Genomic DNA, 51,838 nt, shown 5'->3' on the forward strand with positions numbered 1-51,838 from the left:
GCAGCACTCTTGATTTCTGCGTTTGTGGTTCTGAACACTGCAAGAGGAATACAAAAAGCTATTTTATTTTCCCCCAAATCCTTTGGTGATCTCACAGATCAAAGATCTGCGAGAACAGCCGAGAACATTGTGGACTGCAGCGCAGGGGAGCAGCCGCTTCCTGAGGATATTGCAGTGTCTGGTCCAGGCAGTGAGTCTGCCGTGATGCTTCTGCAGCTGTCTGACTGGGATCCAGTTCTTAAGAGCCCCATCTCAAGTGTTGCATCCCCTGAACAGGAGAGTAATTTGCTAACAGCTTTGCTCTTACATGCTCATTTTCTTCTGGGGCTCCTTCCAGAGCTCAGGCTACATGGCTGTAATTCATAGCCTCGATACTTTAAAGCTATCATTTCCTCTCTTTGCTCCTGGAGGACTCTTGATCCTACGTACATTTGAGAATCAAATTCTCCCTGCAGACTGGCGGGGTGGATGGCCTGCGAACCTGGCCTCTTGGCACGGAGGAAGTCAGTGATCAGCATCAGCAAACAGGCAAACAGGAATTTGCCGGTGTCATGTCCAGCCGTCCTTCCTGCACAGTGGCAGCAGAGGGACAGGGAGGGCAGCTGCGCAGAAGTTAAGTGCTTGAATTAGACCCAGCTAAATCCTCGTGCAAATGTGCATCAGAGTCCTGATGCTATGCCTTGGTGCAGTAAAGTGTTTCCCAGCTCAGAATGAGTCAGTGACAATGGCTATCTTCTCCCTTTCTCTTCCTCTAGTGTCCTTTGAGAAGTCCAGGAGAAATCTGCTGGGACTCTTCAAATACCTCCACTCCATTTGGCAAGGCAAGAACTTAAGCAGAGCCTTCCTCTGTACTTTTCTTATATATATGGGCGTTCATGGTAATAACTGATTAGGTTTATGTGTTTGACACTCAAAGCGCTCTGCAAAAAGGATGCTGACAAGATATAAATCAATTTGTTACCAGAACAACTAGGAAACTTCATTACTCCTTTCTGCTGTCTTCAGATCCAGTTGTCCTGTGGTCGTTTCTTCAGGCTTTCTGCTCAGCTATGAGCTCTAGGAATAAATTACGGTAAGAGAAAGGTGGAATAAGGACAAAGTCACACCACTACAGGCAATCTTATTTTAGCCCAGAGCTGCTCAAACAGCAAACTATAGTTAGGACCCCAGCAAAGTCCAGCATGGAGAGCGAAAATGAAAAGCATGCTGCTTTTGAGGGGCTTGCCAATTAGCCACCTGCTTCGACCTGAAAGGGGGGAATTTGCCATGTAGGAGCTGGATACATTACACATGTACGTGTGCAGGTCTTTACCCACGAAGGCAGCTGCAGCACCTTAACGTGAGCAGCACGGGTGGGAAGATGACACTCAGAAAACTTCCCCTGTGCTCGAAACAGCAGTGCTGCCTCTGCCCCGACCCCATCCTGCCTCTCCCTCCTCACTCAGGAACCACTGCGCTAGGAAGCTACTTCTTCCTAGCTGAGATCCTTATGTGATAATGTCCATCTAAGTGTTGTTGCTTGCGGTATAGGTCAGTAGTAATGACTCAGATCAGCCCTTTACTTTCCTTCCTCCTGTTGGCTACGCACAAAATCCAGCCCACAAACAAATTAATCCATCCCATGCACCAATAAAGATGATTCCCTGTTAATTAACAAATTACACGCAAAAGTCCCTGGCTTATACTGAGAGACTCTTGAATAGTTGTGAAATCAAACACCTAAAAGTTCAGAAATTCAGAATTCTCCCTGTGATCTGGAGGTAGCGTTTGGGGGTTTTGTTTTGGCTTTGTTGGTGGATATAATTATGCATAATGGTGTAACTTTTAACGAGATAAACACAGTCATTTTTCATCAGCTTAGTTTTTGCAGAGGAGGGCAGACAAAGCTGAAAAGTGCTTTCCTCCACATTCAGTGTCTTTGCATGGGAGGAGTCCTTGGGGCGGCCACCTCCCAGCCTCTATATGTAATGAAGGAGTGCCCTCTATTGGGAAGCTGTTCCTGATGCCATCTCCTGGCTGCATCCAGGTGAGATAGCATTAATACAAATACCATACTGTTACACATGCTCTTGCACGCAGGTTTAAAAATCAACTTACCTTTTTCTCCCTCAGATATTTTTTATTAGACTCAGGCAAGTGGTTGCACTGGATTATTATTAAGGCTTTCGGTGGGAGCGTTCAAGAAAGATCTACGGGATTATTATGGTTTCAGTTTTTTAAAAATAAAATCTCTGTGATTTTAGCCACAGGAGGAGATGGGAGCCCCTCATTTAGCTGAAGGCACACGAGTCAAGCTGGCTCACATCAGCAGGGAGATGTGTGGGGCTCCAGACTGGCCACTTGCGCCAGGTCTGTGGATGGTAGAGATCAGCTTTAGTCCAAAGAAACAGTCCTTAGTCTTTGCACAAACCGAGAGGGGTTGTCAGACACAGGAAGCAAATCCTACTGCCTGGGATACCTTCTTCTATAGCGCAACACTTATTTCTCCCATTCCTGACAGCAACAGGAGAAGTCCCTCTCCTCTGGGCTTTGCCTGATCCCTCTTCCTCCCCTACCCTGCAGAAGCAGGGCCAAGGTTGGCCCCTTATCTCCCACCCAATCCTGCCATCCTCACCATGCAATCTTAACTATACATCAATGAACCCTCACTCTACTCCAAAAATTGCAATGAGATTAGTGCTATGGTTCTCCAAAATACCTGCACTGTGTTGGCCCAGGATAACGTAACTTGGCAGGCTTTACCTGGAGAGCACAGCCCTGGTCACAGAGACATCTTTTGTGGGACCAAACCCATACTGTAACCCAACTCTCACCTAATTTCTGATCCATAATGTCAGTGACCTTGTTAGGCCTTAAAAATGCATGCTCTGTTCTGTCCCATGGTAGCACAAGACCAAAACACAGCTAGGCCACCCATGGTGGTTTTCCTGAAGGCCCTAAACTGAACATGAATCCTTTAACGGCCCACAGATTTAATAATAAAAAAGTGAGCACGTGCTCCTGAAATCACCTCCACAATGTTGGGCCATTTTGTACCAGGAGAGGATTCCCCACGCCCCTCATTCCCCTCCGTCATGGAAAACAAAACCTTTCCCATACGATGGTTTATAAAGATGGACGTGAGCTTACAGAGAAATATAACCATCTACACAGAGTGGGAAAGTATTGTTTGTCTGGAGCTATGATGCTATTGTTGGAAGGGCAGACTGAAGCAGGATTGTTTCATATGAGCAAAGGCACATTTTTCATGAAGTAAGCTTTTGTCCTTAACACACAAAAAGGGCCTATTTTGTGATTCACACTGTGATATTTTTAGTTTTCTTTGCATTTAATTAAGAATGGCACAAAAATAATACTGCAAGTAAAACATAAAAGCAGAATGACCCTATAAAAAGAGTAGGTTTTCTACCTTAAAAAAAAACCCTTGCTACATTGCATTAGAGGCTTAGATTGTAAACTGGCTGAGGTAGGGACCGTATCCTTGTCCTGTGCTCACAGTGCGTTTGTCACAGTGAGAGTTTCTTCTGTCTCTTCTGAAATTTTCATATCTCCCCAAAGCATCTGAGAGAATAAAGAAACAAAGACCAAAAAGTTGTTTAAAGTTTAGCTTGTCACGGCTATGCCAGTGGATATTAGACCTAGATATCTGACTCCTTGTCAAGGGACAGAAGGTGAGGGAAACAAACCCTGTAAGGTCTTGCATAGTCTAGGATCTGAAGTACTGAGAGGGTACAGCTAACAGTGACTAATGAAGTGCAAATAATGACTCATAATAACTCTAGAATACGTTGTACTATGCTTTCTCAGAACAGAACAAGGATAAAGTAACCTTCTTTCTGTTTTGGGCAGGTAGACCAGAAGCCCAAGTTAAGTACCAGCCCAGCACCCAGATACTTCTCTTAACACCCCAAAGGTGTTGTTTCCTGTCCTGATGACTCCAGTCACCCTGCTCCTTTTTCACCTTGTCTCTTTTCTCTCTCACCACTTCAAGGATCTCCCTTCCCTGGACCTCCTCCTCCCTCATTAGTGATTCTCCTAAAACCAACATGACCTCCCAAGGCCCATCGTCTTCATAGGGTACTCACATCCAACCCCACTGCACTGGAGCATTGTCAGATTGTTCTCTGAGTGTTTGGGCTTGTCTCTCATATTCCCTGCAAGACTTGCAACAGTGGCTTGGATGCCTCCACCTCTATCCCGTCTCTGGCGCAGGAATGAATGCCGGACTCACGGTGACCATGCCCCATTCAAGTGTTGATTTCTTGCTGAGGTGGATACACTGATGTTGAGTAAGGGATGAATCCTGGCTCCAGCTCTTCGCACAAGGAGCGCACAGATCAGGCTTCTCTCCAGTGTGAACCAGCTGATGCTGAGCCAGGTCAGAATTCCCATCAAAACCCTTTTCCACAGTCACAGCACCTAAAGGGTTTCTCTCCCATCTGGGCTCTCTGTCGGTGAATGTACAGGTCAAAGTGTGTTCATTTTCGTATGAATTTCTAGATGATGGGTCTCCTTATTTTCAACTGGAGCAATCTCATCAGCAGCTGGAACAGAGGAGGAAAAAACTCATCAGTTACGATTATTTCCCCAAACACCACATGAAGAGCAGCATTTATGAGTGAAAGCCATGAGCTGATTCTTCAGATGAAGGGTTCTTAGGTTGAGAGCTTGCAGCCTGGAATTCATAGGTTCTTATCTTCCATCTGCCACCAGTTCTTGTACAACCTTCATCATTATTTCTCTATTTTATATAGTGCCTCTCACCAACAGGTGTATGCCACAGTTATACAAACGGAGAGAACCAAGATGGGGAAGACGGTGGTGAGTGCAGAGACTTGCACGAAGCAGCCCATCAGACCAGAAGCAGACGTAAGAACTGGACACATATTCCAGAGTCCTTGACCAGTGTGCTCGCCTCTTTCTAGGCTGGTACGTTCATCACAAAACAATGATAAATCTTATTCCCCAGTCTATTTTGCAAAGGCATGATGTCCTCAGTAGATACTAACTGTACATGGCTCAGAACACTCAAAATTTTCTTTCAGTCCTAATGAAATGAGCTACCCCTAATGTGTCTAGGTAGCTTTTCCAGTTTGTGGATATGTTATCCCTGAAGTTCAAAGGTACCAGAGCTGACTCTGAGAAGGCCTGTCTTATCCTCATAGGCTTTATGAGTAGGAATGTGCCTAGATTGTTTCAGAGTCAGCTTGGGTCTGGAAGCATGTGGTGAAGAGCCCAAGCTAATGTGCCCTGATGGAGCCCGAATTTCCATCTCCAGAGGACCTTTCATCCTGTGTACCCAGCAGATGTGAGCTACCTGTGTTTCCATGTAGCACTGTTCCTGAGCTCACAAGCTATGTGGATGTCAAAGCACCGGTGAGACAAGTGTCTCACCAAACCACCCAAATCACTATGAGCCACAGTCACCAAGCGCTACCAAGCCTGTTCAGTCATTCCAGTGTCACTGCAGCATATTTCCCAGCAGAAGAAATGGTTTGGCAGTGTCAGGGTAGTTCACATTTCTGTGCAAGGGCTGGACTGAGGAACACCTCCTAGTATTGCCCAGAGACTGCCAGCAAGCTGCCCAGTCAGCACATAGCCCTAACCACCTGTGCCATTAGCAGTAGCTGGGGGGCTGTCCAAGCATATTAGAGTTATTGGTAGTGGCACCATTTGGTGGTGAAAGGCTGGACTGAACTCAGCATCTGAGTAGATGATTAACATTAGACAGCCATGCAGTATCTCCAGAAAACCTCCTTAACTCTGTGTCCTTTAGGAAATGGAGTTAAGATGTGTCCTGATGGACTTAATATCTCCTGATGGACTGGGAAGCTCTGCATGCCTTGGGAGTGTTCTGCTCTATGGTGGGTCCCAAAAGAACCACACGAGCTGTTTTTTTTCCAGTGGCTGGGATATCCTATCGTCTCATAACCTCAGGTGATGGAGAGATTACTGTAATCTTGCTGTGAGATCGACCCAGCCCACATGCATTTCAACAGAAATGCAGTACCCCAAAGGACACAAAAGTGGCCAGCACTTCTCTGCAGGACACAACCCTGCAGGTCACTACATGGGAGCAGGAGACAACAGAGGAGAAGGGCTGGTAGCAGGAAGGAGGTGCGGTGGGATAATGTGTGTGAAATAGTGCTCAGAGATCTTGCCAGCATTTACCTGCTCAAGAGCTGCAAAGCAATTTCTTTGAGAAGCAAGATCAAAGTTTGCTATCTATTTTTGTTCCTAACAATATGTTGAATTTAAATGCTTTTATCTGAAGTGGTAAAATTAGGATTTGTTAAACTATGGTAGTTTTTTTAAACTATATGCTAAGCATTTTTATTTATCACCCATACATTTAATGACCCATATGATATGTATGGATTTTTTAATTTTATTTTCGAAAAGGTTATATGGACCTTTACTTTGCAAAGGCATGACAGTCTGTCCTTTACTGAGAGAGCACAGAGACATTTGCGTAACTTCTTACAGCTTCCTGTGAAGAGGGTTTCACAACCTCCCTAGGTAGTCCATTCCAGCACTGTCTTACTCAGAGAAAGTGTTTGCAACATCTAGCCTTTTTCTTTTTTCCTTTCTTCTTTTCTTTCCTGAAAATTAAGTCGATTAGATCTTATCTTTGTCCTTCCAGCAACGTAATCACTGCTTTTCTTAATAACAGCCTCTTATACCCTGCAACTGCGTTATTATGTCCTGCCCTGCTTCCAGCCTTCTCCTCTAGACTCAACAAACCCAGTTCCCCCGCTTCTCCCCAGAGACTGTTTTCCTAAACCTCTTATCTCTGCAGATGCGCTCCCGTACCCGTGCTCCCTGCCTGGACTACCCGGGCTGCTTGCTTTTCCCCTCCGTGCTTTCACCGGTGGCTTCTCACTTCTCTCCGGCTGCGTGTTGCTGCCCTGCAGCCCCCAGCCCGGGCACCCCCTTCCCCAGCCCCGGCGGCTCCCTGGGATGCTTGCTGGGGCTGAGCGAGGGTGCTGTGTGGGCACGGGGGGGCCCTGCCGGGCCAGGTGCTGGGAGCATGGGTGCCAGGCCCCCGGGCCCTGCCGAGTGCAGGAACCGGCATGTGCGGTTCACTCCTCTTACCTCCCAGCCCTGCCAGGAAACCGGCCTCCTTGCCTCCTGGGATTTGTCCTGAATTCCCACCTTCCGGGAAAATCACCGACTCTCTCCTCAGGTGCTCTCAGATCACAGAATGGTTTGGGTTGGAAGGGACCTTAAATATCACCCAGTTCCACCCCCCCTGCCCCGGGCAGGGCCCCCTTCCCCCAGCCCAGGGGGCTCCCAGCCCCGTCCAACCTGCCCTTGAACCCTTCCAGGGAGGGGGCAGCCACAGCTGCTCTGGGCACCCTGGGCCAGCGCCTCACCACCCTCACTGTAAAAAATTCATTCCTTATGTCCAACCCAGACTTACCCTCTTTCAGTTTAAAACTGTTGCCCCTTGTCCTGTCACTACAGGCCCTGGCAAAAAGTCTCCCTCCATTTGTCTTATAAACCCCCTCTGCATATTGGAATGCCACTCTAAGGTCTCCCTGGAGCCTTCTCTTTTCCAGGCTGAACCCCAGCTCTCTCAGCCTTTCTTCATAGGAGAAATTAATTAATTTCTGACTAATTTCTGGTAATCTGCTTTGGAAAATCTCTTAGGAGACGGAGGTCCCCACATTCTATGGGATGCAAGCATTTCTGGAACTTCCAGAGAGGAAGGGCTACCAAAAAACAGGTGTGAGTCCCATCCATCATTTTAGGATCACCAGCTTCCAGGATCAGCTGGAGTTACCCAGCCCCACATTTGGCTCTTCACGGTCCTTGTATCAGCTATTTCAGTGGGCAGTAGTGGAAAACCTACCTGGTCACGGGCAGTGTTACAGAACCAAATCCTTACAGTCTAAAGACTCCGAACAGCGTATAGTTAATTCATTATTACCAATATTCCCATTAATACTTTATTACTGAAGTGGTACACTCTGCTCTTGGTTATTCCAGCTATGAAGAAAAGGAGCTTATTAGTGCTCCCTCTTCCCAGCAGCCCTTTCTGCCCAAATCATCTTTATGTCCCTCCCACGTACCCAAGAGATTCAGTGTTCCTAAACCAAATACTCTGACCCACTGCCTGGACAAGGTGTTACATAAACTGCCAAACAACATTGATAAGGACCAGTCCCTCCCTACTAGTCCTTCCAGGGGGGTGCCAGTAAGAGCTCTCTGCTGTACCCAGCCGCTCATCTCCAGCTATAGGAACACGCTCATCTCTGATTCCTCTATGAGAAATGAGCCAGTTGGTTCCTAAGTGACTAATGGGAGATTGACAGTGCAATAAAAAAGCCTTATTTCATCAAGAAACTACAGAAAAAATTCCAGGAGCCTATCAAGCGTCTATCATTAAATTGATCTCCAAATCTGAAAATAGGTATTTTAATGAAGATCAAACAGAGCTTTTGATCTGTCATCTGATTTTGAAACTTCTGCCTCATTCTGAATATATCTAAGTGTAAAGAATACTTAGGATAAGCAGTCTGACCCTGCATTCGCATGGAAGAGGGGGTAGGGAAACACTCTTTAATTCTCTTTTCCCACTTCATCCAAATCCTCATGGTTTGAGGGGAGGGATGGGACAGAAAAGCTCTGCCCGCTTGCTGCAGCAGCTCTCACTGAATGCTTTTCTTGAGAAAAGGGCGGGCAGGCAACCAAAGGCACCAGGCAGAGCTGTTGCTCGCGGTCCGTCGGGGGCCTGCCTCCGCGGCGCAGCTCGGGCAGAAGTGGGGTGCGTTTGAGGCGGGCAGGCTGGGGGAAGGCTGCGGCTGGCGTTTGTCTGCCCGCATCTCAGTAGCCACAATACGGTGTCTCCATCTGAGTTATGGTCTGGGCTCCTTTCACAGTCACTGGAGAGAAACGGACACTGTTAGGCGGTGATTCATCTGACCTATTTTAGATGCCTACCTTAGGAGTAAGTGAATCATGCCCCAGGAATGCTTCTTGAATATTTGAATAAGGGGCTTTTGTTCTCTTCCATGACTTATTCTCAGTTTGTTAAATGCAAGATTTCTTGCTTTTAAGTAATACTTTTTAATTATTTTCATTTTTAATACAGAGTTAATCTTTGCTCAGGATGAGGATGTACTGGTAAGGCACCTTTCTCTGAGAGCTGGGGTTTCAAAAAATCAGCAGTCTCACTCCTGTGACTTTATAGTTTTTCTTCTAGAAGGGATGTGTGAAATAGAAACGGTGAAGTAATAAGACCAAAGAAGGCAGAAGCCCAGGGGGGGAAAAGATGAGCAAGTCAGAATCTGAAACAACGTAGTCAGGAAACACAGATGATGTGGTTTCTGTAAAAAGCTTGTTTGTTCAGTCAGAGGGGAAGGGAATTTGTGTATGCATAACTGCAGTTTAATTAACTGTAGGAATCACAAAAGGCAGATTAGCTTATTGGATAGACTATTCAATATCATATTATTATATGGGATATGATAGAGGGATACACTATTACAGATTTTATGCGTGTGTGTGTGTGTGCGTCTACTGTTGTAGACTCCAAATCTATGTGCATGAGGTGGCAGAGGAGCTTGACAGAGAATGGTCTGTGTATGGAAAGTGGAAAGTGACGGACTAGATAATTTTTGTTTTTACATCAAATCATCCAGCTAGTTCTGTGGCTTTTAAAGTTGCATTTCTAACCCTTCGGGATAGCTAAGAAACACTTGAAGATGGGACCCAGCTTCAGAAATGATCCCCTAATGTAAAGATATATGTCTGTAAATGTTACAGATTATTTTTTTCAGTTGTTTAAATTTTCCCTTCTGCACGAGGGCAGCATGTGCAACAGGAGACCAGCAACTCCTGTATTTTGAAATAAGTATGTAGGGATGCTGTGCTATTGTTCCTGCGCCTCCAAAGGTGTCAAGGGTTTGGCGTTGCTTTCTCTGTCTTCTCGCTTTTTCTTGCTTCTCGCTTATCCGATCAGCATAGCATCATGCAAGGAGCAAGGTGGGAAGTGGTTTAATTCACTGGAACATAGACCTGAGCTCTAACTCGTGTTCCTATGTAAACAGGGCTGTCTCTCAGCCCCAGGCCAGGTTTAGAGGTTCTTCATCCCTGACATTTTGTTTGCTGTTGTATTTGCTTTCCCTCCTGCTGAGCCCTTGACAAGAGCTACTGATGAGCTGCATTCATTGTTCGTTTTTATATGTGTTTGTATGATAGCTGCATTTTGAAGTAATTGTTGTATAAAATGTGTTTATAAACTTTACTTATGAAAAGGGTTATAGACTGAGCTATAAAAAACATTTAGTTGGGCAGAAGACAGAACTTCATTTACAATGGATAAATGCATTGTTGTTACTCAAACTAAGCAGCATGCAAGCTATTCATGGAATGGCATTCATCTTTAATAAATATTTTACATAATACATACAAGTTATTCATGGAATGGCACTCATTTTTAATACACATTTTATGCAATGCTGACCACTCGAGACTCCCAGGAATTAAAGACTTGATAACAGTGTGGTCTGTCATATTCTTTTCCTCACTTTTGACCTTAGTGCTATAAAAGTGGTTGCAAGCTTTTTTTCAGTTCCAGACTCCCCAAACATTTCCAGTGTATTGGTCAACTGCTGTATAGTGCATGCAAGCCTATTGATAGATCTGTGCTTTTTTTTGTGACTTTTCATATATTCCTCAGTACGTGTTTTAACCCCCCTTGTCAAAATTCACAGGCTCGTAGAGTGAAAATTTGCAGTGTATTTGTGATGACTTCTAATTTGGAGGGAAAGAGATGCTATTTTAAAACATAATATGATTGGGTTGTTGCAGTTCCTGATGGCAAATCGTCCTGGTCCCTTCACTAGTTCAAACATTAATCTTTGGGAGAAGCCTGGTCATGAAGCTGTGGGGCCATTTATTGGCTGTACCGACACTTCGCCTTTGCTGGAGGTAGGTGTGGGGCATAGCAAGCTCTGCCCAGGAGGAGCAGAAGGTGTTTTGCATACTGAGTCATGGTATTAAATGTGCTTTTTACCATTATTTACAGTGAAATTCGTTGTAAGAATGAATCAGGTCATTGGTATTTAATCTGAACTAGAGCTGTGAAACATCAGGTGACTCGGCAGGGGATAGATAGGTTGCTGTGACGATGTGTACTGTCCGGGGCTGCGTAGCTCTTCCAGGCAAAACACGTCCTTGTGGTTACACCTTTTTCTTGTATTTCTTCTTGCCTATGTCGAAAGCCTGTACACGTAATCATTTGGAAAATTTAAAGGCTTTTTAAATTTCTTAAATTATTTCTTTAAAAATAAATGTCTCAATGTAAATATACATCTCTGATTATGATACATATTAGTATAAATACAAATGTATACATGTATAATTAGAAAACAGTGTAACAGTCCATTCTCAAATGTTTTATCTCTGTAAGAGGAAGAAGTATTCAGAACTGAGTTTTGTGATGGCTTGTTTTACAGTAATATTATGTGCAACGCTTTTTGTTTACACTGCAGGGCAGGGGCGGGAACACTTTCTTCTATTTTTAATTTTGTATCTTAATGATATGAATAATTCACAGTGGTTTCTCCTGTATTTTTTCAGTTGACTCAACCTAATGCAGTCAAGTCATGAAGTACGTATATTATGCTGGGATAAGACTTCTACAGCATGAAACGGATCACTAGTATTTAAGCGCTGAGTTCTAGGTTTGATGAAAATCTTTTTAGATCAAGTATTACCCACAATGATAATAATACGTAACGTACAAAGCTGAGCTTTCACTCCTTCTACTATCAACTTTATAATTATAATGTTTTTAATATATTTGTTCTTAAGGGTTTATTGTTTTCAGAAGAAGTTTACTTGCTGTTTGCTTGCAAAGGAAAATGTGAAATTTACAGCTGAAATGGACATTTATGTGTAAAGGCATTTTTTTCCCATTTTATTTGTTTATTGTTTGGTTTAGGTAGCACTGCTTTATCTAAATCTTGCACATGTTTTATTAGTGAGTGTTAACTATTCAGTAATCCTAGTAGAGAAAGTATGGCAGAGGAATTTAGACTCAGTTCTTTAGCTCAGAATATAGTATTATAAAGAATTCACATTGGGTCCCTTTTAAATTAAATTACTTATGATCCTACAGAGCTTCCTAGCCAGTTTTCTTCCCTTCTTTTTATTTTTTTTGTGGTTGTTTTGGGTTTTTTACCCTTTGCTGCTTGTCAACCCTGGATGCAATTCTGAGATCTAAAAAACCAGTATTTGCACATCTTTTTGATTTCCTGAGACAAATTCTAAATATAAAAGTGGTGGCTTTGTCTACAGTTTCAAAGACTGGATTTTGTTGCTGCAGTCATGATCATAATAAAGGAAGGAAACCAAACACACCATGCAAACTAAGGTGGTTTATGGTTGGACTCGATGATCTTAAAGATCTTTTCCAATCTAAATGATTCTATGATTCTATTACTGGCTGGGGGGTTTGGGGTTGTGTTTTGTTTTTTGTTTTTGTTTTTTTTTTTTTTCCCCTCCCCTTGGTTTTAAAATATCAATTGCTCTCCACGCCAGTCCTTCTTTTTCCATTACCTGTTGAAACTGGAGTCGTAATCTAAACCTGGTAGAATGTTAAATTTCCTCTGCCAGGCAGCAGGTATGTTCCAGCTTTTGACCTGTGCAATACTAGAAAAGGCCACACGAGGGGTATTGCAGCAAGGTTGTCGAGATGCTTCAGCAGAAAGCTGTGTGGTGCTGATGGCTGGGTCTGGAAGAGTCCAGGCAAAAATTCATATGCAACTCTAGCCAACCCATTAGACTTTAGTTCTGTAATATGAGGGCTTAATTAGGTCCCCTGTAATAATTCCAGAACACTCACAAAAAGCTTGAGAATGACCCCCGTGTAGTCATTAGAAGCCACAAAATACCTGACTCAGAAAAACCTACCCAGGGAAGGGAAAACTCGTCGTCTACAAGTTATTTCTAAAGGACTTCACGTGAATGTGGGAAATCACTCAGTTGACCTTGGCTATCTCTGAGAAAGGTCACAGGTCTCTGCAGTTTCTCTCTGACTAAGAAAATAGGTGCTGCAGCAGATGGGAGTGCCTCAGCAAGAAGTTGATGGGCTGTTGGAAAAGGTGGTGAGCAGAACGCTGCGCACACACCAGCACAGCAAGAAGGTTAGCTACCACATATTTCTGGCATCAGCCAATTATTTTTTTTTATTAGAAGAACAGATACAGCCTGAGGCTACTAAGGTATGTTTTAGGTGTGACAGCTGAGCATGTTTCTGTTCAAAACAACTTTATTTTACAATTTTTCAAATTTTAAAATTTTATTTTAAATTGCTAGGACAAATCAAGAGTTAATACAAAACAGGGGTTTATTAGACTCAGTGTATTACCTAGGAAAACATGCAGGATTCAGACAGCCAGTTTGCTCCTGCACATAAACATGAACTGATACATCTTCCTCCGTGGCTTTAACAGCACCTGAATGTTTCTGGTCCTCCGTGGGGACAGAGGAACATACTAATTTTTCCTCCTCTGGCCTTAAAGTAATTCTGGGATGGTTTACCTTTGTCAGCCAGTCAGCCTGGTTTCTTGGGGACCATTTTTTCCCCCTTTATTTTCAAGATGTGTGACAGGGGCTGTGGCTCTTCTGTGGCTCCCTCTCCCAGTTTCACCCCTTTCCTCACATCCCCCTGCCATGTACCACAGCTGAATGCCCTCTTTGTCACAGACACTCAATCACAGGTGTCCCTGCCCTGTCGTAACTAGTTCCCTGTTGAACAACACGGGGGAAAGAATGGATACTAATGAGCTGTTGCTTGGAGGTAGGAAGGATTGGTTGGGGTCAGGTAAGGACAGACAGTTTTTAAACTGCCTTGCTGCCAGAGGGATTGCACTGTAGAGTTCCACCTTAAGAAACACCAACACATGAAACAAAAAGATGCCTCGTGTTTTCCCTTTTAATCCCATTTTATGCCTGCGAAATCCATAATAAATCACGTAAACAACCTTGGACACCTTCTGTATCGGTGCCTGCAATCCAACCAGCCCACAAACTATTGCCATGCAGGTTTTCCACTCTGTCTTTGCTCTGGTTTCCCCCGTCTATCCACCTTTTAGTATGACATTCCCCTTCTGGTTCTGCCCAACAAAGACTCACAGCAGCCAGTCCCCCCAGGCACACAGCAGCATTCCTGCACTCTCAGCTTCTCCTGTGCTTGCTGCACGACCACCCTCCCAAGAGACAGGCTGTATTTGTAAAGAGATAGCATGTCAGTATTCTTCATAATTTTCTCACTGACTTCCTGGGAAACTATTTTCTTGACAACAGGTGCAATCATGGATTTTTGCATGTCCCTTTCTCTGCAGTCTTAAAATAAACGCTGTAGGAGGTCAAGTGTTTTGCTGAACCATCATTGCTGTGGCGTTTCTTCTTTGGTTGGCAACTCTCCATGCTATTTTGAGTGGAATCTAGGCAGAATTCACTGTCACATTAAATCCTTTTGGTACTTGTGCCCTTAGGTGGAGCAAAGTCTTCATCTAATGATATCCCCATCATTCCGTGCCTGCAGCAGCAGTTGCTGAGGTCCCTTGATAAGGAGAGTCATGCCCATACCCCAGTAAGTGATTTTAATTGACTAGGTAGATTTCTTATTTCTGGATGAATCTCTAGATTTTTAATTATACTTTCCCTTCCATCTTTAAATTAGGTTCCAGAATTGCTAACTGTCTTCTGGTAGTCATCAGTATTTAGCTCTATAAAGTTAGCATTTAACTCTATAAAGTTTTCCTGTGTCAGCAGGAGCTGGCTAACTGGAATTTAAACTTTTTTTTTTTTTTTTTTTTTGTGTGGATTTTAATGTAGTACCATTAGATATTACAAAATCAGCACCTTTGTCCACGGTGTCCAGCTCTGGACACATGCTTAGGTTCGGACATCTCTTTATTCTTCCCTCAACATTTTGCAGTGGAACATCTTCCCTCCTTTTTTCTTCCAGCATCTGCCTCTAAGACTGCAGAGGTCTTTGTCACCTTCATGAGTTTTCTAGGAAAGCCATGAATTGACACACGTGGTCCATCACATATGCTCCGTCTGACATGTTTTCACCTGAGTCACTCCTTCATCCGAGGTGTGTGCACTGGAATACTGTACTGCAAACTGAGAGACAGATGCTTTAATCTGGACCACATGGTGAACTGTCTCCAACGGAAGCTAACATTCATGTTTAGAAAGCAGGCAAAGCGTTGCTAAAGGAAGAAGGAAAATCATTTCAGTTTCTGCTTTGGGCTGAGGCTTTACCTTTGTTTTGGCTCTTATTATGCTTTATTTTTAATTAAACTTGTAGATAGGTCTTGTTATTGAAAAAACAGTATTAAATGAAGATTCTTGCATTTGTAAGAAATTTATCCTAAACTGTGTTTTTTCCCTGGATAATTACCAGTACAGCAATCCCTCCCATTGCTCTCTTTCCCCTTTCTCTTTTCCATGCCCCTGAGATACCCCATCCTGCCACAGCTTTGGCTGCTCTCCCCTGCTGTCTCCTTAGCCAAGCCTGTGCGAGAGGAGTAACTTGCTCCTCCTGCTTCAGATGGTCTTCCTTGCTGGGGAAACGTGCATTCTGCCACCTCAGTCTGTTGCCTGCTCTGCAGCTGGGACAGGAGGCTGCAGGAGACAGATGTCCAGACACAGGACATTCCTTTCCCTAATTAAGTCATCACTTGTAGGTGCTGGGGAATGTACCAGCTCTCCAGTTGTAACTCACTACTCCGAACATGAAGAGGAGACGCTTTTCCCACAGAAGTCAAGATAATTCCCCATAAACACAGGAGGAGATCAGCCCTGACTCCCCATCCCTTCCCTTGTGCTATCTGTCAGAGCACGCCACTGGGGAAGGACAAAAGGAAGGAGGAGAGAGCATCCCAGCAGCAAAAGGCTCAGGGAAGAAGATAACAAAAAGCAAAATCTATCCATCAAACCACTTGTGACAAGAAAACAAACTTCCAGGTCAGGGAGGCAACAACATATGAGGCAAAGCCAAGCTGCCACAACTCAGTAAGGACTTTTCTTTTTTTACCCAATCTGCAAATGTGTACCAGACAGAGGAAAGGAGCAGGAGGAGGGGTTGAAGCAGTCAGGGTTACCCTCAGCCCCAGGGTATGAACATGAAAACACTGCTGTTTTGCAGAGCAGAGAAGGTGCCTTTTGTTTTTTTTTTTTTGTGCCACAACACATTGAGCACTTCGAAGCAAGCCAAATGTTGCTTTAAAATGGCACCAGATCATCTCTAGAGAATTTTCTAAACACATTTTGCACACTTCCAGGTGCACTGCTCATGGCTGGTGTCCAAACTACTAAGATGGCAAACTTTGATCTCTGCAGGACTTGACATTTAAGTGCACACACTGGCAGAACTACAAGCAGGTAAGCAAGCTGTGAGGAACCCTTGCTGCTATACATATCAGCAGACTTGTTTAGGCTCCCTGCATTCAGCTTCCCTTGATTCACTGAGAAAGGTGCAGCTAAACCAGGAATAATTCTATTTTGTTTCCATGGCACAGGCTTCTGAAGTTCCCTAGGCCTTGGTTCTTGCATAAAGAGTAAGGCATTTAAAGCAATCATTGATGATTGCAGTTTCCTGTTTGGTACCAATGATGATTAAACTCATCTAAGCCTCTCCTCCACTTCCCTCAAACATTTTCTGCCTGTCATACTGACACAGCAATAGTGTGTCTGTACAGTGGATTGGATCAGGAACTGAGCTGGCTAAAAATAACTAAGGGTAGAGTGGGGAACTATTACTGTTCAGTCACTGAAACTTTCCAATCTGCGTCACGATGCAGTTGCACACACAGCTGTGCTGGCACAGTGAGCAGAGCACGGGAGTAAATGACCACGAGGACACACAGAAGAGGGGATGAGGAACACTCATTTTGCTTTTGAAAGAAATGCAGGTGGAACCACAGCTTCAGTGGGATGAGTGGGGTAGTACACACCTGGCAGCTCCACTCCTCAAAGGTACTTAGCAAGAGACGAGCACCGATTCCAGCTGTGTAATGTACGTTTGGAAAATAAGATTCATAAGCTGGTCCTCCTCTGGAAATATTCCTTATGTGTGAAAAAAAAAAAAAAAAAAAAAAGGTACATTTCTGATTAATGCATTTGTTCTGCTTTCTCTTAACTCGTTGCTGCTCCCTCAGGGCTGTTTCATGGCACGGAATGCATAGTGGCAATACCAACGTAAGGGTAAGAAACGGCTGAGCTCTCTGGATGTTTGTCACCACCGCCCCAGACTGCAATTTTCCCTCACTTGTGCCAACTGTTTGTGGAGCTGTGCTGAGTGGTGGATCAGGGAAGCAATCCAAGTTAAAAATAACCCAGCGGGTGGCTGGGGATGGCAAGAGCCGTAGCCATCCGATGTAATCTGCTGTCACAAGCCTGCGAAAGCTGTTTGCAATTGCAGGAAGTCATGAAAGCCCACCCTCAGAGTTACCTATTTGATACAAGAAATAGAAAATTGTCAGCCAGCTTACGGAGTCTTATGAATGAAGAGGCAGGAATCCTTCACCCATGCTCATAAGGGATGAGAGAACAAACCTTACTGTGCACAGATGCCAGCATAAAACATCTTCACACAAGCTTTACTTGAGCTGCCCTTCATATGACAGTTTTGCAACAAAAACTAACAGTGGTGTATGCTGTTCAACTGATGTATGTTGTTTACTCTGTGGATTAATGAGAAAGCTCCCATGATTTTTACTTTTTAAGTTCTGGAAAGGCACTGCAGATATGGGGCCAGTGCTAGCACCAAGCAGTAGAATAGCAGAGTATTCTTCACAGACCTGAACCTAATAGCTTCGTGTTACAGAGCAAAGTACCCATCTGTGGATGTATTCTAGAAGAGCACCTCTTCTTCTCAGCTCTAGAAAAACAATACCACTGCTGTGATGCACCAGCACTAACCTACGTGATCACAGCAGCAGTGTTGTGGTCTTCACCTCCTCATAGGCTTGGAAGGGAGCATCTGTAATTATTCATTCTCTCTTGTATTCCAAGCCATATCTGGGTTTCTTCTGACTTCTCTCTTCAGTTCATGGCTTGTGCCTCCTGTGATGAGTATTTTTAAATACCAGTCATTTCCTTTTTCTTCCCCTCCTCCTTCTGACTTGGCACTGCTCTGTCTCCCTTCCCAGGAATGCCCCTGCTGAGAGCTGGCTGGCTTGGATGCTGATGGCAATGAAGGTGAAGCATCAAGAGCTTCAGAGCCTGAGGAATTTCAGGATCTCCTCAGATTACATTTCTTGAGAAAGGAATTCACCCTTTCTTCACAGGTATTAGTGGCTCTGTACACACTGAGGTGGAAGATGCAGTTGAAACCCACAGTTACATTAACATTAGCAGCTACATCACATATTAGCCAAATGAAAGCAAGTGCCTGAGGCTTAGAGCAGGATGTGGCTGCCCTAAGGCAAACTCTGAATGCTTTCACACCAACCTCTGTGCTCAGAATAGGCCTGAGACAGAACATCTCTGTCGACTATGCCAGGTAACTCCTTAGATTTCAAGGGTCCAGAAGAAGTACCATCATATTTTACCAACTTATTTCAGAGGAATCGTGTTCAGTGATTTTAATTTTTTTCTCTCTAGACACAAGGAAAAATGTTTTGTTCCATCCCCCTACCCCCTTGCTGCTTCTTTTCCTGTGATAATTGTTAATAGATACATATATAATTTTTTTTTTTAAAAAGTAAAGCACCTTGTGGTTCCTGTTTGACCCCTAGGTTCACAAAAAGGTTTGATCATATGTCCAATGAATTGGGAAGATATCAGCAATCTCTCTAAAACATAGCATATGTAAACTCTGTTTTTCCTGGTTTGCTTGGTATTTCTGCCGGCCTGAAGGCATAGAAAGAAATCAAAGGTCAACTGTTAAAGAAATCAGGCAAGAAAGGAAAGCAGTTGCCCAGCCAAGAGGCATCTTCTTAAGCACAAGAGCCAGGTGCAGAGCTGTTCGAAGCAACTTCTCAGACCCTATCCTAGAAAAGAGGATCTGCTAAGGCTGGGAAAAGGCAGATCAAATGACATAGGTCTGTCAAAAGCTCTGCCTTCTGTAAAGGCAGATGCGTTTTATGTTATTTGGGGTAAGCAAGGAGAGACTGCCCTTCTGTGAGGAGAAACACTGACAGAACAGGGACTGACGCAGAGAAGCCTCCTGTGGTCCTGTGCTTAAAGATGGGAAAGCACACCCACCTGAACCCCAGCTAGGTGGAGTTCAGCAGTATTTTGGTGAAGGTCAGCTTGAGGTAGAGACATAGCAGGCAACGGCCCAAAGCAATGTATGCCCAGCAGCAGGAGAATTGCAAGAGCTCTGGAAAGTGAAAAAAAAAAAAAAAATGTCCAGACATGAGGGAGCAATTACTTAGAGGGTCTGGAGAACGGTGAGGTTCTCCTCCCGAAAGGTTCATCAGCTGTCTTATGAGATGTATCAGGTTTGGCATGGAAAGGCTAAAGGCCCTTCAGAGCATGGGACATGAGCAAAAGCAGCAAAACAGACTAGCCCATTAATGCCTCTTTTGACCTCTGTGCGCTCCATCTCCTTAAAATATCCTGAATTTTTCTTTTTACAGTTGTGGGAGATCTTGTCCTTGTGTCTCTGGCTATTCAGACCAGCGTTGTTGAGGTAAAGGGGAAACAGGGCCACAAAGAACAGTTTGCTGTGCATGCAAGGGTAGATTTGTTTGATGTATCTCAAAAATTGCTTTAGAGATTACATATAAAATACTTCTTAAAATTTATTAAGCAGGCAAAACACGCCTCTTGTCCAAAATCAAAAGAAATCTGTTTTCCCAGCCATAATGAAGCAAAGAGGAATGTAAAAGAAGTAGTATTTCAGTCATCACTATTATATATACTTTGTCAGTAGGGGACTGGAAACCTGGATCCCATACAATCCAGGTGACAGAAGTTGAAGATAATCTCCTCAAAGCAGCTGCAGCTCTGCTAGAACCTGGCTCATCCATCAGGAGGATGATGGTGTGTCACTGCAGAATAAAGCTCCGCCACTTTCTCCAATAAGGAATGGTGAGAGCACTGTGTGCCATCTCTCTGTTTTTTTTCAGATTCATGCAGAAATGTTAGATGAAAGTGAATTCCAATTCTAAGAACATCCCTCACCTCTGGATTCTTATTTGCGTTGCACAGCAGCTGTGCTAAGTAATAGTCATCCCTCTGTGAAGGATGATACATGTATTTCCAAATCTGGTCCTGCCAGGGGCCAAGAAATTGTGATGCTCAGGAGGTCACTCTGGGGAGAAAGAAATTAAAAACGATGGGATAGCAAAGAACCCTAAGGTGGAAAAATTTTATTTCAGAGACGCCAATCATCCATTTGTCTATCTTAGGTATTTCTAAAGTGCCATATTCTCACTGTAGTATCTAAGCACCATTAGCACAACAGGAATTTACAGTATTCTACAGAGCTCCCTCAGCTGGCAGGAGGATCTGGGCACCAGGTGGTGACCACAGGTCTGGGATGGAGTGTGCTAGGGATGGTCTGCTGAAATGATAGTAGCGAATTACCTTTTGCTTTTTCCAGCAGTCTCCCACTATGATCCTGAGGGAGAAGGCAGCTGGTCGAGAAGCCAATGAGCTAGCTGGCTTGTGAAAGTAAACCTTCTGGTTCTTGACTTTTTGCACATGCCTTTACCTCTGTCTTCTGAATTTGGCTTATGAGTTTGTGCTGCCCACAAAGCAATTAAATCCCTAGAAGAGGAACATGCCCTGAAACTTCTACAACAGCAAAGGAAGGGTGGTGCCCAGATTCTCCTCTCCAGCTAGATGATCACAAACAGTAAGAAGGCAGACAGGCCAGGGGAAGTGAATTACTTCAGCCAAGTGACACTGAACAGGGAAAACTAACAGTGGCTGTGGAAAGGAACTTCAGAAATGTGCTTACACTGGTGAGCAATCCAATCCTAGCCACTAAGACTACTGCACTGGCAATGTGCTGTGAACCCTAAGGCCACTTTGATTTGGCATACATTTTTAAATAAGTTCATAAAGATCTTAGAAATAAATGCACGTCAATCCTTTTAATTTATAGAGCTTTGTTAACTATACACAGCACTTCACAAAGCATGTTGAAAGGAAAAGAAATGCTCTGAAGACTGCTGTGAAGGCATATTCAGGGCCAGCTGGCTTTTCAAACCAGAATCTCGATGTGAGGATTTCCCTCTGAGTTGAGCTCAGCTATGTGCAGACCTGGGCTTGATTTCATTGATCTGCTACAGCGACTCCATTCAGATTGCCAAAAGAAAAGTTGCATTCACAAGATGCCTTTTCCTGGCAAACAGGGCTTCTCATCCAGTTTTAGTGCTGTAGATTTCCTTTTGGAAACTTAAACTGGAATGGGACAGACCCACACAAATTGATCAGTTCTACAGCAGCATAACCTATGAGTTCAGTTAAAAATGAGCCTACCAACTGAGAGCTGTAGCATCCCCTCTGAAAGTCTGCTAGCAAATGAAAATCTTGACGCTTCTGGAACCAATTAGATGACCATTAGTCACATTTCCAAACCACTTTCCAGAAGTGGAACAGAAATCAAGAAGTCATTGGTTTGAAGCTGTTCATAAAAAAGAGCAATCACAAAGCTAAAAGCAAAAATGTGCATTTGCAAACGACGGCTTTGGTTCCTGTATAAACAAAGCCAACCCCATTTCTGAAAGCTCCTTCTACTTCCCTGAGCAGCTGCACATAAAGGTGCCTTGTTCCTCTAGGAGCTGCAAACAATTTTATGCTCCCCCTACAGCTCCTTTTTATTGAACTATATGAAAATACATTTTATCAGCAGTTGAGTGTCAAGAAGTGACTTGGGGCTTGCAGAAAGGATCCCTGCAATCTCTTGGAGAGCAGCAAGTTCTGTAGAGCAAGCCATTCACAAGCATCCTTGGCCAGCAGCTGCTCAAATGCATGGATCTTCTTAGCATCTTTATTTCCTTCATCTCTTCCCCACCATAGCTCCAGTCCTTTCACTGGCTTCAGTCTGCATTCCTTCTTCCAGAGACCTACTACTGAAGCCATGAAGCCAGTTGTAGGACTAGTAAGGTACACCACAAAACCAGAAATCTTTCCTAAGCTCCAGCAGTGCTAGATAAGCACACCAGTCAGTATCGTCACTAAAATGATTAGCAGCAAAACAGTTTAAAAATATAAACAATGTAGAGTGTTGCACTGCAATTCCTTGTAGTTAAAACCGTGAGGGGCGTACATCCTACAACTGCCACTGATATGTACCTGGGTAAAATAAGGGGGAGTGACATTTAGAAGTCATTCCCTGCAACCCTAGGGGCCACACATATTTTTACAGACATATAAATAAAACAACTCAATTCCTGATCTTATACACACACACACACACACACACAGAGTAATCAGTGTAAACCTGAATGTCCTGATATGAAAATTCATGTTTTGGTACAAATCCTATTTCTCCCAGCTTCTTATTGAGAAAAGCTAGTATACACAGTATGTTTAGCGTTTTGAGAAGTAGTGATATGGTGTAGTACCGTACAGCGGGCCATTTTGACCACAGCCATGGTGTGCACACACATGATTGTTCACATAGAAGTGTGAAGATACACCACATACACTTAGTATAAAAGCTAGTTCATACATATGCAAATACATACATACAGGTGTTATTTACACACACACACAAACACACACACTGGTCAAAATGGGACTTGAAAAATACTGGTATGGAATCAGGTCAGTCCTAGTACACTGTTGTTCTGTCCTACTTTGCAATGCAGCTTACACCAGTCCACTTAAACCGTATCTGTGAATCTGAATTCTGCACAACCAGGCGGCTAATAGTACAAACTCACAGGTGACCTCCAGAGACCTGTCAAGTTGAGTACCACAGTCTTAGCAGCAGCAAGTATAATTCTGATTATTTTTTTTTTTAAGCCCCCAGGTACAATAGTTCTTCTACATCAGTTACTCACCAGTTCTGAGATTCCAGAACAGGCCACATCCCTATCCCACAGCTCTCTTGTTCCTATTATCCAAGCAGCATTTGCAGAAAACCTCTGTAGGCGTGCCTTCCTTCTCTGCTTCAGGGTATTCCTACATGTTCCTTTTACAAGCAGGCTCAGGTGGTCTTTCCCTGTGCTTTAAGATGACCTGCACACTGTATTTACACAATGCAGAGTCTCCAGCTTCTCAGCAGGACTTACTTAGCTTTGACCTGACTGCTGTATGAGACACAGAGCAGGCTTAGACCACAAGCATGGTAGGCTTCCATAGACCTATGCACTATATAGGTCACATTTCAGCTGTGAGTGGAACAAAGCCCCTTAAGGATCCCTTCTCCCATCTTATTTCCCTTGGCACGACCACACATGGATACGTTGCATGCCCAAGCGGCTTCCCATCAACGTAACCTGGCACTCTGCATTCCCTTCTCAGGCTCCCAGGCACACACCTCTCACAGGAAGGTGAGAGAAAACATCTGTACCCTGGCCACGTGGCAGATGGCATCCAATTCTAGTGCCGGGGAAAGAGGGTGACAGCGCCTTGGGAGGCAGAACTACCCACCACAACCACCGCTCACTTTCTGTCCATGCCCAAGGTACACCAGGAAGAGGAGGTGACTGAAAAGGGCAACATGGGCCAAAGAAATTACTCTGGCCTGCTGCCTATAATCCAGGGGCCCTGGTGTAGTCACACCCATGTCCACCCCCTTGTCGCTTAGGCACATTTTGGACAGGCCTCGATCAGAAGCTGCATCTTAGATCACCCCCAAACCACACCTAGTAACACTGCCTACCACACATGCACCCGCTGGTGTGAGACTAAGTAGGAGTTGCGACTGAAGCTCTTCCCACAGTGGGAGCACTTGAAAGGTTTCTCCCCAGTGTGGGTACGACGATGACGGATGAGGGTAGAGTTGTCACTGAAGCAGGTCCCACACTCGGCACACTTGTAGGGCTTCTCCCCAGTGTGGGTGCGACGGTGCTGGACAAGGTGCGAGCGCTGGCTGAAACTCTTCCCACAGTCAGGGCACAAGTATGGCTTCTCACCTGTGTGGACACGCCGGTGGATGACCAGCTTGGAGCTCTCACTGAAGCACTTGTTGCAGTCAGCACACTTGTAGGGCTTCTCACCCGTGTGGAGCCGCTGGTGGGCAATGAGGTTGGAGCTGTCACTGAAGCGCTTCCCGCACTGGGGGCACTTGTAGGGTTTCTCACCCGTGTGAAAGTTGGCATGGCGGAGCAGGCCGGAGTTCTGGTAGAAGTTCCTCCCACACTTGGCACAGACATAAGGCCTCTCACCAGTGTGGTTGCGCTGGTGTTGCACCAGGTGGGTGCTCTGGCTGAAGCTCTTCCCGCAGTCCTTGCACTGGTACGGCCGCTCCCCTGTGTGGACGCGCTGGTGCTGGATGAGGTGGGAGCGGCGGCTGAAGCTCTTGCCGCAGTCAGCACACACGTACGGCTTCTCCCCGGTGTGGATCCTCTGGTGGCGGATCAGGTCGGAGCTGCGGTTGAAGCTCTGCCCGCACTCGATGCAGATGTAGGGCTTCTCTCCCATGAAGGCTCGCTGGTGCACCACGGTCTCCTTACGCTTTCGGAAGCCGCAGCGAGAGGTCTTCTCCGGCCCCGGCTCTGGGGAGAGAAGGTCTGGCCTCAGACAGGACACTTCCTGGTCGCAGCCTGGAGGAGAAGCTTCCCTCATGAAAAAGTCCGAAACGGCCCCACGGGCTTCGGCTGCCTCCAGCCCATCTCGCTGGAGATCCCCCTCATTTTCACTCATGCTCCCATCACCTGCCGGGACAGAAGGAGAGTCCAGACACAACCACCACGTTCAGTCACTGCCCGCGCCCCCTCTTTTCTCCACCCAGCTGGGGCCACCGCAGCAGCCCCACACGGCCCCCGGCCAGGTGCTGCGTTCTCCCCCCTAGTCCATCCCGGCTCCGCCGCTCCCAGGAGACAGGCGAAGGCGTCGGCACCGGCTCCATCCTCCCTCAACCGTCACCGGCCGCCCCTGTCACCTCCGACCGACACCGGCACAGGAGAGAGGGGCGCACCCCGCGCCCGACCCCCTCCCGCTCGCTCCCCGCCCGAGGGGGCCGGGCCGGGGCACGGGAGGCCGAGGCGCGGGGCCGGGGGAAGGCGCAGCCGGGAGCGGAGGCAGAGCGGGGAGGCAGAGCGGGGAGGCAGAGCGGGGAGGCAGAGCGGGGAGGCAGAGCGGGGAGGCAGAGCGGGGAGGCAGAGCGGGGAGGCAGAGCGGGGAGGCAGAGCGGGGAGGCAGAGCGGGGAGGCAGAGCGGGGAGGCCGGCGGGCAGCGGCGGGGCCCGGCTGCGGCGCCCGCCCGGCCCTCCCCCCGGGGGGGGGGCCAGCACGGGCGGCGACGCTGCGGGAAAACCCAACCCCCGCCCCGGGCGCGCCCCCGCAGCCCAGCCCCCGGTCCCTCAGCTGCCCTCGCCCCAGGACGCCGACCCGCCGTGCCCGCCTCACCTCCGCCCGGCGGCACGGCCACGGCCCCGGCCCCGGCCCCGGCCCGGGCGGGGGGCGGAGGGGGCGCCGGGCGCGGCCACCGGCCGCGGGGAGGGGAAGTTCCCCCGCGCCGGGCCCGCCCCGCCGGCACTTCCTGCGGCTCCCGGGAGGCGGCCGGCTGGCCTCTATGGTTGTAACCCTTCCGGCCCCGGCCCACCCAGCCCTCCTGCTCCTCGCTGCGGCGGCGGGCGGAGGTTCCCCCCCGGCGGGCGAGGCGAGGCCCGGCCCGGCCCGGCCGCCGGTGGAGCCCCTCCCCGCCCGCGGCGTCCCCTCCCGAGCCTGGGCGCACCTCGCAGCCTCTCCCGCTCCCCGAGGGGCGGCCGCCACCCTGCCGAGCGAGGCCTGCCCCGCCGCCGGGCTCGCCCTGCTGCTGCTGGTCCCTGCCTGCCCCCGGGGTGTGGGCCCTGCCCCGCGTCCGGGTCTGGGGAGGGACGAGGAGAGGCTGGGGTCGCGCAGGGCCCGGCCGCGGCTGGATCTCGCCGTAGGGGTGCGGGACCGGCGCTCGGTCGGGGACCGCGGGGCAGTTGGAAGCGAAAAGGACCGAGGTTTCGCGGGCCGTCCTGCTCGCCTGCCCTGCCCCGGCCGTGGCCTCCACCGCTTGTGATGCTGTCCCGCAGCCTCTCCTGCGCTGTGCAACCTTCACCAGCTTCCTTGCGCTGCCACGTTTTTCTGTTGCCCCAGTTGTTTTCATCACCTAACGCTCCCTGGCATGTCTTTGTGTATCACAGCTGTCTCTGGTTCCTCTCACATTTCTTTATTCTGGCTCCAGAATAAAGAGAAGGCTCTGGGGAGACCTTCTCGTGTCCTTTCAATAGATCGGTGGGGCTTACAAGAAAGACTGTTTTACAAAGGCCAGTAGTGACAGGAGAAGGCACAACGGCTTTAAACTAAAAGAGGGGAGATTTAGATCGGGCATAAGAAATTTTTTACCGTGAAGGTGGTGAGACACTGGCCCAGGGTGCCCAGAGCAGCTGTGGCTGCCTCCTCCCTGGAAGGGTTCAAGGCCAGGTTGGACGAGTCTTTGAGCAACCTGCTCTAGTGGGAGCTGTCCCTGCCCGGGGCAGGACTAGATGATCTTTGAAGGTCCCTTTCAACCCAAACCATTCTGTGATTCCCAAATTCCAGCATCTGACACATTCATAAACTGCTCTGTAAACAAGGAACAGTGTCTGTTTTGCTGAAAGGAAACTCAGAGGGCATGGAAAAAAAAAAAAAATTGGATTTACCAAAAGGTAAGAAAGAAGCCTAGATTTTCATGAGTCTTTCACGCAGTTGGGTCACATAACTTGGAATTAGTGAGTCAACCAAGAGGATAGGACACACCTATTTTTAGCTTGGAATGCAAAGGTTTGCAGAACCTGAACTGACACTCTGCTTAAACACTAACATGAATATTAATTTAAAAATTGACTATGATTGTTAAATAATATGAGTTAAATGCTAGTGTTTTCCACAGTTACTCAAAGCAGAAGAAACAAAAGACTTTTTTATGCTTTGGTGCCCTTGAACAAAGCAACAACAACTTTTCTTTCTGATCTGGTATCGTGGGAAAACAGTTCTGTTGTCCCCACCATGCATGATGAATTGTTTTTTGATTTATTCCCAGTCCCTTTTAAACAGCTGTCTAGTAATTGTTCTGCAGACCTTATACCCAAATGTTGCTTCATTGAGATAAGTGCTGTTGACTCGGACAATTAGGCATTGCAAGGCAGAAATTAAGTTGTGTAAATAAGAAAATGTGTTCCATGAGATAGAAAAACAAGAGGAAGGATCCGTGAACTATGTACCTGCAAAGTGCCCGGTATAGTCAACTGGAGAAAGAAAAGGCCTTTGCTGAAGTCTTTCACAAGGGCTGCAAGGGAATACAGCTTAAAATCTTGAAAATTAAATTTAAGGAGCAACTGGTAAGTGGAAAAAATGTAGCGATTGCGTTCAGCCTGTTCTCTGCAAGCTGGAGATGCGGTACTCAGGATGGATACCTGGAAAATAATCACAGGTAGGGAAGATGGAACCTGGAATCAAATTGTCAGTAGGAGTACGGCACAGAGGAAGGTTATGTTAGTACTTAGATGTCAATGCAAAAGAAGATGCTGACCCTAGGACAGGACAACATCGACCTCACAGAGGGTGGAGGCACAAAGGAAGTGGGTATGTAAAAGGAAGAGGGCCAATAGTTGTTCATGAATGTGTTTTTTTTGGTGGCTCAGAAGAAATACTTCTGTATCTTCAGAGTGAAGGAAATGGTAATGAAGCCGGTCCCTCACTAGGTAAGGAAGATCTGGGAAGGTGGCCAGGGATGCATTGCTAAAAGCTTTGAAACATAACACTCATCAGAGTAACAGCAATAAAAGGCTAGAGGATGACAGCAGGATGGTTTGTTGTGAATAATTTATAGCAGCTTAATTCATACCAAAATAATTTATAATAAGGATTTTAATCATAGTTTAAATCATCAAGTGAGCAAATTTGAATTAAGCAATGTTAATCACATTTTGTAGGCATAATTTTTACAGGTTTTCTTCCCTAAAGGAAAGACTGATTCTTATTGTTTGCTAAACATTCAGAAATCTTAAACTAAGCATAATCTTTCCACAAAATAACCCATTTTTTGTTAGCGAGGAGCATATACTACATATACACACAAGCAGTTCTACAAGTTAACATGCTTTTAATAATTTAACCCACATAAATCTTCAGTGTCATGATTTTGTAAACTGTTGAATTCCACTTCCTATTTATTAAATAATTAATTTGTTTATTCCAGACTTGACAAGGTATTTGTGGAACTGGAATCATGGAAAAGAAAAAAAAAACAGAATTTTCAGTTTGTCTTGTGAGTGAAATATGATGAACAGATGTAATAAACGCTTTATGTTTAAAGTTGATATATTTATTAAACAAAGCTCAAGAGACGGAGATGATAATTGTCATAAATCTCACACCTGATGATTATTCAGATTGGAAGGGGAAACTAAGCTTCCTGGCTTTAATATTGTCTAAGTTTGTGGTTGATTTTCTTTAAGACCTTGGCAACAGATACACTGTGCTTCAATTTATTTTTAAATGTAATATGAGCCAAATTATTTATATAGGTTACCATAAATCTGGGCTTTAAAATGGATGGCCATCTTTTCATGTGTCATTTAAATAGGTTTAACTGGGGAAAAAATTACACTCAGATTTAAATATATATATATTTCTAGTTAAAAAAAAAAAAAAAACAGAACCACAGAAAAATATATTTACTAACAACCTGGCTGACTGCTTGTGCTTTCACACCATTCCCTCCCCACACTGTCCCATTTCAAGTGCTCTGTGCCTTCCAATATGTTGACAAATAACATGCAGCCTTCTAGTTCCCAAACTGAACGATCTTGTTTTTAAGAGAAAGTCTTACAGAAGTACTGGGTCACAGACACCGGCTTCCTGATAGCTCCCCAAGTTCTTCCTTTGTCTCCTCCTCTTCTGAAATGCTATGCAGATTCCTCTGCCTTTCCTTTCAGCAATTCATACCGTGTCATCTGTACCAGTTCGTGGTGGTTTGTTGTGGTTCCCAGGCTGTGATCCATCACAGGTTTGTGGCCATCAACTACAATCAGCTGTGGCTCTCCAGGTCTCACAGACTGTGAAGGATAATCATCTTCAAACGAGTTTCCCTTGTTTGTGTTGATGGAGAATTTCCTTCTGCCCACTGCAGTTCTCCTGGTTGTACTGGAAAGTGTCCCGTTGGTAACCTGTAGACTTAAATGCCTTGTCTCCTTCTGGACTTTGAGGTGAGGGTTAAGGCTTTTTCAACACTCTTTTTATTTTGGCATGGCCCTATCTGTCCTGATGTATTAGCTGCTTGCTACTACTTTGCCATTGCCTCCAGTTGCATCCCAGATTTATATCCACCTCTCGCCCTGGGTTGGGTTGCTGAAACTGCATGCTTGGTGGTTACTGATGGAGTTATTTCATGGTTATATATAGATGTTGCTCATCTGTGCATAGTGTTTTGGGTCTGTTGCTGCAGGATGCACCCTAGCTGAGAAATTCTACCCACCTTGTGTTATTAGCCTTTAAATCTGTTTGGATTAGTGATTACTCTTCTTTAAACAAAACCATGTGCCAGACACATAACTTGTACTTCACACAGAGGAGCAGGAATGCTTGCTCCTTACCATAAGGTGTAATAAAAAAATGTGTAATTTTAATCAGTATCATTCCGTGCTGTTTGAAATGTGGAGTCTCCCACACCATAATAATCTTGTCATCTACAATCTTGATGATTGAGTGTCTGCCTTGTGCCTGGGTTCGGTTTTCACATCCAGAGTTTAGCTGATACCATTATAGACAGATGTAGCTAGTAAATGTTTCCAGCTGTGTAGATGTCTTATGTAGCTCAGGATGACAGAGTTAACTTTTGATCTCTCAGGCAATGAATGCTTTGCAGTGGATACATCGGTTATTTTTTTTTTTTGCCAGTCCTTGTCCTTGTCATCGTCCTTGTTCTTGTTCTTGCTCTCCTCCACTCTTCTCCTGGAATATGAACCTGGAGCCTTACTGTGCGGAAGGTAAAACGTTTCACACAGTCTTAGATAAGTTATATTCACAATCTTGGACAAATTACATTTTCCCTGGGAGGTAAGGAAATGTGATTGTCACTAATACCTGACTGGGGAGCAGAGGCTAATGTCTAGTTGCACCAGTCAGCAAGTGGCAGACGGTTAAACGTGAGTGGCTCTGGCACTACACAGCTTATGCAAGGTACTGGCGGGGCAGGGGAATGAAGCTGGCACTTCAGAGTCTGGAGGGAGCATCCCCAAACACCTCATTTGTGGATATGAATGTTATTATCAGCGCATCAACCTGTGCTTTTTCTATGTGTGAGACTTGTAGCATCTGTCAGTAGTGCTGTAGTCCTGGAGGGTGAGTCCCAGAGCAGCAACACTGACGTGTGCCCATCAGTAGGTGTTGCTAAATGCCTCCCTTTGATCTCTTACCTAAGGTGCGAGCAGATCCTGATGTAGCTGAGCACAGGTGGATGATGTACTGATCATTCCCTGACCAGGCCTCTGTGTTCAAATGTGTTTTCATGTAACTACTGTAGTGTGTGTTGGCACTTGAATTTATGGGCTTCTGTCTTCATTGGAGAACCTGGATGGAATCCCACTCACCCTTCCTGTTGAATAAATAAAGATAAGGAATGGGTGGTGAAAGTCAGGCTTCATATACTGTCCCTAAATGCCTGTTTAGTGCAGGAGCTCCCTCTCTCTCCTGTATTTTGGTCCCAATTCAGCCTGAAGAAATTGATTTTCTAGGAATGAGCAAACTTTGAGAAACATTATCTGGAGAAGCAGGCCTTATTAGGACTTCAGACACAAAATGGGGATGCACCTGTTGGATTAATGCTAACACACAATGCTATTTTTTAAACATATATATGTGTGTGTGTGTCACAACAAGTGACACACACTTTGCAAGCAAGTTACGTGCCCCAGGATGCAGGTACAAATGAAGAAGTATCACTATTTCAGATCAAGGCTTTGTTGGGTCAGACTGCGGCTTCAGGACTGCATTATCATCTACCGTCTGTGATTCTTTGCCTCTTCAGTCATGACAATGGCTACACCAAAATCAGTGATAGTCTCAAATAATTCTCCTTTCAATCACTTTCTTTAAGCACAGAAGAAGACATCCTTTTGCTTACTCTGACTCTAAATCCCTTTATTGGCTTCTTTATTGGGAGATTGGCAAAGGAGTAATTTTCTGGTCTTCATAGTCCTTTTACTCATATAGTTTATAAATCAAAACACATGCTGGTCTCAGGACATACAGGGTAACCGTGGGATGTGAGTGCATCCCTGCTGAGAAGCCAAGGGATTCTAAAGGCTTTAGATCCTCAGGTCCCACTGAGATTTATCTGGGACATGGGACAACTTCTAGATGCCTCTAAAGTGCCTGACTTAATGCTTTTAGCGCAGGGGAAATCTTGCCCGGCTTCTCACAAATTACCAATGTTTTCAGAAGCCTCTTGCTTTTCAGGGGGATATTTTGAAATTATCGCATGGCTTTGATGTTTTGTTTTTTGTTTGTTTGTTTGTTTTTTGTTTGTTTGTTTGTTTGTTTGTTTGTTTGTTTTTTGTTTGTTTGTTTTTTGTTGTTTGTTTGGTTTTTTTTTCCAGCCAGATCTGGCAAGGCTGAGAGCAATAGCTGCCTGAATTCTGAATTTGACTGAAACGCAGTTTCCTAGATTGCCCAGGTGGTGGCGGATTTGGAAAATACTAAATCAGTCTTTCAACTTGTTTTGCGATGGAACTGAATTGTTTCCTACGTGGGTTAAAAATGCCCTCTTCTGATATTGTTACTCTTTCATACCTCTGAAGCCTTTTAAATGGCTTCCATTTAAAATGGAAAATCTCTGTTTTCAAGTATAATTAGTCCTTAATACAAGTGTTATTTGCTGCTATTTTTCTTGTTAAATTTCTGCTAAATCAAAGTTTAATGACTAGATTTGGGGGGGAAGATCTTTTTATTAATTTGTCTACTTATTTAAACTAATTAACTACTATTGATTTACAGCGTGTGTGTGTGGAATTGATTCCTGTGTCAGTTGTACCATGCAGAAAACCCACAGATTGTCTCAAACTTTCTGGTGGGTCAGGACTTGCTCCTAGAAGGAAGAATCTGTCCATTGGGGCTGGGAATGCTCCCTGAGGCTTTTAAATGAGAATGTCCCATGTAGCCACATAATCTCCCAGCCTCACTTCTCGTTTCTTGATGGCAGAACTTCCATCTTTCTGTGTTTTCACCCTTCCTGATACTGAAGGTTATTCGTGCCTGTAATGTTCTGGTATCCTTTATTTATTAGTATTTCTATAGATTTTAGGGGGGTATCAGCAAATTAAGCGGCAAAGGCCTTTGGGGGCGTTGGGTGGGCAGAGAGGATGACTCTGATAGTTTAACTTCTTGCTTAATATGTGCCAAGGAACTTCTTTGTATTAGTTCTTTCTTCAAACCTAACAGCTAATCTGCTACTGCTGTAGTAATCGTCTGAGTGACAAACACGGGGTGAATATTTTGAGTATCCTTGTTTTTATGCAGTGTTCCCCTAGTTTATGCTTCTGTGTGTTGTGTTACCCATTTCACCCCAGCATCAACACTGGAGCTTATGTTCTGCCAAGGCTCACCATGGCTTTTGAAGTCTTTTTTCTGAGTCTGTGCTTCCCATGATAGATTCTCCTATCCTGTGGGATTTGATGTTTACAATCACCAAAACCCAAATCCTTTGCATTTGAGAAATTCACTTCATTATTCTTCCTTGAAAAACAAGAAAGTCCACAAAACCAAGGAGCCTGCCAAACTCCAAAACGCAGCTACAGTATACTACTAAAATGCATGGGGTAAAAATAAATGTGATGAATCATACTTTAATCCTAAACTCCTTTGATGCTTTTGCAATTATTCATACATTACAATTTTTCAAGTGATTTTCAGTAGTGTTCTTTGCATCCCAATTTATTCGAATAGCCATACTGTGTATAGCCATGCTTTGTGTAATCTCTTAGCTTCCTTTGGGAATGTGGTAAGCCTTTTTTGTCCTGGGTGATTTTGGAAAACTTAAATTTAGGCCATATTCAATTACAAAATGGTGAAAACATGCAATAAGTCATGATAGAGCTTATTACATATGAAAGTGCCTTCCATTTGAGGGAATTGCATTAATGCTACTCTAGACTTCAAGTTGTTTGTGGAAGGAAACCCCATTTCAGTTTGTATTTGTACAATACCAAAGTACAGTCATGTCTAGGTCCAGTGCAGGGTCACCAAGAAGCTATTGTAATATAAATATAGTACAATAGTAGATCTCCACCTGCTGGGGTTTTTTGTACATTACAGCTAAAATTAGACAACCACTGAATTTTAGACGGAAAAATTATTTTGGCCATAAATTCTGCTTCTTCATTTAAGGAAAGAAAGGACTGTACATAATACTCAAGCTGATAAATTTTTTTATCCTCTGGTGACCTGCTAGATGCCACTGAGATCCTGGGCACCTGCATATTCCAAACAGCTCTGCACTGCTGAGATGGAAAAGCAACCAGTTCGACTGTTCATCGGGAAGATAAATGAGTTGCAACACAGTTTTGTCTCTGTTCTCTGTTTAAGCTCTGTGTAAGCAAATACATGAGTCTTTCACTTGCCTTTGTTTTATGTGGGTGGAAATAGAACAGTTTGTAGGTTACAGCAGAAGACTGTGGTGTTTGTACTTGGAGGATTATTATAGCTATAATTATTTTCAGGTCACTCTTGGATCAGTTCTCTGACAGGTTAGTTGTCTTCTCTACTTACACACTGGCTACTTTATTTCTCCCCTAGTAGGTGTTTGCCTTTCAGAAAGAAAGGAGGAACTGTAAGGGAACAAAAGGCTCCTCCGGAGGAGGAAAGTAGGATTGTCAGCAAGATTTAGTCTTCCTCTGAACCTCTACCTTGAGGGCACCTCCTGGGAGAATTCCTTAATGTTTTCACTGAAGACAGGAGAGTAAGGGATGTGGTAGGAAGGGAGTGACATTTAACTGTTGTGGCCTTTGCAAGCAAATACAATACTGTTTTATGTTTTAACTTAATTTTTTGGAGTTATGTAATTATATTTGACTCTCAGGTATCATTACAAAGAGTTTTTACAGCAAGTATTTCTTTTTCTAAAAACTCTTTTAACAAAACTAAAATACTTTTTTGGAATATATCGGCATTGACAGACTTCAACCATCTTTTGAAAAGGAATAGTAGCCATTGAAAGAAAATAATATTCTGTTATAACATGCATGTGGAGAATATTTTGTTTCCACATCTGAATGGAAAGATGCAGCCCACCTCCTTCACTGAGCTGTTGATCTGTGTGCACACTGTATTGAAATGAAGGTCAGTGAAAAAGAATTGCGGGTGTTACTGAATAAAACGGGGAAGCAGGATTATGGGGCAATTTCAGCTGTGGAAAAGGCCAGCTCGTGGAAAAACCGCGGATGAAGCTCAGTACCCTGAGAACCCAGGAGAGGAAGGAGCAGGCCCAGAGCCGCTTCTCCCGCCCTTCTCCGCTGCCAGCCCGCAGCAGTACGTTTGCAGCCTGTGCAAGCCCGCGAACCACCAGGCATCCAGGCGTGTTTTGGAGGAAGCTGTGTGCTGTCGGGGGAGGTGGGACGAGTTCTCCGAGGTTGCCGGAGGGGTGCGGGGCACAGCCCCCAGTGCCGGGCGGTGATGCCTTCCAGCACGCTTCCTCAGCCGTGGCTCCTGCCTGCCGGCAAGGCAGCCCCGGGGGCCCCGAGGAGAGGAGCCGATGGGTGCTCAGTTCCTGAGGCTCCATGTGAAAGGGTGAACCACCACATCCACCTGTCTGTCTGCCGTTTCTGAGCGCTCAGGTTCCAGGGCCCTCTCTTTGCCGCGGTAGGTGCTGCGGGGTGTTCTCCGCTGCGACAGGGCAGGTCTCCCTCTTTGCCTTCCTTGCTTTCTCACCCCGCCAAGCTGCACCCCACCAGGCACCAAAGCCCGGGGAGAAAAGCCGGCACTTCTACCGGGGCAACACCGCCCATCCTCAAAGGGGGTGCAGAGCCTTGCTCACACCCCGTGCCGCGCAGGTGGCGAGTCCAACAGCCGCCGCTCACAGAACCACCGAGGTGCAGGGCTGGACGAACCCCACGGCCGGGAGTGCGAGGTTACGGACCCCCGGTGCCATCAGAGAGCACTCGCCTTTCACCCTGCGGCAGTCGAGGAAAAGCGCCCACCGTATTCTGGAGGGGGTGTGGATACCGAAGGACAAACCCGAGGGGCGCCCGGGGCCGGGGCGGCTGCCCCTCGGCGCCGAGTGCCGCGGCCGTTAACCCCGCCCGCGGGGACCGCGGCTCCCGGGGCGTCTCGGTAGAGGCAGCGTGGGGGACCGGCAGCCCCGTCCGGGCGGCGAGCGCCGGGGGAGGCGGCCCCGAGGCTGCCGGGGCCGGGGCACGGCCCTGCCGGCCTGCGCCCCCGCCGCCCCCGGCCTGTCGGCCCCACGCAGGAGCGGCGGGGTGGGGCGCACCGCTGCCCCGCTGCCAGCCGCTGCCTTCCCCGCGCCGGGGAGAGCCGGCGGCAGGCCCGGGGAGGAGCGAAGCCCGATCCCCCGGCGAAGCAGCCGGGAGGGAAGGTACGGGCCCGGCGGGGCAGCTGGCGGGAGGGGGGCCGGCCTCCCCCGGCGGCCCAAAAGCAGGCCTGGGGGAGGCTGAGGTGCTGCTCAGGGGCTTTCGGAGAGGGGTGGAGCGGCTCTGGAGGGACGGGGGGAGCTGCGAGCTGGCGGGGCTGTATTAAAGGTTGGGAAGAAGCACGAGGTGCTGAGGCGAGAGTGGGGACTCCGTGCCGGGAGCCAGTGCAGCCCTCAGGCAGCGCTCGTTGGCGTTACAAGGGAGATTAAGGTTAGATTACGCTGCTTTTTAATCATACTGGCGTTTTGACTAAACTCTCCAGCTTGCAAGCCACCAAACTTCAGGCCTTTCTGGCAGACTCCCCTCTCTGTTTAAGGGTGGGGGTCAATTGCGTGTGCAGGTTTGCCCCTTTGGGGCAGCCAGTAGGTACTGTCAAGATGTGCCGCACCTGTGTCTGCCCCCTTCCCCTTCTCCCATCTGTGTGGGAATGGTTTTACGCTCCAGGTCTCCTCTTCTTTCCTCTTCTAGATGGAGCCGGTAATAGAGTCTGTATTCTTTCTTCTCCAGGAGCCCGGGAAGACTGATGTTACGGAATATACAGGTGAGATGTAAACTCCGCTAGTTAAACCCCAGAGGGAAGCTTGAGGCTCCACCGAGTGGGTCTGGAGACACTGTGTTCCTTCTGCTCCTCTGACTGCTCTGCCCTGGGTTGCTGGGGTGGTACGGCACACTAGGCTGGGGCAAGGTGCTCAGTGGTATTTTGCATTTCTTTCTGCTGTGGGTTTCTAGTAGCTGCTTTAAAATAAGACAGTATGGTTCGTTTGGAGTGAAGGAAAGCTGGCACAGTTCTGGTTTTCAGGCTTTTTCATGGGTGAGGAAGATCTGAGAGAGTTGCACAGCTGTACCTGCAGTGCGTGACTCTCTAGCACTATCAGTGGATGGGAATGGAGGGTGGTTTGGTTCCCATTTCACTGTTAGAGACCTGGGGCCTCTCCGTGGGCTTCTAGGAATAATCAGCTGCTTGGTTGTGGAGCGAGGGAATGACTGCTCCTGTGAGAGGGAGTCTTCTTCATCCCTCTGGAAGAAAGCTACACCTCGGGTGTAATTCTTTGATGTGAGAGATGAATCCCCCCTCCCTTAGTAAGTAGGGGTTTTTTAATTTCTTTTATCACTGGTATTTAGATCTTGGCTTCTGTAGCCATGTAAATAGAGAGCATTTTGTCCCTTTAAGAGCATGTTATTTAAGAATTTTATTCCTTGGTGTCATAGAGGTGCAGAGTTTTACCTTGAATGTAGAAAGCCTATTTTTTTCTGTTAGTGGAATAACCAAACTCGATGTGTTAAATGCGAGTATATGTAGTGTGAGTAACTGAATATTTGAATGCTAGATCAGAAATGCTAATGGCTAAGTCCTCTATTTGAATCAATGTAAGCATCTTAAGATGCTTGCAGAAATCAAGATGGGGTAAGTGTGCATCAGGTGATACATATAATTCTGTTAATGTGAATATAAAATTTAGTCAGTAAAGTAAGGTAACCAAAGTTTACTGTGGGGTGCATGATCATTAGTACTCATTTGTGAAATGGTCGTGTTCTTTAGGAAAGAAGGGGCCATGTTTGAATGTTTCCTGTGAGCTTGTGTAATGCAATTTATTTAGCTTGTCACTACAAGAAAAGTAGATGTCATGCTAGTAGATATGAAAGGGATAGTAATAGTTAATTGGAAATTAGTTCATTTTTTTAATCAATAAAGATTTAACTCCTTTTGACTTCTCATGCATGAATATACAGTATCCTTATAATAATTACAACTGTTCTTGTGATAATTAGGGAAAGAACCTGATGTGCTGACCCGTAAAAGAAGAAATTTAAAATTTTTCAGTAAATATCTAACACAAGTGAGAAACAACGTAAACCTCCCTGTTGATTTTGCCTAATGAAGGTTAAGGGTACTTTTTTTGGTGTTAAACCATCCCCACCCAAACAGCTTTAAAACTAATACTAATTTAGCAGGCTTGAAGGCTTTTGAGCAAAGTCTGCTGGAAGAAATAGCTAACAGTAGGTATTTGTGATGGGTAGGATGTGTCAGCACGTTGTTCCTTTTCCTTCCTTCATTTTGGCAGTCTTCCTTTGTCGTTCCCTGCGGGGAGAAAGAGCAAGGAAAGGGGGAGGGGAAGGAAGAGGTAGGTTTCTTTACCTCTCTTCTTCCCTGTGCCGCTTTTTTTTTTTTTTTTTTTTTTTCCCCCCCCTTGTCCTCTTATCTCAATCTTTGTAATTTCCATTCCTCTTTGGAAAAGGGGAATCTGGTGCAAGTTGATGATAGGCCTGAGAAATTCAGCTGCTTTACAAGGAGCATCTTACCTGTCTTAGGGAAGGAGTGTCAGCTTGCTCTCTTACTCCATCAGGGTGCTGCATTTTGAGTGACAATGAGGAAGAGGGAGTCATCCCCGAAGGCCTTAAGCAAGATGTACTGCCTCAGGTACCTGAAGCCCACAGCCCAGACAGCGGGGCAGCCAGTCTGCAAAGGCAGCAAAGGGCAGCCTGTAATAATCCCCCTCACCAAAAAGGAAGTTCCAGAAAACTCGCCTACATCGCTGATGGCCAGAAACTGCACACAGAAGAGAAAACCTACAAGTGTACAGAATGTGGGAAGGGCTTTAAGGGGCGCTCCAGGCTTCTGAAGCACCTGCAAACCCACACAAGAGAAAAAATGTTTGAGTGTGTTGAATGTGGGAAGAGCTTTAGCAGGAAGGCCAATCTGGTGGTACACCAGAGAATCCATACAGGGGAGAGGCCCTACAAGTGCAAGGAATGTGAGAAAACCTTTAGCCGTACCTCAAACCTTATCGCTCACCGCAAAACCCACGCGAAAAAGAAAGCCTTTTCCTGCACCACATGCAGGAAAAGCTTCAGTGGGAGTGCAGCTCTTTTCAGGCACCAGAAAGTCCATATGGATGAGAAGCCCTATAGGTGTACTGAGTGTGGAAATAGCTTCCGTCTGTGCTCAAACTTCATTAAACATCAACAGATTCATTTGAGAGAGGCATCCAGTGAACACACAGCAGGTAACTGAATTAAAATCTGTTGGGTTTTATTTCAAGCTGTACAGACTCTCAGGAGATGTATCAGATACTGTGGTCTCCATTTGTTCCTGAACACTTCCCCCTCCTTGCTGTGAATATGAGTGGGCTTTTTCTGTTAGCATGGTTTTTCCCCTTCCTATATAATATGTTTATCCCTGTCATTTGAAGAAGTGCCTTGAAAATGCTAAAGTTGAAATTTAGACTTTGACATGAAGGCTGCTTGGGACCTTAGAACTCTGCAGAGCTCTCAGATCCCACTAATTCCTGCGTTATAGTGTTACCTGATCTCTAGCCCTAGATCTTCAGAAGTGCTTAGCGACAAAATACTAAGTTTAGGGGAAGTGGAAGGGATTTAAACTGTGAATCAGAGCCTTGGTAAAATCTAGCAGCTAATTTTTGTTACATGTGGATATTAAAGGAGCATTGTCATTGTCTGCAGTGGGAGGTCTCTGCTGGCCAACCCTCTGCAATACTTCAGCATTACATAGGCTGTCACACAAACTGATGGTTTAAAGTAGGGAGTTTTTTTAATTTTGCAATATTCCATGTACCTGTAATGACCAGAAACTCTGGGGTAAAAACTGTCATTGTGGTTTTTTTTTCCTGTTGTTGTACCTTTACATGGGCAGTCCCTTTATACTCGGTCAAAAAAGTTTTAATTTTTAGTTTTGGGTCTTGCCTAGCAACCCATAGAATTGTTCTGGGTGTTGGGGTCTTGGCCACCAGATCATGTACCAAGGCAATTAAGACATGACACCATATGAGAAGGTGTTTTGTGTGCAAGGTTTTTCTGGCATTTTAATTTGTTTTATTTTGTTTTTTTCTCCTGAAAAAAAAAATTGAGCAGGAGAGCCATTCATCTTAAAAATGAGAATAATAATGAAGTTATAATAATAATGAAGTTGTTATGAAATGGCAACACTGAATTCCTAAGGTAGGGTTTGAGACTACTCAGTCCATAGATACAGAGGGGTGGCCTAGAAACTCTGCTAATGAGCCCTAAAGATGGAACTTTGCACTCCTAATGCATTTTTTTTTTTCTTGAGGGCTTCTAATAGTTTTTTTAGATGTAAGAGTTTATCATTCATAAGGAAAAAAAAAATCTACTTTTTATTCTGGTGGTTGGCCTATAATTAGTGTCAGATCTGCCTAATACTACACCTGCTTCAGAAGAAAGTGTGTGAACTTACTCTGGAGTAACTATTTGCTGCTGCATCGTTGTGATTGAAGCTCCATAATAAAATTGCTTTTATGGTCAAATATATGCCACATTGGCCTTGCAATGTGTGGATTAGGAATGAAACTCGATTTCTGTATCTGATGTGATCTCCAAGAGGTTTACATACTTATAACTTAAGTACATTTTTAGTAAATCTCAGCTGTCCTATTCCTGAACAGCTCCCTTGCTCCAGCTTTGCTTCTCCTGCCACCCCCCCAACACCCCCCTTCCCCCCATTTCTCCCCCCCTCCCCCCCACAAAAAAAAAGAGGTATGGGGGAAGCAAGAGGAAGGTATTTTGGCTGTGATTAAACCCAAGTCTGTAATGTTTCAGAGGGCTATATCTGCCTAGCCTTTGTTCTGGTTTGGCTTAGTTTGGGCCAACATGTGACTTGAATGAAGTTTTAAGTATAAAATGTGGGTGAGAGGAAGGGTTGTTGCTGATTTGCCTTTTCCTTGTGTGACAGCATATTTAAAATACGGACAATTGGTGATAAAGTGGGCTCTTGACTTACACCGTCTTTCTTTTAGATGCAAACGGCTCCGAATTTACCTCTCTGCATCATAAAGAGCAAAGGTGTGATGCAGAGAAATGTGAGATGGATCACTTGAATCTTGTTCATGAAGAGTGTAAGTATAAAAAGGCTTCTAAATTGCCAGGTGAAGTATTTTTACATTGTAAGCATTAACATTCTCTTCTCTTCGTGCAGTGAAGAAAATGAGGGAAAATATGGATATGCTGCTTCTGAATCAGCAAAGTCAGCTGCAGGTCCTGCAAGAAATTCAGAAACAACTGAATATACTCCTCCCAGGCAATGATCTCATTAATTCAAATGTTTATAGTTTAGGACTTCTGCTAGGACGGCAGGCAGCTGCAGCGGCGTCTCTTTCTTTTCCCCTTCTTAATCCCAGCAGTCTCCTCCCTGAAAATATGAGCCTCTTGGCCCGGTCATCTGCCTCTGGAGTTCAGCCTACCACTCGGCTCCCAACCTCTCAATATCCTGCGTCTTCCACAACTTGATCAGCACTGTGCTGTGAACCTATCCAATGTAAACAAAATGTGACTACTGTTTGGTACTGTTTTCTCACTCCAACATGTGATCTCTGTGTTGTAATGTTGAAACTGTAGACCTGTGAAGATGCTGACTCAGACTTGGAAAGATGCATGCCTCAGATGCACCATCAAGCAGCAGTTGATCAAATCCACTGCCCATTCATTTGTTGCAGCATGCAGACATTTTGGCCAGGAATGTATTTTGTCAAGGTAGCTCAAGAGATCTTTATCGCTGGGGTGTAGTGAAGTGCAACATCCATATGTAAGATTAGGCATAAGATTTAAGCATATTTTTATACCTGATATACATTTAATATGTACTTGGGCAACTGGACCTCTCCTAATGAGCTGAAGCTAATGATAGAATCATCAGGGATAGTTTAAGCAACTCCTGTTAAGTCTGATTTGTGTAGAGGTAAGCAACATGCTTATGTAAAGGTTAACTGGACCTCTATTCCCAGCATTCATTTGCAAAAGCTTCCTTCATTCAGGAAGCCTTTAAATTATGTGACTTTAGCCGATTCTTAGGCCAGCGTCACTACTAAAACTAAAAAAAAAATGTTTTCTGTTTTTTAAAACAAACAACTCATTTCCCTAGTCACCCTTCTCCCCCCCCCCCCCCCCCCCCCCCCCCAATACCACCATTCAGGTCTGCCTTGCTTACCAAGAGTTACTAAGAGTTTGTGAGGTAAAGCTGATCTGGTTTATAAGACACTTGGGTTTTTGTTCAAAGATGAACTCACTTAAGTCTGGTTTTAGGTGTCCTGTTATATCCTATTTGAATTAGATGTTGTTGACTGTTATGTATTACTTCATTGGGGGATAGGACTGGGGTAAATAATTACTGTTTGGGGAGGAATACTGAGAAGCTCCGGTACACCATCTTGTGAAGTCTGGGGAGGAGGGGGAAAAGAGTAATGTGTTTGTTTTTTGTTTGTTTGGTTTTTTGTTTGTTTGTTTGTTTGTTTTTCCCCTGTTCCCATAGGACTTTGACATGGGGCCTTTTGAGGCTGGTAATTGCAGTTTTAAGAAGTGTTAGTCCCATCTACCTCCTTGTTTTTGTCAGCGACACAGACTGGTAGCAGTGTCAGAACCTTTGAGTTTCAAAAGTACAAAAAAGCCAACTATGATTTACGTTTGAAGAGGTGCTGGGATAAAGAAACTTTGGGGCTTGTGCCTATGCCAGAAGTCTTTCTCTTGAACTGATGTTGTGTTTGTGGGTTGTTTGGTTTTGTGAGGTTTGATGATGTTTTGTTAAAAGGATTAGCTGTTAGTAATTAATAAAATATGACCTAGGTTTTAAGAATGGGAAACACTACTTCTCTTAACAAGTTGTCTTGTTGGTGACAGTGCAATGACGTCAGATTCTGGTCCAAAGAAAATCCTCTGTGGGATCAGGTATGACTCTGTGTGTGTGAACACAGACTGTGAAAATCACACACTGGTTCTTACTATGTAGGATTTTGTATTAGCGTTAACTCAGTAGGATATTAATTTAAGCCAAATTGGGAGACCTTAAAGGCTATTCCTTCAATGCGAACTTGTACTGAAATGTCTGGGGTTTGTTTTCCGTGAGCTGAGCATACCACAGTCATGTGGCTCTAGGCTTAAGATCTCCGAGAAGAGTTGCTAACATTCTGAAGAATCTTTGGGGTACTGTTCATAATTTCTTGGATGCTTAATTTCATTTTGCTTAGAAGCAGAACCTCCTCTTCAAAGCAATGGTTAAAGTTTGTATTTTACTGTTTTTTTTTAAAGATGTTCAATATTAAAATGCTGCATTTTTGTTAGAAACTAATCTTTGAGCTTCTGTCCTTTATAAAAGAGCACCAGTGCTTAGACTTTGATACCTGAACGGAAGTTCAGTTACTGCAATGCTTGTGCTTTCCCTAGCTCCTTCTGCTTTTCTCTCTCATCTTCTCCTTCCCAGCATTTAGGCATCTCCTTACTTTTCTGTCTTTGGAAACTCCCAAAAAAGAAAACATAGCTGTCTGCCACTTCTGCAACTTAGAGCAGGTAGGAGGAATCTCTTATTTGAGGGCTTAGGCAGGATTTTTGCCTGTCCTGAGGGAGTTTGTATATGATATTTCTGTTCGTAGCTGGCAAGCTTCAGAGCAGTCTATGGCAAACCTCAGGTGAGCTACATCCTTTTGTGTTGGTGTTCTCTGAAGTATTTGTTGGGTCCCATCTGAATTTGAGGATAAAGTCCTGAAAGACCTTTCAACTACAGGTGTACTGGAGACTGGAGGAAGTATTGATACAGGGAAGCACAAGAAACCACAATACTTGCTATTTTTTGGGTTACCTCCCTCCTCCTATGTAAGTGAGAGTGTAAACCAGAAGTCTTTCTCCTCCTAGCCTCCCAAGCACTGAAATGGTCCTGAAAAGCATCTCTGATGCTAAAAATATGGGGTGGGCTTTCGGGGGCTTCTTGCCCGTGTTGGAAGATACCTAGAATGCTTCCTGCCTCATTTTCTTCCTTTCAGTACTCTGGCAGTATCTGATAGCTTGCCAGGGTTACTGGAGAGCTTTGCAGTGTCCAGGAATCTCTAAGGGGATGCACAGATGCTCTCCCGGTGAGCTTCCGTGGTCTGTGCAGGTGTATTTGGTGTTGGGGACTGGACAGTGTGTAGACAAGTGACAGGTAATCTGGAGATGATGTGAGCTTTTCTGACAAGTGTCAAGTCCTAGGATTGGAGGTTTAGTATCTTAAATCATGTCCGTCTGCTCTAAGGCATGTTAAAAAAAAAAATAAAAAATCAAGTATGTACACAAGGAAAGGGCTGGAATTCATTCTGTGCTCAAAATGTTGGAGTTCTGCAGGCAGGAAAATACAGTCCTTTTTATAGTCTGCTTTCTGAAGGCAAAGTCTGTTAAAACATCCTGGTTTTAGCCATGTGAAGGTAGTGGGAGACTGAGATCATGTTTATTTTATTTCCATTCCATTTTAAGTTACAGTAGCTCAGGAGCTTGGCACCAGTGAGAAATGTATTTGTAAATACAAGTGCTCTCACTGCTTTAGCGCTCTTCTGACAAACTGTAAATAGTTTTCTCAAGGCCTATTAAAGGTGGGGATTTGATATTTTCTTCCACCTCTATCTTCTGTAATTAACTTGTGTGACTGCTCAGATCTTACTGCTTCAGTCCTGCAATTATTTTTTTTTTCATTTTCCCTTAAGGTTTTGGATTTTTTGTAAAAAATATCTGGTAGGTGCACAACTTCAAGCAACAACTCAGTGCAAAGCAAAATTCAGTGTCTAGAAGGGTACAGTGCTGTTTCCAGTAAAGCAGAGCTGCCACAGGCGGTGTGAACTCGGTTGTCAGTGCAGTGGAGAGCAGTACCTAGCTGACCTAAACCTGTGTCTGGCCCTGTTTTGTGCAGGAAGGTATAAAATAGGTAGAGGAGGTGACAAGAACGAGAGGCTGTGGGTAGGGCTGTAGCATATGCAGAGAGATAAGGACTGGAAAAGTACCAAATACTGATACTTTAATAAAAACCCAGCTAACTATGGGAAACGATGTCTTTCTATTCATCTGGTTATCTGGCAGCTTTTTTCACTGTGGGACAGCTCAAGAACAATCTCTGCTCTCTGATGCTTATTCTGGACTATTTGGGGACTATTGTTGGCCTTTTCTTTAGTAAATCCCATTTGAAGAATACCAGTAACATATTAATCCTTCAATCCCATTATCAGTTTCCCTATTAGCTATTGGACTTGCCACACCTCCTGCAATTTTAGCATGTTGTCCTCCTCCAGATACTTAGAAATTGCAGTCTCGGGTGAGTAGAGGTAACAGCAAGATCCTCAAACATGCTGGATTCTCTCTGGATGCAGAGTTACCTAACAAGGGAAAAAAATAGTAGGTTTAGCCCCAGTGATAGCAGTTTTCTGTGATAAATATAAGGAATTTACTCCACAACTTATTAACAGCACTCTCACTGATCTAATTCCTATAACTGGTTATTAAGAGTCATGGATAACTTTCACCAGCACTACACAATCCATTGGTAACTTATCTGGAAATGAGAAATAATGTTAACACTAACCTCACATTATTTAATGTCTACATTTTATTTGCATTATTCAGACTTGATATTTTTCACCATACTTCATATCACGCTCACTGATGGTTTTCTGATGAAAGCAACGTTTTTGACAGGTGACTTTTAGATTTTTGCATCATCTGAAGAAGACAGCTTTTTTAGTTCATGTGAACTATACTCAAAGAAAGATGTGCTAAAGTAGGAACCGGATAATGTTGAGGGCCTTCTTCAGTCTTGTTTTCTTTTAAGATTCCTCAAGAACTTCAACACCTTTGTCTCCATCAGCATCTGTCTTTAGGGGGGTAGGGGTTCTTAAAGAGGTTTTACCGCTGTGCTTAAGGTGTTTTCTTTTTTTTTTCTTGAGCTACCAGACTTGATTTCACCTTTATGAGGGGGATGCAGGATATGAATAAAACCCCCAATAAATTGGGCAGAATCTTATCAGCATTAAACTATTGTAAGAGGAAGATGATGCCTGTCTTATTATGGAACTTGTTCTTTATACATATTTTAGCTGGGTGTTAAGGTGTTTTACTGCTGTTCCTAATACATCAAAACTAGCAACTGATTTTCTCCCCTCTTCTAAACTCAACAATTACTTGATAAAAATAGTAGCTCTTGTTTTGAGGAGAAAGCCATTCTCTACGGGTTTGTAAAAAATCATGACAAAAGAAGCAAATCTGGGAAAGCATGCATATTCCCTGTGTGCACAAAGCAAAGACAAGACGTGAGGGAAGAAACAGGAGAAGGCGGCACAGGAAGAGCAGCCTCAAGAAGCCTCAGCTGTATCGGGAGAAACAGAAGAGAGGCTGTATTTGCATCCAGGCAGCTGAAGAAGGGAAGTTTAATGGCCGTAAAACACTTGGGGTCCTACCAGTCATCCCACAGTTGACTTGCCGCTCGTGTCCTTGCCCCGGGGCATCGCAGCCCACAGGTACCTCTTCCGATGTTGGCGCTGGCTTGGAAACGTGCTTCAGCGGGCAGAGCTCTTGGTTATGGGAACATGAACAGCTGAGAGCAGAAATCCCCTGTGTGGGTGCTGAGCTCGGTGGTTTAACCCTGTCTCAGCCTGGGTATTAAAAAGCATGCAGAAAGCACTTCTGGTGAAGAACAAGTAATCCCAGTTTTCAGCATTTGTTACAACGTGAAAATCACATCCTTTGTTCCTCTGGACTGTACAGGAAATCCTGATGATCTAACTTGTGAGGGCTTTAGGTACGAAGCATGCAGAGCTGAGAGTTACTTCAAAAAAATAAAATAGGTGTTCTAGTAGGCTGTTGGCAGGATTTTATGCATATAGGTAGTGCGGATGAGTCTGATTTTGTTTTCCTGCTGACTTTGTTTCTGTACTTCGAGACTTACTGCTCTCTGAATAGAGTTCTGGGGCAGGTGAAGAATTACTATTTGTAAATACCAATATAGCGAAGACATCTTGTTTGTCTGCTTTTTTCTCCAGGCGTGTAGACCTTGTTAAAAATGCTCTGTAGTTCCTCTTTCAATAATAATATTTAACTACTATTATTTGTCTTCAATTGCAGACATATAAAATTCTAATTTCACTACTCTGAGGGCAAATATTGAAGAGCTGTTTAGATGACTTCCAAACACACTTTTTTCTTTTTTCCTTTTTGTTGAAGTTTATGTATGCGTATAAATCAAAACTGTTAGAAACCATTTAACTTTGATGAATTCCTGTGGGAATGCCAAGAGATTTCAAAATCTGACTGATTTCTACCATCGTGTCTCCCTGATGGCTCAGCAATTGTCCTGGAATTTTAAGGCTCTGTATCTCAGAGGTGCATACTCTGATGTTCTTGTGTCTTATGTTGGCCTCTTAAGGTCTGTCCAAATTTATTTTCAGATCCTCCTTCCCTGGTTATATCATCTCTCTTCCCACATCACTCGGATTCCCTTCTTGGCTCCCTGTCTTGGTCCAAGGCGACTCTGGGGTCCTTATCTTCACGTACAAGGTAACGTGGAATTTTAAGTCTCATTTACTCCTGAAGCCTGTGGTTGCACCAGCTGGAGGGAAGGGAAGGTGAATGTGGGCTTGGATACAGATAGAAATCTTAGTTGGAGGCAACCAGAGTGGGTTAACGCACTGCCCTGTCCCTCTCCTACGGGGCAGTTAGGTGCCAAACTCCTGTCTGGAAGGCAGGGAAGGCTAGCTGCATCCTTGATTGAGGACATAGACTTCCCTTCTAACCTAGCTGCCTCTGTGCCGTGGGAAGCTTTGTACCGTTTTGTAGCAGCACAGCCGAAGTGGTATGGTTTCCTGGAGGAGAAGGGGCCGTGCTGACGCCGTGTTTGAGCTCTCAGATGACCTACCTTGCTATTCCGTCCCTGAACGAGCACCTCACATTTCTGTTGCTCATTCGGAGAACTTGTCTTGCAAGGTTTCGTCGGCGGGCCTTTTTTCTATGAGGCAGGCGAAGTCAGTGATGGAAGACTTTCATTTTTGCTGGTAGCGTTCACAAATGGTGTGAAACGTGCTCCGTTTTGCTACTTCAGCTCTGCCTTTCAGCGGGGTAGCACGTGCAACGGTGGCATGCTGCTAGCCAGAGAACTTCTGGTGGTCAAGGTCCTGCTTGTACAGTAGCTGGCTTCAGGTTTTGCTTTTGCCCTGTTTCTGAAAGTACTCAGTCCCCATATATTTGTTCATTACTATGGTTTACTATTAATTTAGCTGATCCCTCTTTTCCACTTCTCATCAATTGCAAATCCACCTCCTCATTTGCTTGTTGCTGTATTTGACTTGCAGTATTTAGTCTGTGAGGTTCCCAGAACATGTTTAAACAGCCGCTCCAAATAAATAATTTTTGACCATAATAGCATCCTCTAATAAGGTTTTGGGGGCTGTTTTCTTCATCTTTCGTTCACATTAAATTACTCCTATTATTATTTCTCCATTTTATATACTGTTATGAATAATCCATGCATGATGAAATCTTTAAAAAGTAATAAGAACTGCAAGATAAAAATTTGTTAGTTTATAGTAGCCTCTTGGAACCAGGCACAGCTGAAAGAAACAGGAGCAAACAAATCAATAATCCAATAACAAGAATTGTCCCTTGTAGTATTTCCCTGAAAGCAAAAAGATCTTTTCCCAAAGACCAATTAATATTTTTAGAAACTGGAACTGGCACAGAAGCAGAGCTGGAGGAACTGCAGGCTTCAGTTAGGAAAGTTTGGGTAGTCATTAAACAGGCAGAGTAAATGCTATACCTCATGATAATATTTCACCTGTATGATGTTCCTCTTGCTTGCGTGGGGGAGACCTTTGGAGTTTTTAAGTAGGTCGAGTAAAAATCTAATTATCTATCACAGTCAGGTTTCATTTTCTGCACTTCTTTCATCTCTGAAGCCCAGCTGTTTATCGGCATCCACTGAGTAAAAAAAAAAAAAAAAAAAAAAAGGGAAAAAAATGTAAAAATCCTTGCTTTCAGGCCTTTACTTACACAAAAAAAAAAAATACCACAGTGGTTTTATTCTTTTTTTTTTTTTTGCTTCTCTTTAAAGATATTTGCAGTTTCTCCCATGTCATTTACTTCGCACAAGTATCATCTTTCAAGAGATTGTTACACTCTGCATCTGTAATTGCGTTTTGTCAACTTTCCTGTGCATTAATGTTGCTATTGAAATGATCCCAGTACACATCTCATGGTCAGCAGAGTGCCGGTATACTTAGGACTCAGTTATTTCAAAAAGCAAAGGTGTTTGAAAAACTCCTTGTTTTGCCTGTGTTTTAACACAGGCAAATCCTCAAGTACTTCTCCTTGAATATTTAGTGTTCCCATGTTGTGGAGCAGGAGCCTCCAGTGTTTCCCACTCAGGTCTGTGTCTCCATCTCTTTGTCTAACGCATCTGATCTTGGTTTCCTTCCCCATCTACTTGTTTTTTGTCCCACTGCCCTTTCTTTCTTCTGTTGTGGTCACCCTGTTTCCCTCGCAGGTTCTGAATTTCAGATGTTTTGCCAGAGTGCTAGCAGTTGTTCAACTCTCTGTCGCAGTTTATTCCCTTGTTAGCTGAGTTTCGCCGCGTCAGTGCTGCTACCTCCAGAGCCTGAAACGGAGAGGTGAGGCATGGACCTTTTGGGAAAGAGAGCAGCCTGCCTAGGCTGAGGTGGTAAGACTGCTGGTCACGAGCAGGAGGGAGGCTAGTGCAGCGGGCAGGTTATGATATGTTTGTGCTCACCAGCAGCACCTTCAGCCTGAAGGACTGGTGGCACATGCTGGCAGTGTGGTGGGGCTCCCTCATCGGGTCCCCAAAACGACGCTGATTTGGGAAGGGGAGGTGGGAGCTTATTTGCTCAAGTGCAAGGCTGCAATTCAGAAGGACCTAGTGAGGCTAGAGGAGTGGGTTAACAGGAACAGTTAAATGAAAAAAAAAAAAAAAACCCCAAAGTTTTGCACCTGGAGTGGACTAACTGCATGCAACAGCAGGGTCCTGACTGGCTGTGTAGCAGCTCTGATGATAAGGACTTTGCTAGCCCTGGCAGCAATGAAGGATAGCAGCTTTCTAGGACCTTCCAACACAAATGTAGCCAGTTGATCTGGGGAAGTCATTACTCCTTTTTAACTTGGAAATCGTTAGACTACATCTAGCATGCTGCATCGAGTTTGGGGGCCCCTAGTACAAGTAATATATATAAATAAACTTCTGTGAGTACAAGGGAGGTCCAAAAAGGTGCTCAGCAAGTGACTTGTGAGGAGAGTTGTAGGGAACTGGGCTTGTTGAATTGTTGAAAGGGATGAATTTGGGGAAGGCATAGGAGAGACCTAATAGCAGGTTTCCACTACCTACAGGGCATTGATGCTTTTAGTAGTGTCCGCTCCTTGGTGCTGCTCTAAACAAAAGTTATCGTTTCATCCAACATCTGGTCTTCAGGGCATTTTCCTCTGTTTGTCAGGATTATGTTTGATTTGTGGAACATGTGTCTTGTTTTATGGCAGTCTTAGGTGCTGCTCATTGTTCCAGCTTTTCCAGGTCCCATTCTGCAGTGTCTAATTTGCTGTGTGCTTTAGAGGATCTAGGTATTCCGTGCAGGGTTGCAGATGCTACTTTGCAATAAAACTGGATTATTTTCCCTTGACTTCATAGTCTATAGTCTCATAAATGTTAATGAGCTTGCTGCATTGGACACTATTGATTGTCAGTAGACCTTTATGCAGCATCCCAATATAGACTACTAGAGCAGCTCAGATCACATCCTAGTAAGGTCTGTTCTTCTTTTCGGGGAAAAAGGGAAGCCTAGATTAACTAGCTTCAACAAGTCTGAACTAGGTGAAATAATTAATATTCCCAGGACCTAAATGAATCTAGCCTATAGGTATTGCATAGAAAAATGAATAAAGAAATTAATTATTTTGTTGGCTTAGCAGAACTTGAATTCATGTGTGGCATGATATCTTGTAAAACCACATGTGTGGTGATAGAGGACCAAAAAGGATCTTGAAGAGTTTTCTCATTCATTCATCAAGTTCACTGAAGAAACCAGTGCTTCTTCATGAAAAAAAAATAGTATGCAAGTAATTAAAGAACCTGTCATAATACATCAATTGGATAGAAAGCTTTGATATGGCATTTTATAGTTTTGAATTCTTGAGTTTGGAAAATCAACAATGTTCTTTTAAATAAAAATCTTTCAGATCTCTGTAATTTGCTTAGTGGGTCCATATTAGGTATCACTTCAAGTATTTTTAATTTGGAACACATCGTTTTGACTCACTTAAGTAGGATTGCTGTGTTCTAATTTAACAGGAATATTCTGAGTTCCAACCTTGCCCTCTGCAGTGTATGCAGCCTTCCCACCTTGTGGTCAGCTGCAGTTTCAAAGAATATGCTCTGTATCCCATCATTCAAATCACTAATGAATCTGTCAATTCATTCCGGTCTGAGGTAAGACGTAATATAATTTCCCAGGTTAGTATTGAATTGAAAATAATTACTGTGATTTTCTGACAGGTTTGGCATTCATTTTATAGTGGTCTTGACTCAGCTTATTCATGAGAATAATCATGTGAGATAATATCAAAAACCTTTTAAAACACACTGTATGCTGTCTTCAACTCCTCTGTTTTTAGCAATGCCCCTAACTGTATCGTAAGAGAAAATTTAATATGACATAATTTGGCCTTGGAAATCTGTCCTGTCGTTCTTTTCCTTTTTAACTTCTAAGTCTTGTTTTCTTAACTTTTAACTGCTAAGTCTTGTTGCAGTATTGTTCTTTGTGATGGATGCGCTCAACCCCCCTCAACCAAACTAGCAGCAGTTCGGTACGGGCTTCAAAGGAGGTACAGGTCTGAGCCACAGCCAGGCCAAGAACTCCTCGAGGAAACCCCCAGAGGAACAGAGCAGCACAGTCAACGCCGATGATGTGATTCCACCACTCATTTTTTGAGGAACAGAGGAAGTTGTGGGTACAAGAAGTCTCATGCATACCTCTCCCACTGTATGCAATACGACTGTGTGCCAACCACTTTATCCCATCTATATGACCTCATAAGTGAGCTGTCTTTGAACGCTCCCTGCTGGGCAGCACGGCTGCCTGGTGGGGATGTCCCCTTGAGCTGGGACACCTCTCAAGGTTGCTCCTCCAGTCAGTGGGATCTTTTACCAATGATAGATTGTTGAATGAGCCCGATTTGAGTTCTCTGTGGATGGCAACTGGACTGCATGCCAGGCAACTAGCTTTTCTTATCATGAGTAGCTAGATTTGCTGAAGCCTTAGGCTTGCAAGCTGTAAA

The 51,838-nt window shown here is 44.6% G+C and overlaps 2 protein-coding genes across 5 annotated transcripts; one reads left to right on the forward strand and one right to left on the reverse strand.

Moving 5' to 3' along the window:
* Positions 1-10,389: 10,389 nt before the first annotated feature.
* On the reverse strand, positions 10,390-25,176 carry LOC104357273 (zinc finger protein 239). Of its 4 annotated transcripts, XR_006165535.1 has the most exons (3): positions 22,995-25,176; positions 16,983-17,094; positions 15,144-15,236 (listed from the first exon to the last, which is right to left on the reverse strand). XR_006165535.1 is itself a non-coding variant. In XM_042795226.1 (1 exon), the coding sequence occupies exon 1, from the start codon at positions 24,799-24,801 to the stop codon at positions 23,815-23,817; it is 987 nt and encodes a 328-aa protein (XP_042651160.1). In that variant the 5' UTR covers positions 24,802-25,176; the 3' UTR covers positions 20,334-23,814. The 4 variants fall into 4 exon arrangements, 1 of the variants encoding a protein (XP_042651160.1); XR_006165536.1 differs by lacking the exons at positions 15,144-15,236; positions 16,983-17,094 and adding an exon at positions 10,390-11,232; XR_006165537.1 differs by lacking the exon at positions 16,983-17,094 and having other exon boundaries at positions 15,162-15,236.
* A 10,381-nt stretch (positions 25,177-35,557) lies between these two features.
* Positions 35,558-41,594, forward strand: LOC104363518 (zinc finger protein 397-like). Its single transcript, XM_032995032.2, has 5 exons — positions 35,558-35,697; positions 36,221-36,293; positions 38,098-38,757; positions 40,525-40,623; positions 40,704-41,594. Exons 2-5 carry the CDS (start codon positions 36,221-36,223, stop codon positions 41,012-41,014), a joined length of 1,143 nt encoding a protein of 380 aa, XP_032850923.2. The 5' UTR covers positions 35,558-35,697; the 3' UTR covers positions 41,015-41,594.
* The last annotated feature ends 10,244 nt before the right edge of the window (positions 41,595-51,838 follow it).

Source organism: Tyto alba, unplaced genomic scaffold, assembly GCF_018691265.1.
Source record: "Tyto alba isolate M040663 unplaced genomic scaffold, T.alba_DEE_v4.0 Super-Scaffold_21, whole genome shotgun sequence".
In the NCBI taxonomy this organism is placed as follows: Eukaryota; Metazoa; Chordata; class Aves; order Strigiformes; family Tytonidae; genus Tyto; species Tyto alba.

Coding starts and splice junctions, on each gene's coding strand:
- LOC104357273 (XM_042795226.1), bottom strand. CDS start 24,801: ATGAGTGAAAATGAGGGGGATCTCCAGCGAGATGGGCTGGAGGCAGCC.
- LOC104363518 (XM_032995032.2), top strand. CDS start 36,221: ATGGAGCCGGTAATAGAGTCTGTATTCTTTCTTCTCCAGGAGCCCGGG. Junction 38,758..40,524: donor ATCCAGTGAACACACAGCAG/GTAACTGAATTA, acceptor TCTTTCTTTTAG/ATGCAAACGGCTCCGAATTT. Junction 40,624..40,703: donor GAATCTTGTTCATGAAGAGT/GTAAGTATAAAA, acceptor CTCTTCGTGCAG/TGAAGAAAATGAGGGAAAAT.